At 44.7% G+C, this 72,089-nt stretch overlaps 1 protein-coding gene across 3 annotated transcripts; it reads right to left on the bottom strand.

The window, feature by feature from the left end:
- Positions 1 to 15,143: 15,143 nt before the first annotated feature.
- On the bottom strand, positions 15,144 to 64,865 carry CALY (calcyon neuron specific vesicular protein). 3 transcript variants are annotated; one of them, XM_088475009.1, is made up of 5 exons: positions 64,760 to 64,865; positions 35,852 to 35,988; positions 33,397 to 33,516; positions 27,308 to 27,421; positions 15,144 to 15,542 (listed from the first exon to the last, which is right to left on the bottom strand). In XM_088475009.1, the coding sequence occupies exons 2-5, from the start codon at positions 35,972 to 35,974 to the stop codon at positions 15,348 to 15,350; spliced, it is 552 nt and encodes a 183-aa protein (XP_088331135.1). In that variant the 5' UTR covers positions 35,975 to 35,988; positions 64,760 to 64,865; the 3' UTR covers positions 15,144 to 15,347. The 3 variants fall into 3 exon arrangements, with proteins under 3 accessions (XP_088331135.1, XP_088331133.1, XP_088331132.1); XM_088475007.1 differs by lacking the exon at positions 64,760 to 64,865 and adding an exon at positions 61,050 to 61,206; XM_088475006.1 differs by lacking the exon at positions 64,760 to 64,865 and adding an exon at positions 47,631 to 47,702.
- Between the last annotated feature and the right edge of the window lie 7,224 nt (positions 64,866 to 72,089).

Here is a 72,089-nt window from a genome sequence, read left to right as displayed (position 1 = left end):
AATGGTTTAAAAAAAAATTCTATTTTTATTATTCATTTTAAATGCAGAAGTGACAGTAGTGTCTGTACAGAGGAAACGTGCTTTTTGTCTTTTTCCATGAGATGTGTGTGGTAAAATCCCAGGTCTCACAAATACCATATTCTCCCAGGCAGTATGTTTGCAGTGTAGGCATGTTTAAGTTCTCCTTTTGGCTGACTTGCGCTGGGCCTAGAGTGTGGTAATACCATGCTGACCACCACACACTGCTTTCCCAAGTTCACATTTCAACACATTGAACATCACATTGTGTCTTGTTGGACATGACTCTAAGGTAGGGGTTGGCAATAAGCGGCCCCCCAGATGTTGTAAAACTACACAACCCAGCATGCCTTGACACAGTTCTGCTATGTGGCCATGCTAGAAATGTTGCAATGCGTGCTGGGATTTGTAGTTCAACAACAGCTGGAGGGCCGCTTATTGCCCACTCTTGCTTAAGGGGTATATTTGCTAAAGTGAGAGTTTTTAGAAATGGAGATGTTGCCCATAGCAATCAGATTCTACTTATCATTTGTCTAGCACCTTCTAGAAGATGTTAAGAAGACAAAAGAAGAAAAGGAACTCTCATCTTTGCTGGGGGCACTCTGACAAAATATTAACTTTTATTATGTATGATAAAATGATCTTAACAACAAACAAACAACGTACAATACATAAAAAAGTATCAAACGATACAGCGAAAATATGAATAATAAATAGTATGATATTACTGAGTGCTAATACTCAGTAGTATAGGCAGCAGTCATGTTCAAGTAAATAGGCAACTCTCTATATATAATCCGTTATAAATATATAGTACCCGGTTATTGCTTAAATAGAGTTACCTAGTATAGGCCCTCATTCAGAGCCATACGCTCTGAGCAGAGCGCACGCTCTGAATGAGGGCCGCCCTCCATAAAAATGGAGCGTCCTCCTGGACGCTCGTATAGCTGTGGGTCACCACCCACAGCCTATACGAGCGTGCAGTTTGATGGCCGCGATGGTCGTGACCATCGCGACCATCGAAACTGCGAGCCGGAGCCTGCGGTTGAGGTTTTCAACCGCAAGCCCCGGAGTGATTTTGGCTCTATCAGAGCCAAAATCACTCCCACTGACATCACTAGTGATGTCAGTGGGCCGGCTTCTGACGGGAGGCATTCCCGTGGGAACGCCCCCATCAGGGAGGCACGCCCCGGCACGCCCACCAAAGGGGGCGTGCTGTCAATCAACATCGACAGCACGCCCCCTTTGATCAGACACAACGAGCGAAGGACTTGCCTTCGCTCGTCGCGTCTGGCGCATGTGCACGACGGAGCTCCCTCCGTCGTGCGCATGCTCAGTGCAGACCATCGACCCACTTGCGAGCGGACAGCCGCTTGCGAGTGGGTCTGAATCAGGGCCATAGTCTTCTAATAGACCAATATGTACTGTAGTCTCTTTAGCATTCACTACTTCTTATCTTCAGCATATAACTACATATACATTTATATACAGTTTTCCAAAATATAGTGATAGCATCCACCAATGGTACAATATGTATTGCCACCCATCAATACCGGCAATAAATCAATACAAATAAATGGCTCCACTGAACATACTGTGGTATAGGTTTAGTAGTCGGGAAGCCGATGGATGAAATCCCGACTGTCTAATCCTGGCAAGGGTTAAATGACAGGCGTTGAAATCTCGACGCCTGTCATTTTACCTACGTCGGGAGACCGGCGTAGGTAACTCCATTACAGACTATCAAGAAGGCAGCTGCTGTTCTTTGTGTGACATGCATTTATACAAAGAGTGAGCGCACCCTCTGATCGTCCTAGGGTGTGAATAAGTTTATAGGGCATCTGCTTTTGTGATGTAGATAAAGGTGAACTCTGTTAAATCACCGACCCAATGAGAGTACCCAAAGAAATAAAAGGAAGTGTAGAATGTAGTTTAGAGAATCAAAGTATGAATAAAGAGAAATAATGTCATAATCATGCAGTGGTGTGTGCTGCTGCTCTCTATTTACGAAAAAGCATTGATGGGGAGTGAGTGGTACACCGCCGTGAGCGGCATTTAGAAGACATAAGATATAGGTTGGGTGGATCGCTAAATGGGGCAGTGAGGGGGCCCGGTTGTCAAAAGGACATTGAAGGGTCACAGCTCACACCCGTGCCAGCAAAACACCTCCTACCTGAAGGAGATACCTGAACAAGTTGCTGGGAACACAGGTCTGTGGTCCAGCGGCAGTGAAGTAGAGTGCAGCTGCTGCCCTGCTCGTGCACAGCTGGTGTCCACTGAGTCACAGACGGCCGTTTTGCTGAACCGCTTCCTACTTTAAAGCCCAGGGAGACACCTGCTGTGATAGAAGCACTGATAAAGTGGTCAATGGCAGGTACATTTGTCCTTGGTTTTGGCCTATGTGTTCTAAAAAACCCCAGGAGAAGTCTGTTTTGTAAGCAGACCAGAGTATCAACTTTTGGAAAAGCCGGTTTGGGTCCTGGGGGTGTGGATGTTAGGAGAGGGAGGGCTCCATCCACAGGTCACTCCAGGATTTGGGCCTTTCAGCCTGGTAACAGGCTCATTAGGGCTTGCAGCTGGAAATGGCTAATATAAGCATGGTTTGTTTGTGGCCGAATGTCTCACACCTGGGAGAGCAGGCAGACTAGCCTGATCAGAGACACTTGGCGATGATCCTTGTAAGTACTGTGCACGTGTTTTGTTGATGGTGAGGGCAATAGGCCCTACCATTATTATAGAGAGGGAATCTGCTGTGTAGCTAGTGCCCAGCCGAGCTAGGACTTATGTTTATGTTTTGTTTATGTCTATATTCATTTGGCACAGTAAAGACTGGCGCCAACCAGTTTGTACGAGAACCTCAGACTTGTATCCTGTTTCTACGGCTGCTGTGTGTGTAAAGAGGGAGTCCATCTAGCCCAGGAGAGGGACCCCTATCCCGACTGTGTCACATTTGGTGGAGAATTCAGGCAATCACACACTGAAGTTTGCAGCAAGAAAACATTTTCCTTTAAAATTTAAAGGGACAGACACGAAGTTGTGAAATCCATGAAGGTGGCGTCAGCAGATGCTCAGAGAGGCCAGGTTCTACTTTCAGCCTACCCCTAAAGACAACATGGAGGACATTGTTAAAGCCTTGTTCCAAGCTACGGCAGCTCAGCAAGACACTACCAGGGCTCTGCAGGAAACGAACAAAATCCAGCAGGAATCCACCAGGGTGCAACGTTTGGCCTTAGAGACCGCCCAGAGGTAACAACAAGTCACCATCGAGGAAAGCCGCCAGGCCTTAGTGGAAAACAGCCAGGCCATAAAAGAGGTGGTACAACACCTAGTAGCCCGGTCTGGAGACGCATCCACTGACCTTCCAACCCACACTCGCTCCATACGGGCCAGTCATTTTTTACAGAAGATGACTTCAAGTGATGATGTGGAGGCATATCTCACGGCATTTGAGAGAACCGCAGAAAGGGAGAGTTGGCCCAAGGAACAGTGGGCAAGTCTTGTGGCACCCTTCCTGTTTGGAGAACCACAAAAGGCCTACTATGATTTGTGCCTGGCTGATGCAAAGGACTATGTAAAACTAAAATTGGAGATCCTAACTCGCTTGGGAGTCACCTCATTTGTTCATGCCCAACGAGTCCACTGCTTGGAGTTCCAAATGGAAAAGCCTCCACGCTCACAGATGCATGACCTCGTCCATCTAACTACAAAATGGCTACAGCCCGAGACGCTGACAGGACCACAGATCGTGGAAAGAGTCATGATGGACCTGTATCTGTGCTCGCTACCTGCAACTCTGCGCAAGTGGGTGAGCCATGCAGACCCTAAGTCCGCAGACCAGTTAGTTGAACTGGTGGAGAGGTACGTGGCGCCTGAGGAGCTGATGAGTGTGCCCCATCGAGCCCTGATGGCACATCGGCTAACTCCCTTTGACACTGGTAAGAAGGGGAGAAGGGTGCTGGACAGTGGAATGTACTCAAGACTGGGGGTGTGGAACCTGGAGATGGGCCAGCCAGGCCAGGAAGGTTCCTGCCTCGTAAAAGACTAGATATTAATGTAATTCAATGTTTCCGATGTGGTGATTTCGGCCATATTGCGGTTAATTGTTCACTTACCTCTGAAGCTATGCTATGTGATACTGCTCATGTCAACAGCAGGATGTCTTTCTTTGCACCACCAGCCTGTTCTGCTGACCAGCAGGTTGAGACAGATAAGCACATGTGTATACTCACTGTAGAAGGCAACCGAGTAGAGGCTCTGTTAGATTCTGGTAGCCTGGTTACACTTATGAAAGCTGAACCGCTTTAAGCATAAGGGTAAAACTGTTGGTGTGACCTGCATACATGGGGATACCCGGTATTATGTTACTGCAGAAGTGAACATAGAAACACCCTGTGGTTTTGCGATAGTCTCTGTGGGTTTGGTACAAGGCTTAATGTATGATGCAATATTGGGGAGAGACTTTGCTCACTTCTGGAAGTTGTGGGAAAGCAGATTTTGCACAGAGGTAAATCACCCTGACTCATTTGAGAGGGTTACTGAAGTAGTAGCAGAGTCAGAGATGTTCCCTTTTTCTAGTATGATTGGTGAACTAGAGAATGCGGGGCGTGATGGTGGCTCACCAAGTGGTGTGCCTCCCACTGAGGTGGGCAGTGTTGTTGAGCCCGTGGACCGCCTGCCTGATCTTGAGGTCAGGAGAGAGGTCTTTGCCGTGGAGCAGTTGAATGACCCTACTCTGGTAAAAGCCAGGGAGAATGTCAAGGTGATCAACCCATAGACCCCGATAGTCCTTTGTCATATCCTCACATGGCAGTATGTCAGGATTTGTTGTACCAGGAGACTAAGAAGGGGGAAGATATTGTGGAACAATTAATAGTTCCCAAAGCATACAGAAGAAGAGTGTTATATGATCTGGCCCATGATCATATAACGGCAGGCCACCTAGGAGTAGAGAAAACTACTGAGCGAATCGTGCAGAGGTTTTTTGGCCCGGGGTCCATAAAGAAGTATCTGACTATTGTGCATCCTGCCCTGAGTGTCAGTATCATGCTCCAAGGCCACATTTCAAAAGTCCCCTGGTTCCGTTACCCATTATTGAGGTTCTGTTTGAATGAATAGCTATGGATTTGGTTGGGCCATTAATGAAATCTGCCCGGGGCCATCAATATATTCTGGTGATAATGGATTACGCTACGAGGTACCCGGAAGCGATACCATTGCGCAATACGTCAACCAAGACCATTGCTAGAGAATTAGTCCATGTCTTTAGCAGGTTGGGAATACCTAAGGAGATCCTGACTGACCAAGGTACCCCATTTATGTCAAAAATCATGAATGAGTTATGCCACCTGTTTAAAACTGTGTACCATTCCCAGACCGATGGGTTAGTGGAGAGGTTTAATAAAACTTTAAAACACATGCTAAGGAAAGTAGTGGACAAAGATGGTAGAGATTGGGATTATTTGTTACCTTATTTGCTGTTGGCCATAAGAGAGGTTCCCCAATCCTCCACAGAGTTTTCCCCTTTTGATTTATTGTATGGGAGACATCCAAGGGGGTTACTTGACATTTGCTAAAGAGACATGGGAGGGGCAGTCCAGTCCGTATAAAACAGTTATTGAGCATGTTTCTCAAATGCAAGAAAGACTTGCTGCTGTAGTGCCGATAGTAAGAGAGCACTTGGAACAGGCCCAACAGGCACAGCAGAAGGTATACAACCACAATGCTCGCTTACGCAACTTTGCTCCTGGGGACAGAGTGTTGGTGTTGGTCCCCACAGTAGAAAAGTAGAAAGTAAACTTTTGGCTAAATGGCAAGGACCCTTTGAAATCTTAGAAAAAGTGGGGCGGGTCAATTATAAAGTTTACCAGCCGGGGAAAAGAAAGCCAGAACAGATATACCAAGTAAATCTTATAAAACCCTGAAAGGATAGAGCAGCACTGTCAGCCATCCGAGCCCCTCCAGTAAACCCAGGGCCCATGGTACCAAAGTGACAGTGGCAAAAACCCTGTCAGACAGTCAACAGCAGGAAGTTAAGGAATTTCTGATCAGAAATAGGGTGCTGTTTTCTGACCTACCAGGGAAAACCACGGTCATCAAACATGACATAATCACTGACCCAGGGGTTGAGGTTAACCTAAAGCCCTAAAGGCTACCAGAAGCCCAAAGAGAATCAGTGTCAAAGGAAATGAACATTTTTTAGAGTTGGGTGTAATTGAAGAATCGCATAGTGAGTGGTCAAGTCCCATTGTGCTCATTCTAAAACCCGACTGGAGTGTGCGATTCTGCAATGACTTCCGAAAATTGAACAGTGTGTCAAAGTTCGATGCCTACCCTATGCCTAGGGTGGACGAACTAATTGAAAGGCTGGGAACAGCCTTTCTACTCTCGACTTAACCAATGGGTATTGGCAAGTGCCGTTAACTGAGAACGCCAAAAGAAAAGACAGCTTTTTCTGCACCAGAGGGGTTGTTTCAATACAAAATGTTGCACTTTGGGCTACATGGGGCACCTGCTTCCTTTCAAAGAATGATGGATAGGATTCTAAGGCCCCATAGACAGTATGCTGCTGCTTATCTGGATGATGTGGTCATTCATAGTCCTGATTGGCAGTCTCACTTGCCCAGAGTACAAGCAGTGTTGGACTCCATCTATAAGGCAGGTTTGACAGCAACCCAAAAAAGTGTTGTCTGGGGATGGAAGAAGTAAAATATCTTGGTTACACCATTGGCAGAGGTTTGATAAAGCCACAGCTCAATAAGATTGAGGCAATCCAAAACTGGCCACGACCCCTGAATAAAAAGCAGGTGAGAGCCTTCTTAGGGATCATTGGGTATTATAGGAGGTTTATACCCAATTTTGCCACCATTGCAGTCCCACTGACTGACCTTACCAAAAGCAACCAGAAAGACATGGTGGAATAGACTCCTGAAGCAGAGAAGGCTTTCCAGGAGTTAAAAATATGGTTATGTACCCAACCAGTTCTGATGACCCCAGATTTTGACAGAGAGTTTGTTGTACAAACAGATGCATCAGATGTAGGCATCGGAGTGGTCCTGTCCCAAAGCAAAGAGGGTGAAGAGCACCCGATTTTCTTCTTAAACCAAAAATGAAATGTATATGAAAGAAACTATGCTATGGTCGAGAAAGAAGCATTGGCCATAAAGTGGGCATTAGAGACTCTCAGGTACTACTTGGTGGGAAGAAAGTTCAGATTGATCGCTGACTATGGCCCTCATTCAGAGCCGCTCGCTAGCGGCCGTACGCTCGTTCCGAGCGATGTTCGCACATCTGCGCATGCGTACGGTTTTTAGTACGCATGCGCGAACCAGTCAGTGCGGCCGAAAATCGTTTGTACGCTATATAGCGAGTGCCTGCTATTTTGAGTGACAGAATGAGGCGTATGTGGGTGGTAACAGGGGAAGGTGCTTGTAAACGGGGGAGTGGAATTCGAACGCAGGCGTGCTTAAAGGTCAAAACGGGCGTTTTAAGGGAGTTCATAATTAATACAGCAGCGTCATTGACCACGTCACTTGGTTTTTTTTAACTCAGAACTGCTCGCAAAATAGCGGTTGAAAAAACCAACCACAAGAATAGCGAGCAGTTCATACGCTGTTCGATGTACTCGATTAATCTAATAAATAGCGGACATGACGTATGGTGCGAGCGGCCAGGGGGCGTTTTTAACAAATAAATGAGCGTATGTTTTGCACGCTCGTTCAGACTTAGAGGTGTGAACAGACTGCAATTTGCGAACGGATCATTTGAATAGCCACCCCTTGTTTTTGAACGAACGACCGCAAATAGCGAACGGCTCTGAATCAGGCCCAATCCCCTCTGAAGTGGATGTCAGAAAACAAGGACAGCAATGCGAGAATAACAAGATGGTTCTTGGCATTACAAACCTTTAAATTTACCGTAGAACACAGGACAGGAAGCCAGCTGGCCAATGCAGATGCTTTGTCACGTGTCCATTGCTTGGGGGCTGCGGTTGTTCCGCCCCACATGTTGAAACAAAGGGGGGGATATGTGATAGAAGCACTGGTAAAGTGGTCAATGGCAGGTACATTTGTCCTAGGTTTTTGGCCTATGTGTTCTAAAACACCCAGGAGAAGTCTGTTTTGTAAGCAGAACAGAGTGTCGGCTTTTGGAAAAGCCGGTTTGGGTCCTGGGGGTGTGGATGTGAGGAGAGGGAGGGCTCCATCCACAGGCCACTCCAGGTTTTGGGCCTTTCAGCCCGGTAACAGGCTCATTAGGGCTTGCAGCTGGAAATGGCTAATATAAGCATGGTTTGTTTGTGGCTGAGTGTCTCACACCTAGGAGAGCAGGCAGACTAGCCTGTTCAGAGACACTTGGTGATAATCCTTGTAAGTACTGTGCACGTGTTTTGTTGATGGTGAAGGCAATAGGCCCTACCATTATTATAGAGAGGGAATCTGCTGTGTAGCTAGTGCCCTGCCGGGCTAGGACTTATGTTTATGTTTTGTTTATATTCATTTGGCACAATAAAGACTGGTGCCAACCAGTTTGTACAAGACCCTCAGACTTGTACTCTATTTCTACAGCTGCTGTGTGTGTAAAGAGGGAGACCATCTATCCCAGGAGAGGGACCCCTATCCGACTGTGTCACACTGCACACAGGAACTTCAGTAAGCCTGAGATGAGTATGAGCAGAGGTGTAGCGTGTAGCCAGGGCACGTGCGTGCTATGGCGCCCCCTCAAGTATTCCAGGGAAGAGGCCGGTCCATATGGGATTAAAGTAAAGAGAAGTAAAAATAATGATTAGTGGCAGCATCAAAGTGGGGCATGGAGGGATAAAAATATTCTGCCTTCTTCCCCGTCTCTCCATCCTCCTTCCGTATCACTCCAGTTATCAGCTCCTGTAGTAGTACCCCTTATGCAGGGACCTCTGTAGTGCTCATATGCAGTGCCCCTGTAGTTGTGCCCATATGCATTGCCCCCTGTAGCTGTGACCATATGCCTTGCCCCCTGTAGCTGTGCCCATATGCAGTGCCCCCTGTAGTGGTTCCCATATGCAGTGCCCCCCTGTAGTGGTGCCCATAAGCAATGCCCCCTGTAGTGGTGGCCATATGCAGTGCCCCCTGTAGTAGTGCCCATATCCAGTGCTCCCTGTAGTTGAGCCCATATGCAGTGCCCCCTGTAGTGGTGCCCATATGCAATGTCCCCAGTAGTGGTGCCAATATGCAGTGCCCCCTGTATAGGTGCCTATATGCAGTGCCCCCTGTAGTGGTGCCCTTATGCAGTGCCCTCTCTAGTGGTGCCTATATGCAATGCCCCCTGTATAGGTGCCCATATGCAGTTCCCCCTGTATAGGTGCCCCCCCCAGTACTTACCTGATCCATCGCGGCCATCATCCGGGCTGTTGTTCCTGCTGTCGCGCTGACTTGATCTAACTAGATCCAGCAGGCGCGGACGCATAGGCTCCTCAGCGTGCGGGTGACGTCATGAAGTCACCCGCGCACTGCATCACTGGGAACGCTGGCTTCTGAAGCGATCAGAGGCTTCCTTAGCCTCCAATCACTTCAGAGGCCAGCGTTCCCATTGCAGTGGGAAAGCAATGGCTCACGGACACCTTCAGCGCCTGGAGCTTACGCTCCACTAGGTCCCCGCCCTTCCTACGCTCCTGAGTAAGAGTAAACTTTTTCCATAGACAAATAGCACTGGGTATAATATTAAAAATCTGTAAACAGCTCAATTATAATCATGCTTGCCTACTTTTGAAAAAGCATTTCAGGGAGATTGTGCAAGCAGCACCTATGGGTGCGGCGGTAAAGTGAGTGTCTACTGCTACATCTGAGAGGTCTGCCATGAAATGGACTTACATCCAAATGTCCAAATGTAGTTCAGCCCCAAACAGGGGCTGGCTGGCAACTTTTAGCCTGGGGGGGCAAATGCATGCAGGCGGCCCTGGCAGAGGGGTAGCGTGTAGCCAGGGTGCCCGAAGAACATGCGTGCTACGGCGCCCCCCCCCTCAAGTGTTCCAGGGAGGAGGCGGGTCCATATGGGATTAATGTAAAGTAAAAATAAAGATTAGGAACAGCCCCATCATGGTACCCATATGCAGTGCACCCCTGTGCCCCAGGAGAGGATCCCCTTATGCAGGCCTCCAGTAGTGCCCCCAGTAGTGGTCCCCCCGTGCAGTGCCCCTTGTGCCCCCAGTAGTAAGCCCCTTATATAGTGCCCCCAGTAGTGGTACCCCCTATGCAGTGCTCCTTATATAGTGCCCCCAGTACCAGTCCACACCCCATGCAGTGCCCCCAATAGTGGAAACCCTTATGCAGTGCCCCTTAAATAGTGGCCCCAGTTGTAGTCTCCCCCCTATGCAGTACCCCAACTATTGCCCTTTTTATAGAACCCCCAGCAGTGGTCCCTCGATGCAGTGCCCCCAGTGGTAGTCCCCTCCCCCCTATGCAGTGCCCCTAGTAATTGTCCCCTCCCCTTGTAGTGCCCCTAGTAGTAGTAGTCCCCCCTTGTAATAGTAGTCCCCCCTTGTAGTGCCCCCAGTAGTAGTCCCCCTTGAAGTGCCCCCAGTTATAATCCCCAGTAGTGGTCCCCCCTGTAGTGCCCCCCTCCTGTAGTGCCCGCAGTAGTGATCTCCCCCTTGTAGTACCCCAGTAGTGGTCTCCCTCTTGTAGTGCCCCCAGTAGTAGTCCCTCCCTCTTGTAGCGCCCCCAGTCCAATAGTGGTTCCCCTTTGTAGTGCCCCCAGTAGTAGTAGTCCCCCCCTTGTATTGCCCCCATTAGTAGTAGTCCCCCCCTTCCAGTGCCTCCAGTAGTGGTTCCCCCCTTGTGGAACCCCAGTAGTGATCTCCCCCTTGTAGTGCCAGCCTCCCCCCCAGTAGACACACGTAGTAAAAAAAAAACCACTTACCTGAATCCCCGCTCCCGCCGTCGCCATCCGCTCCTCCGACTGTCCTTCCCGGGCATTATGGGAGAGACGTCATATGACATCATGACGTCTCTCCCATTGCCCACTGCGGGAGCCGGAAGATGGAGCGGCTCCCGCAGTGGGTGCAGCAGCAGCAGTTAATGAGAGTCTGACAGACTCTCATTGGCGGCTGCTTACAACAAACACACAGCTGCCGGAGCCGGCGGCTGTGTGTTTGTCAGTGTAGCGCTGACCGAACTCCGTCCGGTCAGCGCTACACACGTGGTGCAGTCTGTGTCACAGTGACACAGACTGCACCGGCCCGCATAACGCTGCGGCCCGGGAGGCACATGGCACCCTGCCCCCCGGCCCAGCCCGCCACTGGCCCCAAAGCAGTTAGTAAGATCTATTTTTTGCTGAAAACACACTGATACATTACAAAAATTCATGTAGCTATAGGGATCATTGTGCCTTATAACCAATGCAGGGAAAGTTTACTCATGATCCCATTTGAATGTAAATATTTCTGTTTATTTTTATATATAGCATCTTCATAATGGGGGTAAGGTAGAGTCAGGGAGATAGCTAGGCACTTCAGGGATACAGGGATATTGCTACTATTTCAGGGAGTCTCCCTGACAATCAGGGAGAGTTGGCAAGTATGGCTATAATGTAATTTTGCAGAAACTTAACAACTTACACAGTGTTATTCCATAAAGGCAATACTGCTAAGGCTGCAGTGCAAGAACATTTCATTAAAGATTACATCTTAGGCACACCTACATAACAGCTAGGTCGAGACAACTTATTGAGAATGTATGCCAAGTTTTGAAGAGTTTTGGTGTAGTCATACTGTAAGCATACTTGCATACCCTGCCCACCACCTATTGAAATGAGTGCACGAGTGGGGGCATTATTACATGATTATCTGGGAATCACTTCATCTTGACCAAGCTCCCTCTTCACAATCCTGCATAATGACATGAAGTGCCCTACCCTATCCTGCACAGTGATCTCCTGCAACTTAGGGAAGGGGCATTGAACCATTAAAATCAATGTTATCATCAACAGCACTTAAACAGGGATGTGATAGAAAAGCTGGTGGGCAGGGGTTGACATGGAGAAATGTGTAGGCAGAAATTGCATTTGATAGAAAATTTGGTGGGGAGGGGGTGGCATTTGATGGAAAAGTTGATGAAACGAAGGTGGCATGCAATTGAAAAGCTGGTGAGCATAGAGTGAAATGTGATACAAAAGATGGAGGGCAGAGGGTGGTGCTTGATGCAAAATCTGGTGGATAGAGGTGACGTGATAATAAAAAAAGGTGGTGGGTATGGGGTGATATATGACATGTGGTGTCATTTGCTCTGTGACGTGTAGCGGCCCTCGCGCAATGAAGTAATGTGCAATGGACACAGATCTTCCTGCGGAAGCTGGTTTATATATCAATTAAAGCATACTTACCAGTGATGTGCAGTGAGGTGAGACAGAGCCTTTTCTGTCATACTTCAGTATACTCCAGAGTTTTGAGTATAAAAATAAGAAATATTTTAAGAAAATATATAAATATCTTTTTTGTATTATTCTAATAATTTTTATAGTCAAAACTCTGGAGTTAAAATTGTATCGCAGGTGAGGCACTGCCTCCCCTGTCTACCTTTTCCGCACATCCCTGATCAAAACGCACCATATTTCCAGCACTGTATACTGCTGCACCTTTGTATAATGCCGACATGAGCTCTCGGGTTCATATATGTATGTGTACATCTGACTGTGATACTAGCCAGTGCCTCTTCAGCCATTTACCTCACCGCACGTCGCAGATACTTACCGCCAGCAAGTTTCATGTTTGAACTTAATTTCATAGCTTGAAGCCTTCATTGACTTTCCCATACCCCACCTAGATAAAAACAATACCGAATGTGCGGCGACCGCTATGTGCAAAGGCAGGGCCGAAACTAGGATATCGGTCACCCGGTGCAAGGCAGTAATTTTGCGCCCCCTCCCTTCCCGTACCTGGATTTTGTCCTTGCTCATCCATAACGCAGTGCAGTAGTCAGACGTCCCTGGTATAGTGACTTACATTATTCCACACACCATAATGCCCATTACACATTATGCAACACACTGTAATGCCTATTACCAAAGTGCCACTAACATATTTGCACCTGACACCATTTTATGCCCCACAGTAAGGCTTCTAATTACTTTAAATTTACCTGCTCGTTGTCACCAGGAGTTCCATGCTTGTTGTCAGGGGTTTTATGCTCATTACCAGGGGTTCCATGCTTGTTGCCAGGGGGTTTTACGGGAGAAGATGCAGCTTTCTGCATCTTCTCCCAGCAGCTGCACTGGCCTAACAGACACTACAGGTCCAGAAGGACCTCTAGCATCTGTCTCCTCCTTGGCGGCGGCCATTTTTGGAGGTTTTTTGTACTTCTTTGCCCTGATGACGTTGAATTAAATCATCGAAACGTCGGTATACTTACTTGCTGGTAGTTTGTGATTTATGTCCGAGTGCCGCTGTCCTTCGATTATATATATATATATAGATAGATAGATAGATAGATAGATAGATAGATAGATAGATAGATAGATCAACTAGTGCTCAACTCTGTTATTGTGGTTTGCAAAATTATTATGGAAACCAGTATAAAGTCTTACACAGGGGTATGTAGGTCCCTTCACAGTTAATATACACATTATGTAGCCCACACATTTTGTGTCCTAAACACACAATACTGCTTATTGGGCTTTTTAGTGAGAAAAGTACAGTGTTTCATTAGTATTCAATCACTCCCGTAGTAACAGGTTGACGTGAAGAGGGAACAGTATATTTATTGTCACACAAGTGATTAAGCTCAGGACATATTACATGCAGCTTTCATAGAGCTTAATCGCCCTCATTGGTCAGGGGAAGAATTATATTCATTTACTATGGGAATGACTAACAAGTCCTTTATAATGTAGTGAAAAATCCTATATCTGGCGGAAACAGATGTTTTTGCTGGATTTAAAGCCTGGGCATCCCCTGTTGATCGAGGGATACCACTGTGCTATCACCAGCGGAAGCCAACGCCATTGAAGAGTTTCATTGGCTATCTCTGGTGATAGCCTTTCCCATGCTAATAATGAGGAAGCCTATGTGATTAGTATTTCAGGATAGCAATAGCAGATAATAAATACTTGAAAAATATGCTTTTATTTTTTAAATTGGTGTTTCCCAACTCCAGTCCGGGGACCCCTAACAGTGCATGTTTTACAAATCTCCTCAATATCACAATTTAAATAATTAGATCCAACCGTGGATCTCATGAAATAAGTCAGCCAGTAATAAATACACCTGTGCACCAACTAGGAGCTCTGTCACACATGCACTATTAGGGGTCCAGAAGGACTGGAGTTGAGAAACACTGATTTAAACAGCGCATTTCTTCAACTTGAAACTTTTGTGAAATATTTATTATCTTTAACAATTTTTTTGTTTCCAAACTTATTTTTTTTAAAGTGGAACCAGAAGCAGCAATAGAAAATCTGTGTTAACTTAACACCGCATAATAGTAAAGCATTCCATCAGTGCTTAGGACTAGGGTTACCATACTATCCCTTTAAACAGAGACACTCATGAATTACACAGGTTCTGTGGCTAATTAATATCATTGGAAAAAATGGTTGAAGTCAGCCAGCCACAGAACCTGTGTAATTTATGAGTGTCCCGATTTAAAGGGATTGTATGGTGAACATACTTATGACTGCTATGATTTTGTAGTTGGAAAGCACCGGTGTTGAAAACGTGTGATACCACCCAAAGTATGAACTTCATTGGTTAAGAATTTTGTGTAATATTAGAGGGAGAGAAAGTACTATTTTAGCAGTGTAGGAGCCCACTTAAAATTGGAGCCCACAATAGATTTCTCTGGCAAGTTCAACACCAATTCCGAGGCTGTATTTAACGAAGGACAGTTTTATAATTCAACAACATATTATTTACATGCAATCAGAAAAAAATACATCACATATTTAGAACTTATGACAATACCAATTACATGGAGGCTGCCCTGGAAGTGGCAACTATACAAATAGTTTTTGGCCTCCAGTGAATGAAATTCGGTCTCTTTCTGACATGCATCAAAAATTATGTGATTGTTTATATATGATTGCGTAGTGATTTACGCTTGAAGTACCATATGCTCTGCATTGTCCTTTTTTTTTATAATGACAAAAAAAAGCTACACAAAATATTAATGGGTGAGTGCTTTTTATTTTACTGTAACTCCAATAAACCTTGCTAAGTGGGAATGGTGTGTTGCTTTTTATTACATGGAGATGTTTCAGGCAGATTAGTGCATTGTGATAGTGGACCCCCACATCCCAAAAATCAACCCTCTTTCCAATAGCTTACCATAGCTCCCTGACACTGCCACTCATTCCTACCCTACATAAACTCACTGCTGTGCTGCCCCTAATTCTCTCTTGGCCTTTTCTGCTTCCTTTAGGGCATTGATCACAGGCAGCCAGGGAGATGGTAGTTCTGGGAGGGTCTTCTTGGCCTGTGTGATGGCCGTGTAGAGGGCACCTCGTGGTCCTGTCTCCTGCTGGGAGTAATACATTTCCAGATCTGTTGGAGAGCAGTGCTTGTGCTGTAAGAGGAAATACACAAATTGCAACCTAGTTAAAGAATACAGAATCAATGGGAAGGCCATGTGTTGCAATGGAATGTTTTCACCAAGATTTTTATATCATCCAGACACAGTTGTTTGTTTTTGTTTTCCTTAAATATGACAAATATTCCCTTCTACTCTGTGCATTGGATACAACTGGAAGCTAGCATGATGAACCCCTTTAGGGAGGTAATAAACTGCAATTTAAAATATATTACTTATATAATCCTGATATCGGGCAACTACTGTATGTAATAAGCTTAGTGAGCACAAACGTGAAGGACAATGATGAAAACATACTAATATCCTAAAAACAGGATGTAGTCAGGATGCCGGCAGCCGGAATGCTGACCGCCAGAATCCCAACACTGAAAGCCCGGCATGGGACTAAAGATAGGTGTCTAAATACGACGCCCATCATTAGCCCTACTACGAAATCCCGACACACCAAATGTAGGTAAACCAGGCGTCAGGAGCTGTTAGCCGTCGGAGGGGAGGATTAGGTTTAGGGACTCCCGGGGGGACTTGGGGTTAGGCACCCCCCGGGAGGGTTGGGGTCAGGCCAGGGGAGGGGGGGTTAGGCACCACCGGGAGGGGTGGGGAGTGAGGTGGTTAAGGTTAGGTACCTCCCCGGAGGGTTAGGGTTTGGGAAGGGGGGGTTAGGGTTAGGCACCACAGGGGGAACTTAGGGTTAGGCACCACCACCAGAGTCTTAGGCATAGGCACCCCCAAGGGAGGGTTAGGGTTAGGAGGGGGAGATGGGTGGGTTAACTATACTTACCAGCCGGCGGCGGGATTTTCTTCTGTCAGGCTTCCAGTGTTGGGATTTGAACCGGCCCGTTTTAAGCCGTCAGTATTTCATACCCAACCCCTTAAAACAACATGCATAATGTTGTGGTAAGGGATGATAGTGGATACACTATCACCTGAGGGGATAATATTGTGTATATGTCTGTGGTAAATTAGATAGAACAGGGTAACCTCAGAGCTTCACTCTGAGGTTAACAACATAATGTTGATGTATTATATAGTAATATGCTAATTATTATTATTATTCTTTATTTATATGGCGCCACAAGTGTTCCGCAGTGTCTTACACAGTACAGAGACAAATAAGTGAACAAGCAACAAGTGAATTACAGTACAATACAATGCAAGACAAGGACAAGGTTTCATTGCTGCATTAGTGATCATAACACTCAAATAAGCAACAGGACGTAAGTAACCAGGTGCTAGGTGCTACCATTAGGCAACTTTAGGCAGCTGCCTTGAGCACCGGCCAGCAGAGGGCGCTGTGTAGCCCCCTGAGTCAGCAAAAAAAAAAAAATGTTTTATTACATGCCATTGACAGCAGCTGCAGGTCTTATCAGTCGCCCAAGGCAGCCACTATGCTGCTGGACCCGGGGACCCCACTGCGATCCACACCACACTGGCGTCTGTCCGTACTTGCGCCCCGGCTGTCACAGCCCGGGTCTTCAGCAGCCATCTTCTCAGCTGGCGCTATCCCCAATGCCCAAACATCACCCCGGCCCAAACTGACTGTTCCAGGTCAGTCTTTAACACTCGCTGTGACACCAGGATGTGCGCCTGTATGCAGCTGAGCTCCTCCCCTTCTCTCCTCCTCCTTTCTTCCTTTGTGGAAACATGAATGATGATGACTGATGAAGAGCCAGCTGCCAGGCCCGGGCTTAGAATTAAAAGTTTTCATTCTGCAACCATGGTATGTACCAATTTATATGTGCATCTGGTATATGTATGTATGTATGTACCTATGTATATGTGCATCTAGTATCTGTATACGAGTGTGTATGTATTTAGGTATCTAGTATTTGTATGTGTGTATCTGGTATCTGTATGAGTGCGTATATATGTACATATGTATCTGGTATTTGCATGTTTGTATGTATGTACCTATGTAATTGTGTATCTTTATTTGTGTATGTATGTAGGTATAAATATGTATGTGTGTGTAAAAGTATTTACAGTATAAATAAACAAGAGTTAGAATGTTTTCTACTAGAAAAGGGAAAATATGTGAGTTTCTAAGTATATGATGGTACAGTATGTATCTGTATATATGTGTCCCTACTGTATGTATGTTAGGGTGTGTATGTTTATTTATGTGTATCTATGTAATAAACCAAGTACAGTATAAAATGGAATATATATGTATATGTGTATATGTGTGTGTGTGTGTGTGTGTGTGTGTGTGTGTGTGTGTGTGTGTGTGTGTGTGTGTGTGTGTGTGTGTGTGTGTGTGTGTATCTATGTACCTCTTTATATATGCATCTATATGACTATACACTATACAGTATAACGGAATCGGTATGATCAGGGCCGGATCCAGGGGTCTGAGCACCCTGTGCCGGCCCGGTAGATAGCGCCCTGTAATTGCCGAAATTGGGTGTGTGGCCTCATTTCCATAGGTTACGCCCCCTGGGTGATGTTATTTGGAGGCGTGCCCGCATGGCACACCTCCAAATAACGTCAGGCTGGGGGTAAAGCCCAGCCCGCTGAGCTTCCCATAGCCCTCTGCCGTCAGTGAATGGATGCTACGTGCATGCCCGCGGCATCCACTCACACTCTGGGGGTCCAGCACCGCCGCACGGCTGCGGTGGTGGGGGTCCCCAACATCCCGATTTGACCACCCGCGGGCCACTTCGGCCCACGGGTGGAAATCGGGATGTTGGGTAGGGGTGCCCCCTCTATGGGTGGCGCCCCTGTGCGACCGCACTGGTTGAACACCCCTAGAGCCGGCCCTGGGTATGATATGCCAGCGGCTGAAATCCCGACAGAGGAAGCCCGCATGGTGCAGGATGCCGACAGCGGTAGGTGAGTACTCTAACCTTCCCCTTCCCTCTCCCTAACCCTCCCTTAGGGTTGCCTAACCCTAACCTCCCCCTAGTGCCTAACCCTAACCTTCCCCCGCCGGGATACCTAATCCTAACCCACTCCCCGCCCCCTAGATCTAACCCTCCCGGGGGTTGCCTAACTCTAATCTCCCCCCGGGGGTGGCTAACCCTAATCTCCCCCCTACCCTGGGGACACAGCCGTTACCCGTCTGTACGATCAAAATTGCAGCGCTTCGAGATGCTGCCATCGGTATCCTGTTCACCTTCGGGATATCAGCGTCGGCATATTGCCGGGTGGCGGTATATCGACGCCGGGCATTCTGTCCGCCAGCAATATGACTGCATCCCCTATATAGCTATGTATAAGTGTATGTATATAAGTGTGTGTGTATCTATGCATAGGTCTATGTACCTCTTTATATATGCATCTATATGACTATACACTATACAACTATGTATACTTATACTCATCCACCAGACGCCGCACTCATGGTACTTGATTTCAATTTTAATCCATATAATGTACACAGCAACGTTTCAGTGCCTCTGCTATACCCGCACTGTCCTCGGGAATAGCAGAGGCACTGAAACGTTGCTGTATACATTCTATGGATTAAAACTGAAATCAAGTACCACGAGTGCCATGTCTGGTGGATGAGTATGCAATTGTATTACGCAGGCACCTGGTCAAGTTTATTTATTACTGTGAGAGCCGGACGCTATGCTTTTCTATGTATATGTATATGTATGTACAGTATATGACTGTCTGTTACAGCCCCTCCCTCATAATTGCTGACTTCTGTATACTCTCCGATGGTCAGGCACGCGACGCTGCATTCCTGTCATTGTGGCCCTGACCCCTGCTTTTTAAAAGAGCAATCTGCTGCATTTTACAGTCGGTGAGGCCAGGATGATTAGATTAAATGCAAATCGCGTCATCCCAACTCCGAGCCACCCTCTTTAGTCAGGAAGTGGCTGGCACTGGGAGACTGGCTAACTGTTGGGAGACCAGGAGACCCCCCCCAAATTCAGGACTCACCGGGACCTTCCAGGAGTGTTGGAAAGCATTGAGAGATCAAACCTGCTTCTTTTTGCTGAAGGTACTCACGACTTGAGCTTGCATGTTACCATTTTTATTGCATAAGCACTATTGCACCTTGCATTATTTACTTTCACAGTTAATACTGAGGACTACGAATGTGAACAGCACATGTGCAGTACCACTCTTATTATTTTTTGTGAATATCATTGATGGTAGGGTGGCACCATTGTTTGTTATTCTGAATAGATGACAGTATAAGTAAGAAGAAGCACAGGAGGGCAGAGGGCCCTGCTCGCGAGAGCTTACATTCTAAAGGGGCAGGGCAAACAGGTGTGACACAGATGGGGTACACAGTAAGGCAGGAGCAAGTATCAGTGGGTTAGGATGAGAGCTGGAATGCTTTGATGAAGTAGTGGGTCTTGAGAGCCCGTTTGAAGATTTGTAGAGAGGTGGAAAGTCTGATGGGAAGAAATAGTTCCAGAGGTAGGGAGCAGCATGTGCAAAATCATGGAGATGGGAGTAGGAGCAGGGCCGCAACTAGGGGGGGCTAGAGGTGCACGTGCACCTGGTGCTGGAATGCAGGGTTTGAAAAAGGGCTGACTCACGGTGGCTTGGGGGCTGCAGATTCAGAAAACGGACATCCAAAAATGTCCGCCACCAAGGAGGAGACAGATGCTAGAGGTCCTTACTGGACCTCTAGTGTCTGTCTCCTCCTTGGCGGCGGCCATTTTTGTATGGCTGTTTTCAGCAGATTCCATGCGGATTGCTGAAAACGGCCATCCAAAAATGACCACTGCCAAGGAGGAGACAGACACTAGAGGTCCTACTGGACCTCTAGTGTCTGTTAGGCCAGCGCAATGCACACAGCGTTCCCAGAAGTGCCAGGAGAAGATGCTGAAAGCTGCATCTTCTCCTGTGCAACCCCCTGGCAAGGAGCATGAAACCCCCTGGCAAGGAGCATGAAACCCCCTGGCAAGGAGCATGAAACCCCCTGGCAGCGAGCATGAAACCCCTGGCAGCGAGCATGAAACCCCCTGGCAACGAGCATGAAACCCCATGGCAACGAGCATAAAACCCCTGACAATGAGCAGGTAATTTTAAAGTTATTAGAAGCCTTACTGTGGGGCATAAAATGGTGTCGGGCAAATATATATATAAGTAACACGTTGGTAATAGGCATTACAGTGTGTGGCATAATGTGTAATGGGCATTATGGTGTGTGGAATAATGTAATTTACTATACCAGGGACGTTTGACTAGTGCACTGCCTTATGGAGGAGCAAGGACAAAATCCAGGTACGGGAAGGGAGGGGGCGCAAAATTGCTGCCTTGCACAGGGTAACAGATACTCTAGTATCGGCCCTGGTGGGAGGAAGTAATCAGTTGGCAGGAGAGGCGATGTTGAGCGAAGAGGGTGGACGGGAGTGTGATGGAAGAGGACTGAAATGTAAATGGGAGAGGATTTGGTGAGTACTTTGTAAGTGAGTGTAAGAATCTTGAATTGGGCTCTGAAAGGGAGCCAGTGGAGGGCTTGTGTCACGACCAGGGTTTCATGGCGTGGAGGTTTGAGGTCCTTACCAGTGAGGGCGCTGTGGCGCGGTCCTTCTGTCGGGGGAGCTGGCATGTGGAGACTGGCATTGGCTGTATGTAGAGGTCTGCCATCATTGGGCCATCCTGGCAAGGGTAAGTCTAGCGGCATCTCTGCGTCACAGGTGTCTGGACGCCACCATGATGTCTGTGGCCATGTGACATAGCAGGCCAATCATCTGTAGGTCACCTGCTCTCTCTGGCCTATCACGTTCCGCTACTGGGTACTTAAGGGTGTTTGGAGCTCCCTGTAGTTGCCAGTGCAACGTGTTCACAGCGTAGCTGTGAGAGAGTTATCTGCGCTCCTGAAACCTAGACTTGTGCTCCGGTGCTTGCCCTAGCTCCTTCTTGTCGGCCTCTGGCTTCCTGCATAACCTGCACCGCTCTGCCTTGCCTTGCTCTCCGCTGAGATCAGCCCTGCACCTTCCACCAGACCCACTCCAGCCTCAACCTGTCTCCTCAGTTAACCCACTCCTGCCTGAACCTGTCTCCTCAGTTAACACATCACAGCATTCCCGGAATTCCATTTTCAGCCAGCATCACAGCATTACCGGATATCCCCTTCAGCCACTATTCAGCAAACCAAGATATCCACTTCACTCTCACAGTCTATCTGGATTCATCTCTGTCACTGATCTGGACATTTGTTTACTCCCATTCACTACAGCTCCCCTCAGCCACATATAACAGTTTGTTTATTACTGGACTTTATTTTATTATTCATGTCAACAAACAGTCACATTAAACAACCCTCCTTTGAATTTAAACCTGTGTCTGCTCCTGTTTCCACCCCGGGTTCACAACAAACACAGACTCTGACAGCTTGTAGGAGAGGGGAGGCAGATGTAGAACATTTGGAGAGGAAGATGAGCCGAGCAGCAGCATCATTGAGGACAGATTGGATTGGAGAGAGGTGGGAGTCAGGTAGGCCATTTAGGAGGAAATTACAGTAGTACAATCTAGAAGATGATCAGTGAGTGGATGAGGGTTTTAGTAGCATCCTGGGTGAGAGAGGGTCTGATTTTGGAAATATTTTTGAGATGGAAACGGCAGGACTGCGAGAGGTTTTGAATGTGTGGTTTGAAGGAGAGGGAAGAGTCCAGGATAACTCCAAGACAGAACACTTTGGGGCTAGAGGAGATAGTTGTGCCGTCAATTGATAATAAAATTGTAGGAAGAGAGGTTATGCGGAGGGTGGGAAGATGATCAGCTCAGTCTTCGACATATTAAGTTTAAGAAAGCGCTGGGACATCCAGGAAGAGACCGCATAGAAACAGTTGGAGATAAGAGTGAGAAGATGGGGGAAAAGGTCAGGGGAGGAAAAGTAATCTTTCGGGTTGCGTGAGTGTGTTATGTATTGGGTACTGTTGTTCATTGTATGTTGGTGGGAGTGTTGGTGACAAGGTAACACCCCCCTTAATTGTGTAAATTGGACAAATACTGTACACCAGAGTGTAAATACTTGGTCTCAAGATTTGAAGTGTTCAGCTTTTATGCTCTGGGCATTAGGAAGCCTGCTTCTTATCCCCGTAAATAGGGGTGTGCGAGCAGGGCCGATGCACAGGGCCCTGGGGGGCGCCATCGTCGCTGCCCCACGGCGCCTCCATTTGGCTTTCCTAAAAAAAGGCTGCCAGTAGCACTATTGCAGAGCCGCTCCGGAGCACCTAAGGGGCACTCCAGGCAGACACTATGCAGCCTGTGGAGCTGCCTGGTGCTTCCTAAGGATTCTCTGGGCAGTGCTCTACTTCCCAGAGTTGGTGGCCCCATCTTTTAATTGTGACATCATGACTTCATGGTTTTCGTTGGCGGTGGTGGCACAAGGCACACTGCCGATCTGTTATGGTGCCGATTGTAAGCAGTCCCTTTGCCAGATCTCTGTAACGAGTGAAAAATGGGGAGTGAGCAGTGAGGGCGGAGGATACAGCCAGTGTTAACACAAGAGTGCAGCATACTGTACTGCTCCAGCTCATCCGCTGCAATCCACAGAGCTGGAAGGGGAGATCAGTGACACTGGAAAGGAGGGGACTTAGATGGTCTGTGTTCCTGGAAGCGGGGGTGTGGCGGGCCATTTCCTGGGAGTACCAAGGACAGGGTTTGCGTCATAGTACACAGATTTCCTGGCCTCGCAAGTAACCAGGATCCAGCTACGCTATGTGAGATACAACCTATGCAGCCTGGCCGAAGCAGCAATCCTCACGACAGATGGTGGTCTGAGACAGCATTTACGAACCCTGCACTCAGATCGCAGATGCATGCAGGAGGTGTCTATTTCCTACAGATACCTCCTGCTGCATTAGCATTTTAGTTGGACGGTATTGCTCAGCTGCTTCCTTACAGCTGTGCAATACTGTCCACATCCGAATCAGGCCCATATTCTGCAGGATTTGAAAACAAGGTTTATATGCAAAAATGAGGTACAGCAATGGAAATAAGTTTGCTCCTAGCGATAGTAATCATTTCATGAGCCTATAGGAGGAAGAGAACATCTGGAACCACAGAGCTTTGGCTGTGCAGACAATGTACTATTCATGTGGAAAGGTAACTAACAATCTTTCATAGATTTAATAAATTTCAAACGAGTCCAATTCCCGGTAAGAGTCTACTCTGGCATGACAATAAATAAAGCACAGGGACAGACACTTAACGTGGCTGGAGTTGACCAGAGTAGAGACTGTGGGCCTGATTCAGACCCACTCGCAAGTGGGTCGATGGTGGCCCAGTGCGCATGCGCACGACGGAGTCGGCTCTGTCGTGCGCATGCACGAGACCCGGATAGCGACGGGCAAACCGTCGCTCCGGGATTCGTACCAAAGGGGGCGTGCTGTTGATGTTGAGTGACAGCACACCCCCTTTGGTGGGTGTGCCGGGGGAGTGGCTGCCAAAACGGAGGTGTTCCCATGTGAACGCCTCCATTTGGGGGCGGCCCCACTGACATCACGAGTGATGTCAGTAGGAGAGATTTCGGCTCTGTGGGTCTCGTCGCAAGCCCGATGGTCGCGATGGTCTTGACCATCGCGACCATTTTACTGGCCGCTCGCTATAGCTGTGGGTGGTCACCCACAGCTATGCGAGCGGCCAAGAGGCCGCTCTAAAAAACAAGAAGGCCGGCCCTGATTCAGAACGAGCGCTCTGTCACAGCGTCCGGCTCTGAATCAGGGCCTGTGTTTCTCACGGACATCTTTACATGGCTCTTTTGCGAGTCACGTCAAAACGAAATCTTTTCGTGTTGATGTCAAAAGGGAAACGATTAATGTCATCTACAAGGCAATCTTTTAAGACCTCGGTTAAAAAAATACTATCGCCATAATGCAAAACTGCTCCCATGCAAAGCTGGGACGGGTCGCTAGTTCAATATATAGCAGTAACAGTAACATTTCCGATATTGGATCTACAGATGTGTCCTCATAAACTATTGCTGCAGTTGCGGCAAACAGCCCTTCTCCGTGAGCCAGGTCCTGTGTGACTGGCTTGTGCCATGCATCTCTTTTGCCCGAAAATGCATCTTAGTCGCAATTGGATTTGACATACCGCTTCCTGAGACTGCCCTGATTCATTTGATATGTGACACTTGTAGATCTGTGTATAATAGTGTGCTAGAATGCAGTCGCATCAAGATTTGCTTAAGGCACAACAACAAAAACGCAAAAAACATTTAAAAGTTCCTTGATGTGTCACCAAAAGTAATCTCACTACTTTTAAAAGTGAGGGGTGTGCTCAATAGCACACATGAATTCTGGCTATAATTATGCCTCAGCAATATAAAACGTTTACGTGTATCGTGATGTGTCTGCATAATACTGCAGATATACCATTCATCACCATCAATGCAGTCCAGCTAATAGAACCCATGCTAAGCGCTAACAGTACTTCGTTACAGGCACATACAGACACACACAACCACCGGCATGGGAAAACTACTCAGAATGGCATGTTACAGCCTACTTAGGCCCTCATTCAGAGCCGGACGCAATTAGCGCTCGCTCGTCCTGAAAATAGGGGTGGCTATTCAAATGAACCGTTCGCTGTTTGCGGTCTCTTCACTCCTCTAGGTCTGAACGAGCAAACAAAACTTAAGGTCGTTTTTTGGGAAACTACGCCCCCTGGCCGCTCGCATCCTACGTCATGTCCGCTATTTATTAGATTAATCGAGTACATCGAACAGGGTATGAGCTGCTCGCTATTCTTGTGGTCGGTTTTTGCTACCACAATTTTGCGAGCAGTTCTGGCTATAAAATAACCCAGTGACGTGGTCATTGACGCTGCTGTTTTAATTATGCACACCAATAAAACGCCCGTTTTGACCTTTAAGCACGCCTGCGTTCTGATTTCCACTCCCCGTTTTCAAGCACCTTCCCCTGTTACCACCCACATTTGCCTCATTCTGTCACTCAAATTAGCAGGCATTCGCTATTTTGCGAGCACATGAATTTCGACCGCACTGACTGGTTCGCGCATGCGTATAACGATCCGTACGCATGCGCAGTTGGCCAAACATCGCTCGGAGCGAACGAGCTGCCGCTTACGAGTGGCTCTGAATCAGGCCCTTACTCCACAGTCTTGCTGCTGTAGTCAAGATGCTGCCTGTCATTACATTTGGCCATTTCTTGCCCTCTAGCTGCCTCATCCAGTGATCATTATACGAGCCATCTGGCTGATGGCATAACCTGCATTGTGCCACAAGGCAAACCCTTTACCACCTGACTATACTCTAGCCCAGCTCCATAAACACATGCCTGGTAATAGAAGTTGGGTAAGGTGCGTTCTCTAGTGGGTGAGGGGGTGTGTAGTGTTGGTATATAATCAGTGAGATGTGTAACAGAGAGACTGATGCGATGGTGCTGGGTCAAAGGCTTTATTAAGTAGGCACAATGCTGCTTGAGAACAAATGACCCAGGGGCAATGGGGTAGATCAGAGTGGTCGCACGGGGGGGAAGGTGGGTGGACCCTTTTAGGGGGCTCCTTGCCGTGCGGTTCTGGACCAGCGCGTTGTCCCTGCTGGACCTTTGGTCAACAGTCTTGACACCAGGCAGTGTGGTGGTGGAAGTCCTTGGGGTGGATGGGGTAGCGGCGTCCCGCAAATGTACAACTTACCTACCGGTAGGTGCCTGGGTAGGCGTTGCGATATGAGAGGATGGTGGTGATGATCGGCAGTCTTTTGTAGTTTAGAAGCATCCCACAACACGGAGCCACCAGCCCACTGCAGCCTTCTGATTTGCAGACCCAGCCCGGGTCCGGCTACATCACTGACGCAGACACCACCAGTCTGCCAGCACAACACACGGAGTGCCAGATTCATTAGCACGGGCACATCCACACCAGGAGCTGCAGCATACGAGGAGCAGCCAGCCAACACAGTCACCTGGCGTTCTAAACTACAAAAGACTGCCGATCATCACCACCATCCTCTCATATCGCAACGCCTACCCAGGCACCTACCGGTAGGTAAGTTGTACATTTGCGGGACGCCGCTACCCCATCCACCACAAGGACTTCCACCACCACACTGCCGGGTGTCAAGACTGTTGACCAAAGGTCCAGCAGGGACAACGCACTGGTCCAGAACCGCACGGCAAGGAACCCCCTAAAAGGGTCCACCCACCTTCCCCCCCCGTGCGACCACTCTGATCTACCCCATTGCCCCTGGGTCATTTGTTCTCAAGCAGCATTGTGCCTACTTAATAAAGCCTTTGACCCAGCACCATTGCATCAGTCTCTCTGTTACACATCTCACTGATTATATACCAACACTACACACCCCCTCACCCACTAGAGAGCGCACCTTACCCAACTTCTACCAGTCTTTATCTCAGGTAGGATCAGGTACTCCTACCATAGGTGCAGCACTCTCACACTCCCCACCCCCATCCCTTCAGATACACGAACACTTCCTCTCCTGACCTCTCCTCCCCCCCCCCACTCCTCTCTTACAGTCACACCAGTGAGCGCGGTTCACCCACCTTTATCCACATGCCTGGTAATAGCCTTGAAGCTCCAGCTCCTCACACTGCCCCATTACCTGATCCAGACTCCAAACTAAACTGTCCCACTTTATCTGTACAGCATGAGATTTGTTTGTTAATTACATCTATATACATATTATTCTGCTTAATTTGACAAATGTTTTCTCTGTTTTCTTACTCTATAGCGCCATAGAAATAAACAATGATGGTGAGATACTAACGAGATTCATCATAATCAGCTAGTTTTCTACAGTTCTATAAAATGAAAGTCACAGTCCATAAAGAGACATGCCATCACTATACCTTGAAGATGAATCCTTCAGGACAGGTGAGCTGTTCATACCACAGTGCCTTATACATAACCAGCATCAGAAGGCAAGCAAGGAACACCATGGTGATCAGTATCAGGCCAGTCAGCTGCGGGAGCCGGAGAAACAGAACTCAGATTTATAATTGGAGACTGCTACAGACAATATTAGCATAAAAATATGAGGATTTATTTGATATATAGGGGTATATTTATTAACATTATTTTTATTTAAATAATTTAAAACAGGTGGGTTAGCGGTAGCCCGCGGCGGCGCATGCATAGACACATTTTTTCTGAAAATACAGAGAGAAGTGCTCGAACGGTATTCGCAGGGACAGAGCTTTATTGCAAACTCAGGGCCTGATTCAGACCCGGTCGCAAGCGCTGAGCGCTCGCAACCGGGTCGATGTTTACCCACTGGGCATGCGCACAACGGAGCCGGGTCCGTCGTGCTCATGCGCGAGACCCGGCTAGCGACGGGTGCTCCGTCGCTCCGGGTCTCCCACTAAAGGGGACGAGCTGTCGATGGTGAGTGACAGCTCGCCCCATTTGGTAGGCGGGCGGGGGGGGTGGCTGGCCAAACGGAGGCATTCCCAAAGGAACGCCTGCTGTTTGGGGGCGGCACCACTGACATCACCAGTGATGCCAGTGATGTCAGTGGGAGAGCCTCCGGCTCTATTAGAGCCAGAAGCTCTCTGGGGCTTGCGGCCACGAGACCCTACCACCAGGGTCTCGTCGAAAGCCCATCAACCTGGCCGCTCGCAATAGTTGTCGGTGGTCACCCACAGCTATGCGAGCGGCCAAGAGGCCAAACAAAAAAAAAACAAAACGCCCTGATTCAGCGAGCGCTCGTTCAGAGCGACCGTCTCTGAATCAGGCCCTCTGTCCCTGCATGTGGATGTTAGTACATCCATGTGATATTTCCTAAATTCACAATGCAAATCTAGTCAAAAATATCACACTACAACTTTATTTTAAATGCAGATTGTAGTAAATAAGGACATACAGTGGAAAATTGTGAAAAATAAATCAGGCAAATTCCACCATTTTTTTCTTTTTTCACAATAACGTCTGAGCACAATTGACACAATTTAATGTTTGTTCCTACTGGAGATGAATCCTGCCTATACTGTAGAAATGTATTTATGCTATAGTATTACCCTTCAGCACCAAAGCACAATCACAGTTTTTAAATTCTCAACAAGAGGGACATTTCAAATTTCACTGTGTGGCATCAGTTAAAACTTTTTATTGCCATCAATAAAAAAAAAAGTGACTGGTGACGTCTGGCTAATATTTTCATTTATTTATAAAAGTATTTTACCAGAAAGTCATCTCACTACATTTATAAGTGAGTGGTGTAAATAGCACATCTGAATTCTGGCTACAGTTATGCCTTGGGAAAAAGGAAATAAGCATAGCCCAACTCGTAATGACCCTTTAGCAGCATTTTGTGCCTGTAATAAATTATGAAACAATCTTCTAGATTTTTAAGTGTTTTGATAAAAAATGTCAGTAATATTGGGGTTTTTGCTAACCCTGTTTGCCTAGCATTAATACTTTTATTATTACTACAGACGTGGACAAATTTGTCAGTACCCTTCCACGAAAAAATAATCATTATTTTTCTCTGAAATAACTTGAAACTGACAAAAGTAATTAGCATCCGTCACTGCAGGGCCGGTGCAAGGTTTCTTGGCATCCTAGGCATTTTTACAGCCTTGCGCACCCCCCCTCCCACCACACCCTCGGATAGCTACACAAGCCCTTATACAGTGCCCCCAGTAGTGGTCCATTCTATGCAGTGTCCCCAGTAGAGCCCCTTATACAGTGCCCCCAGTAGTGGTCCCCCCGATGCAGTGCCCCCAGTAGTGGTCCCCCCGATGCAGTGCCCCCAGTAGTGGTCCCCCCGATGCAGTGCCCCCAGTAGTAGTCCCCCCATGCAGTGCCCCCAGTAGTGGTCCCCCCGATGCAGTGCCCCCAGTAGTAGTCCCCCCATGCAGTGCCCCCAGTAGTGGTCCCCTCGATGCAGTGCCCCCAGTAGTAGTCCCCCCATGCAGTGCCCCCAGTCAGGGCTGCCATCAGGAGGGACTGCAGTCCCGGGCCCGGACACTCTGCAGAAAGGGGGGGCCCCCGCTCGCTCCTACAGCACCACCCCACTCTAACCACCCACACTATCCCCTGCCTCAAAGGGGACATCTCCTCCGCTGTCCTCTGTTCCTACTGTAACAGAGGAGCAGCCGAGCGGAGCGCTGATTAGCATCAGCGTCGCTCCTCCTCTGTGCTCTGCTGCTCCTTATTGGCTGCGAGCCGCTGTCACATACAGTAGCAGCAGACCACGACCTTGACCCTGAGCAGCCGGAAGTGCGGGTGTGCAGGTAGAAGGACAAAGCGGCGTCTGTCATTGTATGGACTATGGAGCGGAGGGGAGCCCGGAGAGCAGCAGTCGCAGTGGCACTTGACTGAGTAGTGCATTTATAGAACCAGATAGTGTATTAATGACTTTAATATAGATTAGATACCTCCAGTGCTATATAATATAATATTATATATATATATATATATATATATATATATAGCTAGCACTGGAGGTGTATCTAATCTATTATAAGGACCTTATTACACTATCTTTACACTATCTTGCGCCTTAAATACTGTATATCATCACAGCGGGGCTGATTCAGCAGAGTAAGCAGATTGAGGTTTTCATGCAGATTCACAATTATTGGGAACCTGTGGTTGCGCAGGAACCATTCTGATTGACAGGCAAAGGCCTCTGCAGAGCAGTGCAGGTGCGAGGACGACCGTCGGTCTGTTTTCCTGGAAACGGAGGGCATGTTGCCCTCGTTTTCCGTGATGGACGAGGCCAGGGCCAGACTTCCTGGCCTCACAAGCTGGCCAGCCTGTATCAGCTGATACTTACTCAGCTGGCCAGTGCCGCACAACCAAACTCTAACTTGCCTCTGAGCGACGGGGATGATCTTACGCACCAGGCCTTGAGTACATGATCCCCCCCACTTCAATAAAGTTTTGTTTTTTTGTTTTATTCACGCTGCGCCGTTGGAAGTGTAAAGAGGCCATCGGAGGAGCCACCGTGTATGAGGAGCAGTGCCAGCAAGCCAGCCAGACCAGGAGAAGAGGACAGAAGGAGTCTCATTCAAGGAGGTAAGTAATGAGACTTTTAATTTATGGGATGATTTGTTTCTACATGTGGTGTACAAGTGCTTTTATTTAGGCTAAATATAATCACTTGTACAGTATGTCACATACTGAAACAAATTTGTTTTTTCGTCTTAATTCAGTTAAAGTACACTAATACCATTAAGGAAGCTATTTTGAGTGTCCCCTTGCAAACATTAACATCACTGAGCCACATGCTTGCAGTGATTGCCTTTAAAGGCTGTGCAACAAAATATTAGGTTACGGGTCCTATCAGTTTTGCCCATGCCATTTCATTTGTTTTATTATTTCAGATATTCTAATGAGTCAAAATGCAAAGTCTGATTTCTATTAATATGGAATAAACAGTGATGCAGGGCCGGCGCTACCACAAGGCAGCTTTACACAGGAGGGAGGGACGGTCCAAGGGGGAGGAGGGCAGCAGGGCGCTCTTGGGGAACTTAATGAGCACTCCAGAGGGCCAAAACTACATTGCCCGGGCGGTGCCCCCTTTTCTGTACCTGCCCCAGGGCAAGTGCCCTGCTTGCCCCCACCCTAGTTACGCCACTGCCTGTGACTTGCCAAATAGCTCCAGTTTTGACTCGCATGTCAAAAAGAAGAATCTCCCAGATGCATCTTGGCCTGTCAATATGCATTTTAGCAGATTCCAATCTGGATTTTTTTATGGTTATTTTTTCAAACGTGGAGCCCACTGTCAGTGACGGTGCGATCAGACACTGATGTACCTTGACCTTGGAGTTCAGCTTGTTTCTCTTCTGAAGTTTTCCTTGGCTCTTTTTCTACCATTCTCATTATCCAGTTTAATTTGGGACCAATTTTCCTTTTGCAGCTACATCCAGAGAGGTTGGCTACAGTCCCACGGACTTTAAACTTCTTAATATATGCAACTGTAGTCACAGGAACATCAAGCTGCTTGGCGATAGTCTTATAGCATTCACTTTTAACATGCTTGTCTATAATTTTCTTTCCAAGCTCCCAGGGGCATTTCCAGAGAGGAGGGGGCCCGTGTACAGTCTCCAACATGGGCCCCCTCCTCTCCGTCCGGCGGCTGTGCACTGATCGGTGTGCGGCCAGCGCCGCACTTATAGACTCTGGGCACTAGAGTGTGCTCAGATTAAAGTCACTAAGAGCAGCTACCAATTTTTACGGTAAATAAGTGTATAATACAAGTTAGTGACTGCGGAGAGGTTTAATGCGGTTTATTGTCAGTTAAGTGGAATACAAAATGAAGCATTGTTTCAATTAGTTGTAAGGCTACCAACACATGTGGGGTATAAATTAATAAGATTAGAAGTAACATACTGTAGAGAAGGTGAACCCTCTGCAGCCTGGCCCTTCTGAATGGAGAATGGTGGAGTGAGATTTAGGGCTCTATTTACTACAATCCGCATTGGGAATGCAGATTGTAGTGTGATATTACTGACTGTATTCGCATCACAGAGATTTACAAAAATTCCCTTGCAGGGACAGAGCTCGCGATAAAGCTCTGTCCCTGCGAATCCCCTCCGCAGCCTTATCACGCAAAAAATACCGTGACAAGTGCCCGTTCATTTAACTGTGGGTAATCCCACTCAATTCAAATAGCAGAATTGTGGGAATCCTATGCAAGGAACACCTGCAGATAGGTAGGATGCATTCCTATTATGTTGCCAGACCTCAGGTTGATGTCCATGACTTTGCATCAGAAAAAGCAAGCAACTTTGGCCTTCATGGGAGGGTTGTAAAGAGTGTAGCTTAGGTGCAAATTTGCATCTAAACAAAATACAAGACTTCTAGAACAAATTCTACTGGACAGACTCATCTAAGTGGAGAAGTGTGTTCTTAGGGCCACAGTTGCTACTATCACCTGTGATATATAAATGTTTGCATTCGCATTGCGACCGCAGCCTAACATAAGGATACCCACTTCCCTTTACACACATTATTTATTTATTATTTATTACCAGTTATTTATATAGCGCATACATATTCCGCAGCGCTTTACAGAGAATATTCACACATCCGTATACTTTGACAACATAGCTAAAAATCAGTAACATTCGCACTTCTAGTCAATCACTCTGCCATGGGTCTACGAATCCTCTGCGATCGCAGTCCCGTTCGCAGCATCTGGTTCATGAAAACGCAGTGCGAATTAATCGGCCAATTGCGTGCGTATAAGCAACTGCGATCCTTGCTGAATCAGGCCCTTAATCCACAGTTATCTTCCAAGCTCATCACCAAAAGAGGAGGTACAATAACTACCTCAAAATGAGATAGCAGGGTGATGGATTCTTCTTTATCCCAGGGTATTCTAGAGGAAAATTTGAGGGCATGACATCTGAAGCTAATGCCAAAATCATATGATTCTCCAATATAAGGTCATTCCATGTCAAATGGACCAATTTTGAAGATCGTCCCCACTTTGTGCACTGCGGAGTCAGAGACCGTTGCACCCACCTCACCTTGAGGGCCATAGTATTGATACTATTGCATATTGTGAATTAAAATTTCCCAAAGTTAGTCTGACATACAGTATATGCCAACCTTCATGTAAAATGTTATCAAATTAGAGATAGTCAGCTTGACATGGAATGACCCTATGGTACGGATTGATATTATCTCACTACTACTTATTTTTATAGTTCATCAGATTAAAAGGGGACAGTGTTTAGCAATTTGCTTGTCCTAATTTAATTATAGAATCATGTTATAACACCTGTTGATAGCCAGGAACCCAATGGGACATTACAGGTATTGCCAGAAAAATGCCTGAATTGGATGTAGGATATGACCAATGTATGTAGAAATAGCAGTTTGGATAAGTTGATACCATGGCGTTAAAATTAAATACAGGTACACTAAATAAAAGAGGTTTACTTCCAATTGTACTGGTAACCTAAGTATGAAGGTTTCATAGTACCTTGACTTTTTCAGAGACCTCATCATATAGGTTAATGTTCAGCCGCTTTATCCCTGGCACATGAATCTTCCTCTTCTTCTTTTGCTGGAGTTGATACTCCGTCCGTGTCTTTACAATCAGCTAGTAGGAGAGAACAAAGGTGCAAAATACATTCTAAGATTTTATGAAAGGATACTGAATGCAAGAAAAGTTTTTTTGTTTCAAATACCTGGGATTTTTAGGACTTGTCATTGGTCATTAAAAAAAACCCACTAGTTAAAGCATAGAACTAAAAGTAAATGGAAGTATTGGGTCATCAACTGATGTCTTCATTCAGGGGCACTTCTCTCTTCAAGGATTACAGAGATGCCCCTAAGTATTTCATGGTTATACCCAAATTACTATGCCAGTCTTGACTTCTGAAAGCAGGTACGTAATGTATTGCTACACAATATAGTGTAATGCTATTCTCTCTGATACTTTTTTTTAAAGCACTGGAACTACTTTATAATGTGTCATTCTTTGTCCAAATCTGCAGTAGAAAAAAATTGATGTTAGAGTTTGTATGCAATACAGATTTGCTTGCGCAGAGCTTCATTTTCGCCCAATAATTAGTCTTCGTCACAATGTCATGCAACAAAGAAGCATTAGGAGACTGCACTGATTAAACTGATATGCAACACTTCTATATTTGTGTGTGACTGACTCTGAATCTGAAGAGGAGGTGCTACGATGCACACCAAGTTCAATTGTACATTGCTTGCAGACTCAGTCGCGCATAGATATATAAGTGGGTGCGACTTTTTTTCACACTAAGGGCCTGATTCAGACCCACTCGCGAGCGGCTGTACGCTCGCAAGTGGGTCGATGGTCTGCACTGAGCATGCGCACGACGGAGGGAGCTCCGTCGTGCGCATGCGCCAGACACGACGAGCGAAGGACTTTCCTTCGCTCGTTGTGTCCGATCAAAGGGGGCGTGCTGTCAATGTTGATTGACAGCACGCCCCCTTTGGTGGGCGTGCCGGGGGCGTGCCTCCCTGACGGGGGCGTTCCCACGGGAACGCCTCCCGTCAGAAGCCGGCCCACTGACATCACTAGTGATGTCAGTGGGAGTGATTTTGGCTCTGATAGAGCCAAAATCACTCCGGAGCTTGCGGTTGAAAACCTCAACCGCAGGCTCCGGCTCGCAATTTCGATGGTCGCGATGGTCACGACCATCGCGGCCATCAAAATGCACGCTCGTATAGGCTGTGGGTGGTGACCCACAGCTATACGAGCGTCCAGGAGGACGCTCCATGAAAAAGGAGCCCGGCCCTCATGCAGAGCGTGCGCTCTGTTCAGAGCGTACGGCTCTGAATGAGGGCCTAAGTTCCGTTGTGATATAAAAATGTCACATTGAGAGTCTAAGATGCATTTTGGACAAAAAAAGACGCTCGGCGCAAACAGTCGAAGAGACCTGGCGGCTGTCTTACCCCAGGTGACTCACGCGGCATGGCATATTGTGGCTAGGTGAATGAAGACACATCTGTACATGTATTAAGGAAGATCTACCTTACAATTGTCTGCCACCAAAACACTATGCTCCAACAGAAAGGGGACTTGTAGGATTCACATAAAAGCCAACAATCGCTTTGCTGGAACTACAGAGTTTAGTAGCTTAGTTTGGAGTAAAGGTGCACCAGTCACCCATAGCGATATTTCTACATAATACTGCCAGTTATGAGAGGGTAGTACAAAAGAAGAATTTACTATAAATGAACCATGTAAAAGTATGTCTGAAGTTTGCCAAAAACATACAATAATGACCCCTGTGTGATAGATAGATAGATAGATAGATAGATAGATAGATAGATAGATAGATAGATAGATAGATAGATAGATAGATAGATAGATAGATAGATAGATAAGACCAAGGTACAGTAGAGCTTTTTGCTCAAAGTTCAATGTAATATGTGTGGTGAAAATGTAACACTGCCCGCATAAAAAAAAAAAAAACACACCATATCTGTAGTATGGTGATGGTGGCTATATACTGTGTGCTGCGATTAATCAGCAGGGAGTAGTGGGCAATAATGGATGGTGCACAATACTGGATGAGTGCCTGCTTCAGTCTGCTATAATAATGAAGCTTGGGAAAAACATTTCAACTGAACAAGGCCAAACTTACCATGGTAAGAGCATAAAAGTTATTGCCCTGCAATGGCCCAGTGAGGAACAGTGGCACTGGCACTATGTGTAAATTGGGATTCACATGAGTCATTATATGTTAATTATCAGTGATGTGAACAACCATCGCACATTGGAGACAATTTAATCGGCCCATTGACAATAGAAATGTTACATACACATTTGAATCTGTAAGTATATATGGCTACTGAAGATAGCTTTGCATTCCAGTTTCACTTTATCCCTGGAAAGATGGCAATTTGTGCACAAGACTTGTAAAGTCATGGGAAGTCATCAGAAGGTACAGTACCTTGTCAGGAAAAGGTTGCTCCAGTTGGTTGACATCTAGAGGTGCTATTAACGGTACCTCATCTTCATCCAGTCCTTGTTCATTGTCCCCTTTCTCCGTAAGGCTAGTCCCCAACTGTACCATTGTCCCAGGCCCAGCTAAAGAGATGGAAAAAATTGCAGTAATATATTTATGAATTAGTTCCACTGAAATTATGTTTAAAAACGCTTTAAAGAATTTTCGTTTAAAAACAAAAAACTTTGCGTACAAGTTTCTTGTGATAGGTGTCTATTGCAACAGGGACAATATATATAATTTCTGATACTGGCCCCTATTAACTTAGCAAATTCTGCTTTACTTTACTTTTTATGAGGAAGCTTATTAATCACTAAAACTATTACAAAGCTATGCCAGTGTTTGTGTTGACTGCTTGTTTCTTCTAGAATACAATAGAAAACGTGTGTACTTATATTCCAAGCCCTCACTTATACTGTACCTGCCTATCGCCTTGTTTCCCGAGGTCTACCTACTACTTGTGTTCTTCTTTTATCAAGGTCATACACACTTTATCATTCACAAAATCCTATTCCCATCTGAAAGATATTTCCGGTGCTGGACTTTCACTCTGCAATGTTCTTCATTGTTTTATTAGACTGCCCGGTAACCTGCAAAGCTTTGCTCTAATATATAGAATCTAAAATATCTTAGGTTGTCCACCTATAGGATGGCTTTCATTTATTTTCTGTTTAGGCTCCATGCAGCTTTAACTGCTATATATATAAAATTTAGGCAAATCACACACTAACTAGAAAAATACACGGTGCTCAGCTATAGTAAATTGTACATAAAGTATATTCCAGTATAAAAATTAGGAAAACGGCACTCACATTAAGTCCCAAAAAAATATTTAATATTTAACATATTTATTAATCTATCAGAACAAGAAAGGGGTACTTTCCAAGCCATCATGCCTGTGTAGTAAGCGGTACTCAGAATATGCATTCAGATGACAGCTTGATGGCCGTTTCAGTGACAGCACCTTCATCAAGGGCATCAAGGGCACAAAATAGTACTGCATGATACCCAATACCATACCTCCCAACATGACCCTCACCAGGAGGGACACGATGCTCTGGTCCTGGACTTCCCTGGTAAGAGGTGAGGCTGCAGCATAGTTCAAAATTCAAATATGGGAGCCACACCAACTGTCATTTCACACACTGCCAAACATCACTGGCTGGGACTCACTGGCAGTTGGTGTGGTTCCCCTATTTAAATATTGGACTGTACTACAGCCCCAGCTCTGGAGCCGCCACCAATCATAAATTACCAGGGAAGTCCAGGACCAGAGCATTGTGTCCCTCCTGGAGAGGATCATGTTGGGAGGTATGCAATACTTATAAGGTGATCTGGGGCGGCACTAATAGCAGCAACCAATCATCAATGCTGCACATACCTGTAATGGATGGATGTAGTCAAAAACTTGAAAATGTCAACACCACAATGTCAAGCAAGGTAAGTCACCGCAGGGCCACCAGGGACGATATGTCGACATTCTAACATGTCAACATTTTATCTCTGTCTACTTGATGAATGTTGACATTAGGACTATCAGCATATCATACCACACCCATAATGGATAACCTAAATCAATATCATCAGCATATAATTTACACGGCATCTAACGTATCTCAAACACGCCGCTGGGGTACTGCATCAGAGTTCCCTGATGCCAGAAGTCAGAAGCCGATTCCCGGAAGTACGTCAAACTGGAACATACCTGCTATTTAAAACTAATTGTTGTTTCCCCAGCAACAGATTCTCTGTCCCGCCACTTCCGGCGCTTCCTGGGAATTTGTCTCAGAGCACAGAATACCGGAGCTATGTTGCCATAGCAACATAAACATATACAAAATACAATAACTCAATGTAAAACCCACAAAATACCTATAGTAACTATGGCCCTGATTCCTAGTTGTATACAAACCTGACTGTTTACTTACAACTGTGATAGTGGGAGGACTGGGCATGAGCAAGAACCCATTCTGTGCATGTTCAGAACAGGTCCTGCGTCGTTGCATCCAGTACTCCCTAAGCCGTATCCTGATTGACAGGATGCAGCCGTTTGGCCGTTTATCTAAATTAAGCTTTTATGCATTTTTTTTTTACGTTTTCATGCTTGCTGAATAGCAAAAAAACATGAAAGAGCTGTAGAGAGCAATGACTTGCTCTCTACAGTGCAATAGTGTGTGAGCTGGGTACTATCAGAGAATATATTTGTGTTATCTTCTCCGTTAACCCTTTGCTGAATAGCGAGATTACCTAAAAAAATACAGAAACAATAGTTTCTGCATTATTTAAATAGAAATTTGATTGCTGAAAACAGCTCTTCATATCCATGTATTACTATTATTATTTATACCAAGGGGTCACACTTAAGGGGGGTATCCAACAGACGAAAAAGTTGAACGATAACGATAAAATCATTCGATAATCGTTCAATAATCGTTCGAACATCGTTTGAAAATCGTTTGAAAATTTGGTCTTTTAGACATCTATCATCGTGCAAACATGCTGGTCAACCTGACGATATCGTCAGGCTCAGCATGTTTCCAGATGATGGATGACCCTGCACTGAACGTCTGCTTGTTCAGTGCAGGGTCATCACACGACTGGCAAACGACTGCACGATTACAATGTCGTAATCGTGCAGTCGTTTTCAGATCTTGTAGTGGATGCCCCCCATTAGTTTATTATTATACTGCACTCTATAAAGACCTTTGCCCCTCCAAAGAAAATTAATTGGTCCTATACTGTACTAGGAGGAAGTTGTGGTTGCCCAACATTTGTGAACTTAAGGAACATAGAAAATGTAGTTATTTATATTTTGGAAAGAATTAAATCAAGCAAATGACATTTATGAATTCCCCTCATATTTCCTCCTTTCTTCCCCTGGCAATCCATTCTTGTGAGTTCCTAAATATAGCAAAAAAAATACTTGGTGATCCCATGTTAGTGTATATGATAAAAATCACCAAAATGCAGCAATACTATAATATCAGTATTTTCTTTTCTGTATTTCAGAACTTTCTGAAAAATAGGTTTCCAAATAAAAGATTCCATACTAATGTTTGTCAAGTATATATTTGTTCTGCACTCTACCAGTTTGTGAATTTATTTTATACCATATTTGACAGAGGGCGGAATGTACTAATGCTAAAATGCGGGCAAAACTCTGAGGTTTGACCACATTTCCCATATGTACCTAGCTCCCGAAAGTGGACCTTTCCGGAGCTTGTACTGTACCTGACGGGCAAGGCCATCTATAAATGACATTGCCTAATACATGGGTGGGAAACCTTCTTTCTGTCGAGGGCCATTTTGATATATATAACATTTTTCGCAGGCCCGATGCAGGCCACGCCCCCTCTGTTACATCACACGGGGCATGGCCACAATCGCTGGTGATTACAGAAATGCCCGGAGCATCCTGAGGAGTGTAAGGGCAGCGGTGTGACCATCCCAGTGTACATTGCCATTCTAGGCACCCTGCTAGCCAGATGAGGCTAGCAGAAAAAAGCTCATAGGTCCAGACCAAATGATTCTGCGGGCCTTATGTGGCCCCCGGTCCTGAGGTTCCCCATCCCTGGCCTAATAGAAGCCTATGGGCTTCTCACCGCAGATATCCCCTGAGGCAGAGAGGGATCCAATAGGATCTCTCTCAGTGTCCCCCATGGCTCGCGCATGCACAGAATGCATCCTGGGTCATAAACAAGTCCTCTCTTCACAAAGATGCATGCAAGTGGCGGGTTGTATCACATTCAGAATGCAATGAGTGATATATCTCACCCATAGTTATCGAAGTGACAACTCTGACAGAACTTGCAACAAAAATCTATTCAGTGAGCTAATAAAAGACAATTTATTGTGACAGGGTCAGCATAGTTCCACATGAAGAGAATGTGGAATGTCCAGATCTCCCAGGTTTGGCAGAGCAAAGGCATTAGGAATGTGAAATGTCCAGTTCAGGTGTTGCCTCGATCGGAGTATGGAAAGGCAGCTGATTACAGACACCTGTGTGAGCCTGGTTTAAGAGCTGCAGAGACACTGGGGAAACTGATCCTGATGTGAGATAGTCGCCCGGGTTATAGGCCTGGGGGTGATTAGTGATCCTGGACCTGCGAATCCACTGAAGAAATATATTGCTGTTTGGAAGACTTTGTGTAACATCTTGCCTGTGAAACTGCCATATCCTCTATACCTGCCTGTGTTGAGAAATAAAGCTGCTGATGGATTTTACCCGGTCTAAGTGATTCTTGTCACATTTTACACCTGAACAGGGACTTGCTGGAAATAACTACGTTGCAAGAGCCCAGATACAGTGACGGGATTCACCCACAGCGGCAGTGAGATGTTTGCAGGACGCTACCCGCTGCGCAGTGCCCATTACTCATAATGCCCACAGTAATAGTGCCACTTATACACATAATGCCCAAAGTAATAGTGCCTCTTATATACATAATACTCACAGTAATAATACCCCTTATAAACATAATGCTCACAGTAATAGTGTCCCATACACATAATACCCATAGTAATAGTGCCTTATACACAATCCCCATAGTAATAGTGCCCTTACTCATAATGCCCACGGTAGTAGTGCCCATTACTCATAATGCCCACAGTAATAGTGCCACTTATACACATAATGCCCAAAGTAATAGTGCCTCTTATATACATAATACTCACAGTAATAATACCCCTTATAAACATATTGCTCACAGTAATAGTGTCCCATACACATAATACCCATAGTAATAGTGCCTTATACACAATCCCCATAGTAATAGTGCCCCTTACTCATAATGCCCACGTTAGTAGTGCCCATTACTCATAATGCCCACAGTAATAGTGCCTCTAATACACAATCCCCACGGTAATAGTGCCTCTTATACACAATGCCCACAGTAATAGTGCCCTTTATACAAATAATGCCCACAGTAATAGTGTCCCTTATACACAGAATGCTCACAGTAATAATGCCCCTTATACACACACTGTGAGCATTAATAGTGTTCCATACACATAATGCCCACAGTAGTAATGCCCCTTAGACATAATGGCACAGTCACACTGTACTTACTTGAACCCCCTTTCCTGGACCTGCCGCCGTTCCACAGCTCCTTGCACTCGGCACTACGGGAGAGACGGTATGACATCTCTCTCTACATTCACTGCGGTAGATGGAAAGTCCAGCTCAGGAGTGAGCTCCAGCCTCCGGATGCAGGGGAGGAGCCGCCGGGCACCCGCTGGTAACAAAATCTCAGTTTGTGCCCGGCGGCTCTCCATCCCGGCACCTCCCTGCTGAGTGCTGGCCCTGTATACACACAGATTCATACATTAATTTTCCAAGCTCTGTAAAGGTTATCTGTTTGGAGCTAGACCATGCTGGTTATCGCCATCTTTAGATGATGTTTTCGTTTTCAAGATCTCTTCACAGAATCACAAGTCAAATAATAGAACCACTTGTGGCACTTTTAAAATGTGTTAGCCAGTAATGACTACATCCGTGCTCCAGCAAGGAGACCTGGAAAACATGCACTTATAGGGTTCCCCGGGGACTGGAGTTTGGAAATACTACTGTAACTTTCCAGGTTACTTCCTTTCAAAGCAATATTCAAAACAACATTACAATAGTTATAAAAAATAATACCTACTATACAAGCATGTCCCTAAATTGCCATATTTGCATTTGTGTTGGAATTGCAGATATAAATTGTTCCTCACTAAAATATACATTACATATTTTGCACCTCAAATCCTTTCATATGAAGTTACCCCAGGCCTCTCTGACACATTCCTGAACCAATGGCACCCTTTCTGAAAGTGACGTCCACCGTGATAAGAAGCTGTTTGCAGATCACAGTAATAAAAATATGGCATCCAGAACAATATCGCCTGTCGCTTCATCACATAACTCATAACTTTTTGGGGGGACAAAGTGGAAAAAGTGCACATGGACAGTAGAGGAATAACTCATCGTGTTGCCTCGCCGTTTATATTACCCTCGGCTCTGTACGCAACAGCGCATCTGTGCAGGGTTCCACATAGGGGTTTTCAGAACAATCTGCGCATGTCCAATAGCAAATAATCACTCAACTACACAGACATCGGCATTGTGTGCAGTGAGCCTCCACCTGAATCTGCCCCTTAGTATTTATACAACTGCCAGACAAATTAGTTACCCAGTCCTCAGTGCAGCTAGATGCCTTACACCCTGACCCTCCCTTCTTTAAATGGTCACCTGCAAAAGGTGACATTTGTCTACAACAGAAAAAAAAAATCACAGCTTATCTCCATAACAATTGTGAGAATTTGTACTGTTAAATTTGAAGTCTATAGTAACAAACAAACATGGTAGGGTAGATGATCATCTTCTCTGATGGGTTCCCTGGAGAAATTAACACTATCTAGTAGCACCGTGAACAACGGATGCAGGTAAGCATCATTTTTTTTGTAAGGAGAGAATACTTTTGATGTACATTTAATAATTGTTCCATCACCACCCCACCTTCCCCAAACACACAGCAAATACACAGCAATATCTACAATTTTGAAGCCAGGCGCCATTCAACTCCGCCTTACTTATATAGTTCCCTTAAAGGACATAAATACAGGGTGTTATTAATTGGGGAAGCTGTACTCTTGCCTTTGAGTTATTAAGATAAGCACCTTTGAACTCATTGCTGTTTTTAGAACCTTATTCTCAGTTCATTTGTTTTTTATTTATATTATTGGGCTTGTGCAATACTTACCATTTTCCATTTGCACTTTATTCCAACACTTTGGTGTTGAGATTTATGTATCTGTTTTTTAACTCAGTTATCATTTAATATTATTACTATCTTTGCTCCTTCATTTTTTAGATATTAATTTGACATATCAAGTCATATGTAATATGTGCGTTTTTATTTCATGTATTCATGTTAGTGTGTCCTTTTGAACTTTTGATTAAATAATTTTTTTATATATATTTATTGCACTGTGCACTTTCTAAGTGACGCCTGTCGCTGTATCATTCACTTTTTCCACATTTTCGTTTGGGATTTGCCCCAATCCCTCTTATTGGTATTCATTCAGCTGACACCTCTAGGTAGTGCGTCTCGTTATTTATATACCTTGCACTTTATTCATTTACTACAGTTTAAATTATCTTTAATACTATATTTACTGTTGTTGGTTGGCGCCATAGCCATCACATTTGTTCTACTGTTATTAATTAAAGTTCACCTATTCCAAGCAGTCTACAGCAAAAACTAGTTATTGGAATGTCACCAAATTTTCAGTGCGTCTTAATGAGGTCATGGGAAGAAAATTCACGCCCGCCAGAAAATTAGTTTTAAAAATCACCACCAGGGGGCATTTTCCACTTGTAAGGTAGCAGATATGCAAAGTTATACAAGATTACAGACAGTCCCCGGAAACCACAGCCTGATTGACAGGTTGCGAACATTTGGGGGAGGTGTCAGGCAGCATCCTAGAAAGCAGGGGGGGGGCTCCCCATTTTCTGGGTGTGCTGAAGTCAGTCCTTGTACGCAGCTTTACTGACTTCTGCTGCAGGAAAACACTGGCCAGGGCTCAGTGGAAATGGGTGCCCCAGTCCACCTCACCCAAATCCAACATGGGGAGATCGGTGCTTGGAGATGATGTCATCTCCAAGCACCGACTTAAGAGTTCCACTACACACGGGTCCAGTGTGAACGTTGCCGAGCCGGGAATAACCTTTGTCAGTTCCATAGTGTGAAATGGGCTGTCCTGGGCCTGACACAGTTTGCACCATGTTCCAAAAAACCTGGGTCAGACCAGAGATTTAATTTTTCTCTGGATTAGCACTGAATTTTGCAAAGTTGGGACTAATTTCAGGACATTCAAATAGGGGGCGTTCAAATTACTGAATTTATTTATTTATTTATTAACAGTTTTTTATATAGTGCAGCATATTCCGTTGCGCTTTACAATTGGAACAATTTAGTGTTTGTTAATGATCTTCTGTATGTGCTAACCTGGAGCAAAGCCTTTATAGATAAAATTCAACAGTTTGGAAAGACATCTGGATTTAGTGGTAATGGTGACAAATATGTGGCCCTTTTTCTGAGTAGAGGGAAACAATCACCTTGGGTTCAATCCCTGGTTCTCCAGTAGGTGAAATGTTATATAAAATAGTTAGATATATACTTGCCCAAAATTTTCTATTTATTTGTATGACATCCATGTATTCACTATTATCATGAAGTCAATTAAAGATCTTAAAAAATGGCAGCAACTCCCCTTTTTAATTAATTTAATTTAATTAAGATGATCACTTTCCCAAAAATGTTATACTCATTACATACACTCCTTATTATACTCTCTAACTTGGGTCTTATGACCATCAATAGGTCAGTTGGGAAACTTAAAAATGTTATATATTATATAATAATGTTTGCATCTTCAAAAACATAAAATTCTTACTGATATTTTTTTCCCCCATTGTTGAAGTCCTTGTGGATAACAAGGCGTAAAATTAGTCGGAAATGGAATTATATAGGCATCACTCACCATTTCTCCCTCTGCGGGTAATGATTCACAGGGCCGTAGCTAGGGTAGTGCGGCCGGTGCCATCGCACAGGGCACCACAGGTTAGGGGGCGCTGTTTGGGCCTGTCATATTTCTATTTATTATCATTCTTGATTGTAGCTTACTCTTATTTCATCACCAACATCTCCTGGCCTCTCCTATCTGTTCCCTGGCCCTTCCCCATGAAGTCATAGCCCTTTTTTGGGTGCGTTATGTCCCTTTGAAAAATGAGGGGGCGCCAATGCTCTTTCTGGCACAGGGCACCAAAAAGTCTAGTTACGGCTCTGATGATTCATTTCATAATAGACAGCAGGGGCTGGCTGGCAACTTTAAGCCTGGGGGGCAACAGCAATCAAGTGGCCCTGGCTTTTTCACCAGTGCGTGAGTGCCACATGTGTGTGCCCAAAAGCACCAAGTTGAGCAGCGCAATGTGGCTAAACCCACCTAAAGCACTGCTTTGGACACCCAAACTCCTGTTTGGGAGCCCAAAGATTTTGCTTATCGCACATTTCTGCTACCCACCTCAGGAGGCTGCGAGAAGAAATATGTGCATCTGCAGAAAGGGGCGTGGTCACACAATCTTATTCACATTACACTTCACATAGTGCCCCTGATTCACATTACACCTCATACAGTAGTAGTGTCCCTTATTCATGTTATGACACACAGTAAGGGCCCCCTTATACACAATGCCCACATTAGTGCCCCTAATACACCTAATTCCCACAGTAATAGTGCTCCTTATACAATGCCTCCAGTAGTGGTGCACCTTATGCAGTGCCCCACAGAGGTAGTGCCCCTTTTGCAGTGCCCACAGTAGTGGTGCCCCTTATGCAATGCCCACATGAGTGATGCCCCTTATGCAATGCCGCCATTAGTAGTGCCCCAGTGGTAATGCCCCCATTAGTAGTGCCCCTTACACAAAAAGAAACGTTAAACACATAATAGTTACCGTAAGCCCCGCTCCCGCGTCCACTGTCGTTCGACTGGCTGCTCCTCGGAACTATGGGAGAGACATCATGACATCTGTCCCATAGTGCCCACTGTGGGAGCCGGAAGCCGGAGCTCAGGAGTGAACTCCATCCTCAGTCTGCTGCTGTAAGGAAGGAGGCGGGTGCCCGCTAGTAACAAAATCTCAGCAGTCGCCTGGCAACTCCCTGCGGTGCAGGGCTGACTGGCCAGGTAAGGTGGGTTGGAGAAGGCGAAACTGGTTCCAAATAGTACTGACAGAATGCAGTTCTGCCCCACTTTAATCCCTGCCCATTATGTCTAAAGGGGCACTTCCACTAGCAGATATAAATGAGCGATTGAACAATTATGACATGGTAATCGTTCAATCGCTCATCAGTTGTGCACAATTTGTGCACGATAATGTCATGTATAATAAACAGTACCATACAAAAGTGCAAACACACAAATAGTGAGGGGAATAATTATAATAATAAAATATATAATATAATAATACGGTAATAGAATGCATACATATAAACATATGAAATTAAAGTAACCGGCAACCAGGGAATAATAAGAAATAGATGAAATGACCTATATAATAGCTGCTAACATAAATGTCAGCACAACGGTCAACCTTGAAGGGCTCGTGAATTTAAAACACTGGGCCTGATTCAGCACAGATCGCAAGTCTGCAATCGCACGCACCTGGCCGCTGCGAGCATATGCTAATGAATGCATACGCACTGCCACCGCACCATATTATGAAGACGCCCAGCACTTCATAAAGACGCCCCCTTACCTTCACTCACATCCGTAATAATGTGCAATATTGTGATAACATTGGTAAAATCGAGAACCATAACACCAAGGGCCGTATTCAATTGCTGGCAAAAAGTTCGGGACTTTTCGCATGCCGGAAATTTCGGCGTCCTCGCAAGTTTTGCCTCCTGAAAAATATTGCGCTCGTCACCACGATTCGCCCTATTCAATTGCAAAGGATGTGAGAACACGTCCCGGCGAAACTGAATTCGGCAAAAAGTCCTGTCAGATTTGGGGAAATCAGCCTGACACCCCCCAAAAGAAGCACTGACATGGGGGATCACTATGCATACCCCCAAATAGCCCTGCTGAAGGTATTTGGGGTGCTTTAATGCTCTCTATTGGTGCTATTTAGCGTCTTTCCACAAGTGGTGAAGAATAGCATTTAGCAGGTTTTTTTGGTGAAAATAAGTATTCCCAGCAGGAATTGCTACACTTCCTGCACGCAGTGAGTATTCAGGCTGCGTATGGGTTCACTGTAAATAATCTATGCATGCCCCTGCAGTGGCGTTCGAACGCACTGATACACCTGCGTTCGCACGACCACCCCCAAACAGCACTTCCTGTCAATCACCGAGTACAGGGTCTGCATACTGCATCTTTTACGCATGCGCAGATCACAAAAATCGTCCAACTGCGTGTGTCAACGCACTTGCAATCCGTGCTGAATCAGACCCACTGTTCGTTTCAAAGCAACAGGGATATATGTATATATAATGAGCATATACACTCAACAACTGTGCTATGGAAATTATTAACAGCAAGACATAAAAAATCAACCTAGATAACCTGGTATGGTAGTAGTTGGACAATGATGTCTAGCTCCAGTGTGCAAGCAGTATATACACTGACCAGACAGGAACATCTAAGGTCACACTTAGCAAATCCAAAGGAATGAAAACTAGGCACATGTAATAAAATTTTATAAATTTTTCAGGTACACTTAGTGACAAATTGATAGTAAAGGATCATAGTGGTGATGTCCAATGAGAGCACCCTGACTTATTCAAACATAGTTTAGATAGAAAAGCATGTACTGTATAGACATATAAAAGGTACCTGTAGTGTATAGACATATAAAGGTACCTATACAGTATAGACATATAAAGGTACATGTACTGTATAGACATATAAAGGTACCTGTACAGTACAGACATATAAAGGTACCTGTACAGTATAGACATATAAAGGTACCTGTACTGTATAGACATATAAAAGGTACCTGTACTGTATAGACATATAAAAGGTACCTGTACTGTATAGACATATAAAGGTACCTGTACAGCATAGACATGTAAAGGTACCTGTACTGTAGACATATAAAGGTACCTGTACAGTATAGACATATAAAGGTACCCGTACTGTATAGACACATAAAAGGTACCTGTACAGTATAGACATATAAAGGTACCTGTGTAGGTAAACTAGGATGAGTGCTGCTTCCAACTTTGTGGCTGTGCAGCTGCTGGAGCATAAATTCTCCTTCTGCAGTGAACACTGTGGGAATTGAAACCTGGTTCCCCATTGGTCGACGGTGGCCATGTTTTTGTAGACTGCTGTGGGGGCAGCCATTTTCTATTGGCCCAAGCTTCATTACACATGATATAGCACCAAGCAGCCGAAGAGGAGTAGAATCCTCTGTCTGCCTCCAGCAGCCAGGAGGCCCTGGATCATTAAACCTGTACCGGCCCGGGGGCCAGATGGCACCCTGCCCCCCAGCCCAGCCCGCCACTGATAGACAGGCTACATAGCCTTTTACTTTTTGAGCCAGTGCTGGAGTTCTGGATTTTAGACCTTCTGTGGATGTGGCTGCTAGGAGTCCAGTGGCGTATCTATAATGGGTCCAGAGGGGCCCAAACCCTGCATCCATATATTATACTCACTTCCCTGGAGTCCCACATCAGCACTGTAGAAATCACCAGAGAAATGGAGTGGCACACATTTTCCCATTGATTTGCACATGGGCAGTAGAGAAGTCATCGGGAACATGGCACAGGCGCCATGTTTCTGGAGACCTGTACATTCTCAGTATACTCTGGCCCAATACCAGAGTCTACTACACTGTGATAAAAGAGGGGGCCCACACGGAAACTGCGCACAGGCCCTTCCCTCTCAAACCTCCCCTATAGGAAGCCTATCACTTTCTCAGTGTCTTGTTCTAAATCTGATCTAAGTACACATGATAAATCCAGCATTATGTTTATACAGTGGTGATCCTTTTTTCACCTTTTGATGTCAATAATAAATATGAATTAATCAATGCCAACTCCCAATTTGTCTATATAATGGGCAACTATGTATTTTTTTATGTAGATGGAAAAAGATTGGCATCACCCAATGAGGACTCCAGGTCCTGCTATTGATATATATAATATATATATATTTTTTAATTAGGTCTGCAATCCACAGCTCATTGCCCAAAGTGTACTTGTTCTGCTCCTTTGTATGCCTGCCTGTGGGATTGTCCACCAATTACAAAAATTTGGCTCTAGGTCAAAAATGATGCAATGGCACACCTCAGAGTTCCCAAACTTCACATTTACAGTCCAGGTTTTAAAGATATCCCTGCTTGAGTCCAGATGGTTAAATCAAATTGACTGAGGTACTAATTAGGTCACCCGTGGACAAGCATGAATATCCTTAGAACCTAGACTGTAATAGCAGAGGTTGGGAAACACACACCAGGCATCTCGCACTGTGTGACATATTGAGGCTAGGTGTATGAGGACACATCTGTAGTTTTTTCTTTTTCGAATAGACTGGCTGGAGGCTTTCCTACAAAGGGAATCTAGAGTCACATTCTTTTGGAAATCTGTGAGAGTCTCAGAGACGCCACCTGGCTCGACATACTTGTATGAATCCAGACTTCTCCTGAAAGATCCACTTGTTCAATGGGGATTCATACCCTGATATATAGTTGACTTTATGTGCTTCCTTCCACCTTTCTAGTCCTCACCTGCTGCCCTTTACAACCCTGTATTTCACTTGGGATTCCTACATCCCATTTCTTCCCTATTTCAATCATAGAAAATGATTAAATTTACGGTTTTGTTCCATTTACAATTAAGACAAGTTTTGAGGTCAGAATTTACTCTGTGCATTTGCCTAGGATGTGTATATTTTTTATTTTGCCCAGGATTATCATTGTATATGGAAGATGACAGTTACATGCTTGTTTGCAGTATGTTTTGCCTTAGCGCCCCTTCCAATTCTGAATCCCTCTGTCTAGTTTGTTCAATAAAAATAATTATATATACACACTGAAGTGCCAAAAGTTATGGGATAGCAGAAAGTAAAGGTAATGGTCTTCAAAATGCCAAGACCTGCATCAGTTGTAATTAGGGGTGAGCGGGTTCGGATTCATGAAATCCGAACCCCCCCGAGCCCCCCCGAGCCGAGGCCGATCCGAGTCAGGCTCGACTTTTCCCGCCTGACTCGGATCTGAAATCGAGGCAAAACGTGATCATCCCGCCTCCCGGTTCTCGCGGGTTTTCGATCCTATATAAGGTACCCGCGTCGGCGCCATTTTCTCACTCGGCTGTGGACAGTGAAGAGGGAGGGTGGGAGTTAGGGCTGGCTGGGCTGTGTAGTGTAGTGTAGTGCAGTGTAGTGTTGTGGTGTGCTGTGCTGCTGTTGTCCATAGGGGCTGTGTCCACTCCTCCAAAGTCCATAGGGGCTGGCTGTGTTGTGCTGTGCTGCTGTTGTCCATAGGGGCTGTGTCCACTCCTCACAAAGTCCATAGGGGCTGGCTGTGTTGTGCTGTGCTGCTATTGTCCATAGGGGCTGTGTCCACTCCTCCAAAGTCCATAGGGGCTGGCTGGACTTTGTGCAGTCAGTTGTCCATAGGGGCTGTGTCCACTCCAAAGTCCTGTGCAGTGTCCCAGTCCTAAAGGGGTGCTGTAGTGTTGTCCAGGGGGTGCTCTGTCCATCAGGGGTGCTCCCCCCAAGTGCAAAAAAAAATAAATATTTTTTCTGTGTTTGTGAATTGTGTGCGCAGTAGCCGCACGTGCATCAACAAAGTAGCGCCAAGCGTGCGCCTGTGTCATAAGTAAAGGGCCGGCTGGCTTGACCGTTAAAGAGTGCTGTAACCCCCAAAGTGCACTCCAAACCAAATAAAAAAATATTTTCTGTGTTTGTGAATTGTGTGCACTGTGGCTGCACATGCATCAACAAAGGAGCAGCACCAAGCGTGCGCCTGTGTCCCATAAGTAAAGGGCCGGCTGGCTCATTTCTTAAAGGGTGGTGTAACCCACAAAGTGCACTAGTCTCCAACAAAAATAAAAAATTATTTTCTGTGTTTGTGTGCGCCTTAGCCGCACGTATATATCAATATAACATAAATGGAGAACCAAACTTTCTCAGATAAAAATAAAATAGGGAAAGATCAAGAACCACTTCCTCCTAGTGCTGTTGCTGCTGCTGGGAGTTGTTCCTCATCCCAGAGAGGAAGTAGGAACACCACTACTTTTACTAAACAATTGACCCTCCAACAGTCCTTAGTGAGGAGGATGAAGTACGACAGCAGTCATCCTGAAGCAAAACTTATAACTGAGGCCTTGACTGCTATGTTGGTGTTAGACGTGCGTCCTGTATCCGCCATTAGTGCAGTGGGATTTAGACAATTGATGGAGGTAGTGTGTCCCCGGTTCCAAATCCCGTCTAGATTCCACTTCACTAGGCAGGCGATACTGAGACTATACAGAAACGTCAGAAAAAGTGTCCTCAGGGCCTGATTTAGAGCCGGAAGCTATTTGCGCTCGCTCGTTCAGAAAAAGGGGCCGGATATTTAAATAGAGTGCTCGCTCTTTGCGGTCTGTTGACGCCTCTATGTCTGAAAGAGCGAACGAAACATGTGCTCGCTATTTTTAAAAAAACGCCCCCTGGCCGCTCGCATCCTACGTCATCTCCGCTATTTATTAGATTAGTACATCGAAAGGCATATGAACTGCTCGCAGTGCTTGTGGTAGCACTTTCCTACCGCAATCATGCGAGCAGTTCAGGCTAAAAGACAACCGAGTGACGTGGTCGATGACGCTGCTTTGTTAATTATGCACACCCTTAAAACGCCCGTTTTGACCGTTTGGCATGCCTGCGTTCGGATCTCCACTCCCTGTTTTCAAGCACCTTCCCCTGTTACCACCCACAAACACCTCATTCTGTCACTCAAATTAGCAGGCATTCGATATTTTGAAAAACTAGGCCGCAAACAGTACATAATGCAAAGAAAAAAAAGAGGTGCAAGATGGAATTGTCCTTGGGCCCTCCCACCCACCCTTATGTTGTATAAACAGGACATGCACACTTTAACAAACCAATCATTTCAGCGCCAGGGTCTGCCACACGACTGTGGCTGAAATGATTGGTTCGTTTGGGCCCCTGCAAAACAAGCTAGCAATTAATCTGTCCCTGCACAAACTGGCTCTACGGAGGCAAGATGTCGTCCTCATCCTCCACATTCACCGATTCCTTACCCTCTTCAGTGTTGTGTACATCCTCATCCTCACAGAGTATTAATTCGTCCCCGCTGGAATCCATCACCACAGGTCCCTCTGTATGTTCTGTAGCTGGTCTCCCTGGAAGAGTTGATAATTCATTTTTATGAACATCACCTTCTCCACATTTTGTGGAAGCAAGCTCCTACGCCTTTCGCTGACAAGGTTCCCGGCTGCACTAAACACTCTTTCGGAGTACACACTGGAGGGTGGGGAACTCAGGTAAAATAGAGCCAGTTTGTACAGGGGCCTCCAAATTGCCTCTTTTTCCTGCCAGTACATGTACGGACTGTCTGACATGCCTACTTGGATGCTGTCACCGATGTAATCCTTTAACAGACAGAAGCACGCTTGTCGCTGCTGCTTTGAGGATGCAGGTGCGGCTACTGTGCATACATTTCACACACAAACACAGAAAAAAAGAAGATTATTTTATTTTGGTTGGAGCGCACTTTGGGGGTTACACCACCCTTTAACAGACAGACGTACGCTTGTCGCTGCTGCTTTGAGGATGCAGGTGCGGCTACAGCCCACACAATTCACAAAGACAGAAAAAAAAATAAGAATTTTTTTATTGTTTGTGGAGCGCACTTTGAGGGTTACACCACCCTTTAACAGACAGACGCATGCTTGTCGCTGCTGCTTTGAGGATGCAGGTGGAATCTAGACGGGATCTGGAACTGGGGACACACTACATCCATCAATTGTCTAAATCCCACTGCACTAATGGCGGATACCGGACGCACGTCTAACACCAACATAGCAGTCAAGGCCTCAGTTATACGTTTTGCTTCAGGACGACTGCTGTCATATTGTACTTCATCCTCCTCGCTAAGGACTGTTGGAGGGTCAATTGTTTAGTAAAAGTAGTGGTGTTCCTACTTCCTCTCTGGGATGAGGAACAACTCCCAGCAGCAGCAACAGCACTAGGAGGAAGTGGTTCTTGATCTTTCCCTATTTTATTTTTATCGGAGATAGTTTGGTCCTCCAATTATGTTATATTGATATATACGTGCGGCTAAGGCGCACACAAACACAGAAAATAATTTTTTATTTTTGTTGGAGACTAGTGCACTTTGTGGGTTACACCACCCTTTAAGAAATGAGCCAGCCGGCCCTTTACTTATGGGACACAGGCGCACTCTTGGCGCTGCTCCTTTGTTGATGCACGTGCAGCCACAGTGCACACAATTTACAAACACAGAAAATATTTTTTTATTTGGTTTGGAGTGCCCTGTGGGGGTTACAGCACCCTTTAACAGACAAGCCAGCCGGCCCTTTACTTATGACACAGGCGCACGCTTGGCACTACTTTGTTGATGCACGTGCGGCTACTGCGCACACAATTCACAAACAGAAAAAATATTTTTTTTTTTGCACTTGGGGGGAGCACCCCTGATGGACAGAGCACCCCCTGGACAACACTACAGCACCCCTTTAGGACTGGGACACTGCACAGGACTTTGGAGTGGACACAGCCCCTATGGACAACTGACTGCACAACACAGTCCAGCCAGCCCCTATGGACTTTGGAGGAGTGGACACAGCCCCTATGGACAACAGCAGCACAGCACAACACAGCCAGCCCCTATGGACTTTGGAGGAGTGGACACAGCCCCTATGGACAACAGCAGCACAGCACACCACAACACTACACTACACTACACAGCCCAGCCAGCCCTAACTCCCACCCTCCCTCTTCACTGTCCACAGTCGAGTGAGAAAATGGCGCCGATGCGGGTACCTTATATAGAATCCAAATCCCGCGAGACCCGGAAGGCAGGATGATGACGTTTTGCCTCGATTTCAGATCCGAGTCAGGCGGGAAAAGTCGAGCCTGACTCGGATCGGGGGGGCTCGGATTTCAGAAATCCGAACCCGCTCACCTCTAATTGTGAGTCAGTTTGAACACCGGCTATGCTGCTCATGGCAAGGCAGCATGAATTAATAGCGTTTGAATGGTGCATGATAGTCTGTGCTTGACAGATGGGTCATTCCATATCCGAAGTTGTGCAATTCAACATTCCTCAATCTACGGTGTCACGTGTGTACCAGTAATACCTCATGAAAGGCATTACCACTGAACCGTGCACAGCGCAGTGATCAACAACAGGTCTGTGGTAACAGACAAGCGACACTGACTCAAATCACAACCACATTCAATACAGGGGGGACCAGGCACATATCCAGCAGGTTAGTGCAGCGTTCTTTCGCTTCCTTGGGATATGGGAGCAGAAGACCCACCAGAGTGCCCCTGTTAACACTATGACACCAGACACAGCCCCGCACCTGGGCTTCTGGCATTGCTAATTTGATCCTGGAGGACTGGCAACATGTGGCATGGTCCAAGTTGTTTGGGCTGATGGTAGGGTTCAGGTATGGTGCAGACCCCATGAGTCCATGGACCCCAGTTGTTAATAAGGCACCATGCAGGCTAGTGGTGGTTCCATACTGGTGTGGGGTGCGTTCACGTGGCATGGTTTGGGTCCGCCTAAACATGTAATTGACCAGTGAATGCTACTTTGCATTACTTGATGACCATATGCAGCCTTTCATGGACTTCATGTACCCCCACAATGATGGAATATTCCAGCAGGATGATGCACTATGTCTAGAATTGGTTCAAGGAGCGTTCTAGAAAGGTCCTAAGAATGGTGTGGCCACCACGTTCACCCGACATGATCCCAATCAAGCATTTATGGGATGTGGTTAAGTGGTCCATACGCACCCAAGATCCTACATCTACAAATATCAGGGAGCTGTGGGAAGCAATCCAGGTGGCAAGGGTCAACATGTCTCCAGAGTTCTATACTTTTTTTATTTTTAAATCAGTAGTTTTTATTGATATTTTTAGACATACATAAACAAATAAGGAAAAGTAAATAAAATAAAATACAAGAATATACTCATTGAATATAGGACAGATATGAAAACCACACATATCAAATGTTGAGCATAAACATAGTATAATACAAGAGATTACAATATGGTATATATATATATATATATATATATATATATAACAGTATATATTAAGTACTTCCTGATGTAAGTTTTCATAGCAGAAAGAACTCGAAGGTGCCATTCGAGCACATGAATACGGAGATAAAATAAATACAATACACCCTTAAATGATACATATATCTCACCCTAGGCAGCTCAGGTATAAAAATCACATACCAGAATAGCAAAGACATCATTATAATAAAATATACACATCTGTCCAAATAGTAATACCTAAAACTAAACTAAACAATTACACCAAAAGCAAAACCTCCCTCATAACCCCCCACCCTGTATAACCTAACCCCCAACTCAGGTATACCTGGATCCCATAGTACCCTCACCCCCTAGCAACGGTTCCTACCACTAAATACCCCCACACACAAACAAAAAGCAGCCAAAATATTGAAACAAAACAAATACACCCAAAACAAACCTCCCAATAACCCCCCACCCTGTATAGCCTAGCCCAAACTAGTTATACTCGGATCCCCTAACACCCCCCCACTAAACTAAGCTAATCTATTTACAAAACCCAACCCCCCTAATCTTGAATATCGGATGGTAAATTTACATAAATATTAAAGGCGAAACATGAGCAACAAAAATAAAATATTAAGGCCACATTTTAAAGCAAGGCAAAAAACGAATGACCATAGGCATGGCCTAGCTCTCTGGCCTAGACAATATATGGTTACTCCCACACATTAGAAAATATTAAAATATAACCCCCACCCAGAATATAAAGTAGCAAAAAGTCAGGCTGTACAGATAAAGCCATATAAATTCAACCACTTTGATTATACATTAATAGAAAAATATTTCCTTTCCTCTCCCTCCAAGGAGAGAAACAGACATATAAAGTTTCAATAGTGAAACAAAACAATACTGTAGATTGTAAAGTATTAATCAGGCCATGTCTCAATCTCTGGTGAATAAATATAGAATAGAAAAGTCTCTGATAACAAGTCCCCAATCTTCATCAAAGTAGATAGGAAAGCAGAACAGATTTTAGCAAGAATTGGTGTAGATTCAGAGAACCCAACAACTGAGGATTCCTCAAACTTGAATATATACACAAGGAGTGAAGAAGATAAGTCCAAAAATCGGATTTGAACAGGTGAATTTAGAGTTACAGAATTGGAAAATGAAGGAGGAGACGAAACATCATCGGAGCAGCCATCATGTGCAGCAGACGGTATCCAATATGCTACTTTCTGAGACTTAAAGGAGATCGACCGATCAGTAACAGGTGTATCACCTCCTTCCAACATGAGAACATGAGTCTCCATTTCAGGACACCGTGCCACATCTTGGGACAAACTATAACATGAAGATAAATCTTCTTGGAATCTCATCACTTGAGCCGCCAGCCTTGCTCCAGAATCAGTAATAGCTTTGAGGAGATGATCCATAATATACAGATGGTAGTACAGGACTTCAGGAGATATGAACCAGGATATGCAGTGCAGTATATATAGATATATCACTGGGAGCTTTATATGTCCCACTGCACAAAAATACCACACAGCCCAGCAGCTAACATCAGCAAGGCAGAGAAAGTTAGAAATCACGGGAAAGTTATATCAGCAGGAATATCATAAATGCATCCACCTCAGGAAAGCAGACAGAAGGATCTTCAGAAACACATAGAACTTCCCGTGTACAGGACCAAAAATCCAAAAGACGACCAGATTAGAAAGCGTGGATCCTGGGTGGTTCTCCCTATTTTCAGTTGCAGTCCGGGCAATTAGATCTCTGTAATCACAGAGATTCTTAGGACAGGAATACTAGGTGCTTGCAGATATAAGCACCAGACAGAACTAATCAATGCTGATTACATTGATTCTATATAATTCAATGTCTAATAGTAATATCAAGCCAGCAGAATTGCAGCAATCCACAGCAGTGACTGCCACCACCTTATATAAGCAGGATTGGAACCAGGAGACACTGTAGAGTCTGTGGTGGAGCCAGGATTAGCCAGGATCAAAATCCAAGATGACGGCTATCACCAGAGTTGTGACAGAGGAGAACAAACAGCTCCCAGTACTCAGCAGCAGTCAGCCTCAGGTACTCCAGAATAGCTTCAGGACATGGAGGGGTAAGTAACCCAGCAGATACCACTGTCAACTCACGAGTGGGAGTCTCAGGATGTTAGACTACAGATATAAGGGCCGGAGAGCTATGCAGTTAACCTCCTATACCATGCCCGTCCTGGCCACGCCCCCCAGAGTTCTATACTTGTTGAATCAATGCCACTTGAGTTTCACCAGGCTAGAGGGGGTCCTACATGACTTTGACACTTCAGTGTATAATTATATATTTATTTAATTACTTACAACTATGCAACCTGTGGTCAGAAGAGAAGTTGTGATTCCATAAGTTTTGCCAAATCAAAGAAACACTTTTTGTATATTCAGATCCAGCATGATAAACCTCTGAATTTAAGGCACTTAACTGTCAACTGTAACACATACTAGATTAATAAGCTTGACTCATAATTCAGTCATTACTGGCAAGGGCTACACATTTCAGTAAGTATAATGTGGATATCATTGTACAGCCCAGTGACACCACCTCCTCCCTTATTTCTGCATGAAGAGCTCATTAACACCTCTGAGACTATACATGTTCAGGTAGCCAGGCATTGTTAAGTTTCCATGCTCCATCTGTCTGTGCAGGGAATTCATTTACAGGAACATTGTATATAGTGAGGATTTTTCTGCAGTAGGTCTACTTTATTTAACAGAATGGTTGTAGCATATTATACCCAATAAAAACAAGAAACCACTTTAAGTAATGTAGTATAAAATGACACTGCTTCACGTATGTGTATTTTTTTGGGGGCAGCACAGATGGGAATCTGTATGTAACACCAGCTGTCTGGAAGCCTCCTGTCAGAGTACCGACCATGGCATCCCGATGGTTGGTATACTTACCTTCCCCCCCTAACCCTCCCTTTTTGTAGCCTAACCCTCCCCACCCCACACCCTAATCCTTCCCATTAGGTTTAGGCACTAATCTCTCCCCTTCATACATAACCCCCCCCACTTAATGCCTAACCCTCCCTCCTAGGGGTGCCTAACCCTAACTTCCCCCCCCAAAAAAAACCTAACCCTAACTCCGCTATGCTCCCTAAACCTAACACCCCCCCCCCCCCCCTGGCTAGCGTTCCGGCAGTAGGATTAAGATAGGCATCAGTATTTCGACGTTGATCTTAACAAGGCCGCTGGTCTCATAACTACATCCTGCACAGATGATGTAATCGCTAGCATTACTGCCTCACACCAATGAGGTCCTATGTTAGATTCCCTTCACGGCCCTAACTGTGTGGAGTTTGTATATTGTGATTGTGCTGCGTGGGTTTTCTACCATAATCCAATATACTGGTAGGCTAACTGGCTCCTCACAAAAATTAAACTTATTGTGTTTGTGTGTACAGTACATGTGGTAGGAAATAAGATATGGATGCAGCTATAGAGAATGTTGGGCTACAAATTCAAGATAAAGAATTTTAAGTTTTGAAATGGAGGAAGAAGCACAATAGGCTTTATATGAAATGTGTTAAAATGCAGAAAAATGTTATGAAATTTGAAAGCACAATCAGGCAACCGATGGAGCATTCATATAAATATATATCTATAAATATTATAATACAAGAACTTCAGTAATTTTCCCCACATCAGAAGGCAAGAGGCTAGATCTTCATGCACTTTTTGTGATGTCTGGAATTAAAGAAGCAACATCAGAGACTGTAAATGTCTCCAGGAGGTTGAGACTTTCCAATTTCTTTCATTATAAACAAATTGATCAAGGCAAGTTTCTATAACACAATGGGCCAACCAAGACACAACCATCAAAAGCAGACTTTTTCAAACACTCTCGCAGTAGAAAATCAGATTTCAGAAACAGGGACTGCTTCCTAAGGGTGGACTCTTTGAATAAAGAAGCACCAAACTTCTCAAGAAAGTCAACATCCACTGGTTTCCCAGATCCTTCCAATTCTGCAGCAGGCTTGAGCTCATTGGCATCTATATCCAGTTCTCCAAATTCCTTATTGGGCACCACTTTAGGTGTTAAGAATTCAAAGTAACTTTCCAACAGTTTGTCATTAACTTAAAGAAGTCTTTCTCTGTGGCCAAGGTTAAAGTAACATCCCTAACATTGTTTTCCTATGCAATAACCAATTTACTCACAACTGCTGGCTTTTTCTCTGCTGCATTGGCTTGTTAAACCTCCATTTCATGGAAAGCAAATGGTACTGATCCCACCTTCCATCGTATTACTGCTGGCTTTAATCCACAATTCTTGTAGTGTAAGACCCACTTAAATCCGTTCCTCACAAACAAACTCCACTGCATTACAAGTTCCGTCTTGGTTGCATCATTCTGATCACATGGAAACATTATAGTCTTTTCCTGGAAAACCATAAATATTTTGTAGCATTCTAGATGCCCTGTGCCTTTGCCTCATAGGACAAAGATCACTGTTTGTATTTGTCAACTTAATATCACCAAATTTAGGTACAGCTTGTTCATTGGAAACTGTAACTTTCTTGGAAAACTGCACACCTTTAGATATAACAGATAGTTGAAGGTCACTGCAAGTCATTTAAATTTCTATAACATTCTTTTGGGGAGTTTTTCAGCTTTGACTCAATAACAGTTAATGGATCAATCATATCAACATGACCAGAATGAAATTCCAGAGTGTAGTCCAACTTATCCTTTTCTGCTTTTCCCACTTTCAAATGGCACTTTCCTCAGTTGCAGAGAGCTGTTGTTCCAACTGGGTTATATTTCCCACTGCGTTTTTCAACTTGTTCTGAGTCTGCAGAAGATTGCTCTCCATATCTTCAAGTTTAAGAAGTCACAGCTATTTCAGATTCTGCAACTTTTATTTTACACTCAGGCTCTTGTTCTCTGGCACTCATTTTCACCTGGAGATGGTGCAACTGTTCTGTGCACTGGATAGACTTTTTTCAAGATCCTATCCTTGAAACTCCTCAATCACAGCATGTACATGGTAAGCTTCTTTATCTAAAACTTCAATTTGTTCTTCTTATTCATGCAGAATTTCCTCTAGAAATATATTTCTTTCAGCAAGACACTCTGAAGTTACTATTGAAGTAGCCAAGTTTTGAATATATACTAGCGATAAATACATTACTTTTCCTTGTGTGCGCATTGTTACGCTGATAACCTATTACACATTCTTGTAAAGTGTTCACTTCCTGCTGAAATACCACACACTTTTGATGCAATTCAACAAGGTCTTGCACTTTCTCTGCATGAAGCACATCATCTTCATGCTCCCTTTTCAGCATAGATTACTTCAACATGTCAACCTCAAGGAGTTTAGACAACTGGCAATTTGAGGTCTGACTTTTTAAGAGCTTTAATTTCCAACTCCTTTTCTTCTTTATCTAAATGATATTTTTAAAGAGAATCATTTATTCTGTAACTTTTTAGCAAATTGCTCATGCAAGTGTCTCTTCAAGCAACTTATCTGCTCCAAAAGATACAAAAGTCTTTCATGCAAAACTTTATTCATTGGTACAATTCTTCCATGCTGAAATAGTCCTCTCTGGGTCAGCTTTACTCGGCTTTTGCATTTTAGAGGTCTCTTTCTCTGGAACATCACTTTGCAACACAGCATTCAGAAAATAGTTATTCTTCCATCATATCACAGAAGAGTAAAAAAAACAGTCTAAAATCACCTTGCAACATATTGGTTTTACTTAGACTGTAGATTCCAATCCTGGATTTGAAACTTTACAACTTGAACTCTTGCAGGAAACCTGCCTCTTCTGTAAGCCTGCTTCTTTTTATTACCCATATTTATCTGCATACAGTATATACAGGAACAGCTTTTTTTGTTTTTCTGTATCAAACATTGTTTTCAAAAGTATTCTCAATACAGCAAACCACTTTACTTGACACTTCAGGCATCAACTACCAGCATGCATAACAGTAACTGTCCCTTTAATAGTATTTGCAAAAGGTATCATGCTCTGCACCATACCCAACTCTGACGAGGTAGATTAAAACACTTCTTAACTTCAGCAGAAGTACATTTGGGACTTCCTTTATTAACCCATTTTTTTCTGACTGGACACTGTTGCATTCCTTCAGGAGCACTTGCTTAATTTCCAGCAACACCTGAACAATTTTGTAGACAATGTTTATGTTTCTTCCTCTCCAAAGAAAAAACTGTCCACTTAAGATTTGTGATTTAACACACTTGAAAGTTTGCATCACCTTTTTGCATCTTCACATATGCAGACAATTTTCAGATTAAACAACACGTCACAACAGGCTTTTGTCACTCACCACCTCTCTGGTTTCATGCAGGTGATTCCTGTGGTCTCCTTTATACTGCTGCAATCCACATATATCTGTGTAGATCTCAATTCCAAGCCAATTCTCCAACATAATGTGATGTTCTAGGGTATTTTGCACAGTAGTATGGTCAGTGATGTAGTATTTGGGTGCTCAAATAGGGCTCATCATACAGCTTGTCCGGGTTAAAACAAACAAAATGATGCTTTAATATTGTCAGCATACAGCAACATAAAATAAGAAACAACCTAGCCCCATTCAGGGCACTACCACACTGCTTCAGCCCTATTAAGGGCAGCTAGTCTGCGCACAACCTCATCCAAAGTCTCAGTCCTGCCTGCTTCTTGTAGGTATGGCCAAAAGTCTTTTGGCCAATCAGCCTACCTAGCTGCCATAGCACCACCTGGGCTGTAGATAGGTGTGGTCACACCCCTTTTTAGACTTGTTTGGGTGGATCAAACCATTCCAACACCGATTCATTGGCTCACCAACACCACCTATATATAGATATATACACACACGTACACTTTTTATATATATATATATAAATAAAATGTGTATATATATATAATATATATATATATATATATACACATACACACACACACAAAATGTGAGAGAGCCATATTTATACAATATATTCACACACATCTTGTTTTGCACGTGTATATATATTATATACACTTTATTTGGTACCCCTTTTAGTGTTAATTATGATCTCCCTTTACTCCCAGGACAGTCTGAATTCTTTGTTTTGCGTGGATTCAACAAGGTTCTGTAAGCATTCTTTAAAGACTCTGCTCCTTGTTGACATGATAACATCACACAGTTGCCGCAGTTCAGTCATGCTGCAAATTTCACATACCCCCAAATCGAAAATGAATTTTGACTATTGGATTGAAATCTAGTGATTGAGAAGGCAGTTGGAGTACTCTAAACATACAGTATAAATTTACTAAACAACATTTTTAAAAGCCGCCTTGTCATCGGGGAGTTGCAGATGCTGGAAATAATATTACAAAAATATATAATAAATGCAAAATCAACCGTATTGTGAATTTATTATGGTCCTTTTAAATCTAATGGAACCTGGTGTGGTCTTCTGCTGTTGTAGCCCATCCACTTCCAGGTTTGCTTGTATACCACTGTTGTAAACCATGGTACTTTGAGTTACTGATGCCTTTCTGTCAGCTTGAACTAGCCATGCAGTTCTCCTCTGTCTTTTTAGGAGCATCTGAAGAAGTCTGACTGTAACCACTGTTTTGAGTCAGGACAAAACGCGTTTACTGGATGATTAATAAACACCTACAGTATGACACCAACTTGGGGATCTATTTACTAAGCAGTGTTAGGCGACAGAGTGAAAAGTGATAAGGTGCCAGCCAATCAGCTACCAACTGTTATTTTTCAAACACAGCCTGTGAGATGACAGTTGGGAGCTGATTGGCTGGCACTTTATCACTTTTCACTCTGTCTCCTAACACTGCTTAGTAAATAGACCCCCAAGTGTTAAACATGGAGTGACATCTGGGGCACTTTTGATGAATCATGAGTCTACGAATTGCACAGAGTGACTGGCACCCTGAACCAAAATAGCTACCAAATCATTTGCAGCGCATTCCAATACCCTCTGGTCTATGCCTAGTTGGTCAAGGGTTCATCCTACAGAAAGACAATGACCCAAAACATTCAGGCTATGTCAGAACTACCTTCAAGGAAAAGAACAAGACGGCAGGATTCAAATCACGGAATGGCCAGCACAGTCTCCAGACTCAAACCCCATCACGCTGGTTTGAGAAGAACTGAACAGAAGGGTGAAAGAAAAGCAACCTACAAATGCAACACATTTGTGGGCACTTCTGCAACAGTGTTGGGAAGAATTTTCTGAACAATATTTAATTTCCATTGTAGAAAGATTATATCTGCAAAATAGGGCTACTTTGGTCAGTCAAAAATGTAGATTAAATTTTGTTAAACAAAATGACTCTATGATTTCTTTTTTTATCCCCAATTCTTTATTTGATGTACGCCTTAATTTCAGAGTAAATTGGGACATCAAACTAAATTTCAATAACAACTGGAAATATGGGGTATGGGGTGTTCTAAAATGTTTCACTATATTATTTATATATATATATATATATACACACATATATGGCCTCATCTTGAATGGGTCCCTCCAGCGGTGGATCTATCATGTGTGTAGGGGGGCTCCGCACTGCAGATTTTTTTTAGTGAAGTATTCATAAAGATGGTGCTTTGCTCTCTTCTGCGCATCCACCATCTTTCTGAATTTATCGCCCTGGGAGAAGCATAGGGAGCCAGTGCACCACACAGGAGGGACATTTTAACAGGTGCGAGATGCTTCATGAACACGGGCCCCCAAGTTCTCAATATGAACCACTGGTGCTGTAACAAAACACCTGAAGTACTTTTATGAACTTCAGCACACATAGCATCACATTTATCAAGCAATAGTTTGAAGCATTAATCAGCTTTTCTTTACAGCAGTGCTGTAGTAGTTTGTTACAATATGAGGTTTTTCCCACAGAGGCACAGGTGGATACAGTAACAAATTTGGTACATTTTCCTGTCTTCTTGGGAAAACAACAAACCAAGCCACATTTGTGTGGTCTATGGTCAAATATGATACCCAGTGCACTAAAGGATGCTTAGAACAAGGACCTGCCTCCCAACAGCTGCAGTCTTACAGAATGTTTTGTGGTGAGATACAGTAACCATGGCACTCATGGAAACCAGACAGCTATGGTCCAACAAGGTAAATACAGTCAGCATACAGTAAGAAACTGTTAATGTTGGTAATATACGTTAAATCTTGCTTCCTGAATATTAAATATATGGAGTAATATTTGTTTTGTGTATAACAGCTAATTACATTATTAACAAATCAGCCAATGTTTAACATCTTGAGCAGCAGGGAATAACAGATGCAGTGTGATTTTTCTGGTACCAGGAAAAGGCGCACAGGATTTGGGATGACATCATATTACATGCACCTATGTAAACGCTGCAGATGTAGAACAATACCCCCACACACTAAAATAAGATGCAAAATCATCCTTTCACCGGCCAGCTACTGTAAGTCATCTATTGCATTGTCCTGTGAACAACGATCTGCTCACATTATATAACACATAGCTCAGTCACTGATAACCCAATTTTTGACCCTATAGATCTACAGGAGGGCGGATGCCGTTCAAAAAGCTCTGAGATGCATCTTTTTTTGTAACGCTTTATTCCTGAAACAGCAATGTATATTTGCCAGTCTAATTAACAGGTATGTAGTTATAATGGTCTTTTTTTAATAATAGTTTTTTTTTGTAATCTAAATTGCTAACAAATATTACCTTTCCACAAAGGAAACAAAGCATTAGGATGATAAAAAAGAGCATTTGAAATAGCTAAACCCTTCTACTGCCACATAGGTTATAAGACATACTGATGTGTATATTGTTTTTGCATTAGCTTGCATTGCTGCCTGCACAAAGGGGGTTAAGGAAAGGTGAAATACCAGCTCCAAAACCCCAGGTCTCACACTGAAGAGATAATCCATTAATTCTTTCAATCAATACATGCAGACTTTTGGGAAAGTGGGAGGGGGGAGGGGGGTGAAGACATTACATAACACAAAATGCAGACAAAGGGTTAATATATATTTTATCACCCTGTCCCTTGATTACCTCTCGCTCCGGTATTGTTAGAGAGCTGCGGTGGAGGATCGGGTGCTCCTGTCAGTATGTATGTATGTATGTGTGTGTGCGTGTCTGTGCAGAATCTGACGGTGCCTGTTGCCTAGGTGACGTTTTCTCAGGCTGTCTCCCAAAGGGTGGGCTCACAGAAAACGTTTTCTATAAACCTGACAAAGACAGCAAAGCCTTGCAAGAGAATCCCAGATACATAATAATGTGCAGTCTTAATTATGCTGCAAATATGCAGTGTCACATAACATGCCACTCTATAATTATGTAATAATAGGCAAATTATACCAACTGTATTTAAAGTAATCAATAGTCTCCCAGTTGGGAATGGTAATTATGGCAGATACAAAATAATAATAATAATAATCATGACGAGAGCTCAGCTAATCAGAGATCACAGTATGTAGGGAACATGGAAATTGTTTTCAAAAATATTCTATCCAGAAACCTTGTAGATGAGAACATGCATGTTAGTCACCACTAGGCTTCATCTGATTAATATGTGTGTTTTTATGACAATATTCTTCACTTTTGACACACATTGGTCACATTCATGACAATGAGAATGTTATAAATTACTATCTGCTACCAATTATGTCCATACCCGAAGTTTTAGACCATGGAAGAATAGAGAACCCTAATTTATCAAACTGCTTACAAACTCACCCCCAAAAAATAACTCAGACAGGCGTAATTGCTGATGCAGCAGGTAAATTAGTTGATTAACAGGAATATCGTCCAGCTGGGCTATGGAGGATTATGATGTCCCTCACCCGACATGACTGGTCTTTAACAGAAATCCACAAAACAAAAATATACAATAAAAAACACAAAAACACAATACCACTACACTCACACAAAAAAAAACACACACAGAAGACTAAAAAACAAATGGAAAAAAAAACTACTCAAAACAGGTGGAAAACACACCTCAAATAGACAAATACAGAACAAGAAACAAGACAACTTATAAAAAAACAAACAAACACAATTAGCAATCACTTCTATTCTACAGTGGTTTCAATAGAAACCGCTGCCATGCAGTACACTCCTCTGTGTGTTGTCATTTCTAATCCAATGGGGATCAACAGCGGATTATGTTGAGATATGAAAATCGATCTTATGTGCTATACACAGGAAACCAGTGTTGCCTATGTGGGCTTCACTGTGTATACACCAGCCCCCCACATACTCTGAAATGTATTCTAGAGATTGGAAATAAAAAAAGCTAGGATCATGAAAATTTTCAGGGGCACATGATTATATGCTGCACCCTTTAACTATACATTTTATTGATGAGAGGGTTATTTTAAAAGACCAGTACAGTGGAATGTTTTTGAATTAGTATTATTTTTTTTTTACCTGCAAACTTGTGTTTTTCCTTTTCAATTGTGTCTTTCTTGGAAGAAATAAGCCACTATTGGAGGAAATTTAATGAGAGATTTGTCAAAATTGAAGATTTTTCCACTGGTTTTAAAGCAATAAGTTTATTTTATTTTTGTAAAAGTAAAATCCAGATTTTGTATTGGTAACTATATAGGAGGAGATGTATCACACCTTCTAAAGAGGATAAGTTGAGAGGTTGCCCATATCAACCTATCGGGTTGGGTATAGGATCCCGGTGGTTGGGATGCCGCCAGTCAGAATACCGACAGCGGCATCCCGACAGCCAGAATCTGGAGACCATCAGGTAAGTACCCTAATGCTAACCCTTACACCTACCCATCGCCGATGCCTGAACCTAACCTCCCCCTTTCCGCACCCTAACCCTCCCTCCCTAATGCCTAACCATAACCTCCACCTCCCTACACCCTAAACCATAGCCCTCCGCCAAGTGTCTAACCCTAACCCTCCCCCAAGTGCCTAACCCTAAACCTAACCCTCCCCCTAACCTCAGATACTTACCTTCGGGATGCCGGTGATTAGGATACTGGAGCGTCGGGATTCTGGCGCTGGTATTTTGACCGTTGGCATTCCGCACGCCAGGATGTTGACTACTTCCCCAACCAATCACCTTGTAGCTATCACCTATCAAGTACTAGCGACCCATCGCGACTTTGCACTGGAACAATTTTGAATTTATGGCAATAGTTTTTTTTAAGCAAGATCTTATAAGATTGTCTTATAGACGACATTAGTAATTTTTCCTCCTAAACACAAAAAGATTTAGTTTTGACGTGACACACAAAAGGGCCATGTAAAGTTGTCTATGAGCATAACAGTCTCCACTCAGGTCAACTCCAGCCACATTAATACCCCTTTTACACCGGAGCTAAAACCCGGGTTTTTGAAGGGTTAACCCGGGCAGCTCCCTGGTGTAAAAGGGGAGAGAGTTGGATCGCCGGGTCGAGTGACCCGGCAATCCAACCCAGGTAACTAGCAGGGTTTAACACGGGCGTAGCCCGTGAAACCCTGCTGTGAGAACAGCGCACTCCAGGTCACGATGACCTGGAGTGCGCTGCTAGCCGGCCGATTGGTCCGGCTTCAGTGGCGCTTGGAGATGACGTCATCTCCAAGCGACCACTTTCACTCCGCAAAAGCCGGGTCTATGCAGACCCGACTGCGGTGTGAGCGGCGCTGACTCGGGAATATCCCGAGTCGGCACCGGCAAAATTCCGGGTCTGATCCGGATAGGAACTTTGTTCCAACTCCGGGTCAGACCCGGAATTTAGGTGGAAAAGGGGTATAATAATCTGTCCCTGTGCTTTACTTATTGTTTTTTACCTAAATTAAATAGGAACAGTAAAAAAAGGGAAAAACTAACATTTTGTATCAGGAAACAGGGCTTACATCAATTTTTCTGGAGAAACTTTATCACTCTGGTCACAAGGGGCGGGGTCACTTAACAATGGGGCGTGTCAACAGGACACATATACCCCTTTCTCGGCACTCTTAACATTTCTTTCCATATGCACCTTAACCCCTGTAGTGCTCCTTATACAGTCCACCCTATGCAGTGCCACCAGTAGTGGTCCCTCTTATGCAGGCCCACAGTAGTGCCCCTTGTACAGTACCCCCAGTATCCAATTTCCCCAGTAGTGGTTGCTCTTATGCAGGTCCCCAGTAGTGACCCTTGTACAGTACTCCCAGTAGTGGTCCCCCATGTGCAGCTCCCCAATAGTTCCCCTTATACAGTGCCCCCAGTAGTGGTCCCCCTTATGCAGGCCCCCAGTTGTGCCCCTTATACAGTGCCCCCAGTAGTAATCCCCTTTATGCAGCCCCCCAGTAGTGGTCCCCACTATCCAGTGCCCCTTGTAGTGGTCCTCCCTATTTAGTGCCCCCAGTGCAGTGTCCCTTGTGCCTCCAGTAGTAAGCCCCTTATATAGTGCCCCCAGTAGTAGACCCCCCCTTATGCAGTGTCCCTTATATAGTGCCTCCAGTAGCAGTCCCCCCATACAGTGCCCCCAGTAGCAGTCCCCCCCTATACCGTTCCTTTTATAGTGCCCCAGTAGCAATCCCCCCCTATGCTGTGTCCTTTATATAGTGCCCCCAGTAGTAGTCCCTCCTATGCAATGCCCTTTATATAGTGCCCCCAGTAGTAGTCTCCCCCTATGCAGTGTCCTTTATATAGTGCCCCCAGTAGTAGTCCCCCCTATGCAGTGCCCTTTATATAGTGCTCCCAGTAGTAGTCCCCCCTATGCAGTGCCCTTTATATAGTGCCCCCAGTAGTAGTCCCCCCCTATGCAGTGCCCTTTATATAGTGCCCCCAGTAGTAGTCCCCCCCTATGCAGTGCCCTTTATATAGTGCCCCCAGTAGTTGTCCCCCCTCACGCAGTGTCCTTTATATAGTTCCCCCAGTAGTAGTCCCCCCAGGCAGTGCCCTTTATAAAGTGCCCCCAGTAGTAGCCCCCCCATGCAGTGCCCTTTATATAGTGCCCCCAGTAGTAGTCCCCCCTATGCAGTGCAGTTTATATAGTGCCCCCAGTAGTAGTCCCCCCTATGCAGTGCCCTTTATATAGTGCCCCCAGTAGTAGTCCCCCCTATGCAGTGCCCTTTATATAGCGCCCCCAGTAGTAGCCCCCCCATGCAGTGCCCTTTATATAGTGCCCCCAGTAGTAGTCTCCCCAGTAGTGGTCCCTGATGGAGTGCCTCCAGTAGTAGTCCCCCCAATTAGTGCCCCCAGTAGAGGTCCCCCCAGTGGTGCCTCCAGTAGTAGTCCCCCCAATTAGTGAATAAAATAATAATAAAACTTACCTGCATCCACGCTCCTGCTTCGGCTCCCGCCGCCGCGACGTCCACACATCAGCCCTACTGGGCTGGCGCGCTCTGCATTACGGGATTACCCACTGCAGGAGCCGAAAGGGAGTCGCCTCTTGCAGTGGGCGCTGCAGCAGCCAATGAGAGTCTATCTGACTCTCATCGGCTGCTGTTTAACACACACATCTCTGCCAGCACTGGCGGAGATGTGCGTGCAGCAGCAGAAGTCAATGAGAGTCTCACTCTCATTGGCTGCTGATTAACACACACATCGCCGCCGCGCGGCGGTGATGTGTGTATTAGCACAGCCCAAGCCAGCCCGCCTCTCACCCTTCTCCTGGCGCTATTGGGCAAGTGCTCAGGAGGAGGGAAGGACAGGACAGGAGGAGGAGGGAAGGACAGGAGGGAAGCCTAGCGCCGGTCCTGTGTAAATGTGTAGTGCTGACCGCACTCACTGCGGTCGGCACTACACTGGATAACTAGGACGGGCCGGTACCATGGCTGGTGGCGCCAACCCGCGCCGCCGGTCCCACGGTGCCCAGGGCACTTGCCCCGCTCGCCCTGCCCTAGTAATGCCACTGGGTTTAGGTACTGTAAGCCAAGTAAGCGATTGGACATGCGTTTTTCCATTGACTTGCATCACTAAAATCGTCACTGCTCGGCTCCCTTTTGTCATAAATTATTGTTTCATGCACCAAAACCTCGACAAATGCTCTACAGAATAGTGAAAACTGCATCAAATTTCATCCAGTGGTTCTCAAGGTTAGCCCGAACAAACAGACAGACGCCTACCAGGGACTTTATTTTATACTATGTATAGATGTAACCCTGGCTCACTGGTAATGGGTATTTGTATCAGGAGTGACCAAAATGGAGTTTTCAAGCCATTTTGATGTTCAGTACTCAGTCGGTTTTGCATCATATACAGATTGTGACAAAGTCCAGTATACGTCAATATGTTTTAGAATACTAACTAGTTAGCTATTGCAAATGTTTAGTTATGTGACCAGACATACTTAATCCAAATAAACATTGTTACCTTCAGCTAATACAAAATACAGATTATAAAAGTTGTTTTTGAGCTGAATCCCAATATTCATAATTGAGGCAACAGTGCCCCCCTACTGTCTATTAATATTTATGTATATTTCTAAAAATGAACTTTATACCTATTAAAATGCCTACTCCGGAGTTTGTTTCTCAGAAAGCAGCCTATATAAGCTGTAATGTGTCAGTATAGAATTAGCCTTATTCCTGGAACAACACTGACTGCAGAAGTGCTAGGACGTTTGAACATAATCCAGTCTCTAGATGCTGAGAGAAGGGCTCCTGGATTTTCTGAAGTGATTGCTGTATCTACTGAATTAATCGACGACTGCAGCTAAGTATTATAATAAAATTACACTTTTATATTCAATTTGTTTAAGTATCATTTCTGGGAATCCACCCATCTGGGATCTCTTAGTTTGAACCCACCTGAAACATATGACGAGCCAGGTAGGAGATCCCGTTTGAACCCCCAGAAAGTGCTATATACTGTATTGTGTAACAAAATGTTTAAACGATTATTCAGTAAGAAAAAGAGGGCAAGTTTTCCTTTACGGCTGGCTAGATCAGGACCCGGGGCTGTCATGATGGAAACTACCTGTAAATACATGCAACCAATCAGAACTGTAACACAAATGTTGATTTAAGAATGTATTCTGAAAATGAGAGTCGAGCTGCGGCTGCAATTCTAAATCTCGCTGCACAGGCTGTCTGTGAGCTGGTCTCACAGATGCAGGGAATGACAGTAGAGCGAGATTCTTTAAGGCAACAGACTGCTGTACTGAGGACTTGTGTACGGTCCCAGGAACACTGTACAGGTTGAGTCTCCCATATCCAAATATTCCGAAATACAGAATATTTTCAGCATGACTGAGATAATGAAACCTTTGATTTTTGATGGTTTAATGTACATAAACTTTGTCTAAGGCACAAATTATTAAAAAGATTATATAAAATAACGTTCAGGCTGTGTGTATAAGGTGTATATGAAAAATAAATGAATTTCATGTATGTACACAAACTTTTTTTGATGCACAAAATTATAAAAAATATTGTCTAAAATGACCTGCAGGCTATGTGTATAAGGTGTATATAACACATAAATGCATTCTGTGTGTATATTTGGGTCCAATTTCCAATACATTTCATTATAATATGCAATTATTCCAAAATACGGAATATTCCGATATCCAAAATACCCCTGGTCCCAAGCATTTTGGATATGGGAGACTCAACCTGTACCAGTGAATTGCAGAATCAGTTTGTACAATATGTGGTAAACAGAGTGAACTGTAAGAAACGCCAAGGAAGAAAAATCAGACATGATGCTGCACAAATACGTACAATGATTACTACTCAGAATTGGGAACAGCTAGACAGTGATTCTGAGGTAGAATATGAGGAAGATGTAACAGGGTAGCTGCACCCTGTTAGGCATACTACTCGTACATCCAGAGAGCAGCCATATGTGCAGTGGTTAAAACTCCAATGTCTTTGATGCCTACCACCCCATGGCATAACACCACAGAAGGTATTCACAGATTGCGTTTACTGGGATGTGTGAAAGGGCTGGTGAAAGTGGTGACCACGGATGGTATAGGCACTACCCTGACCCCCTGGGATGGTCCTGATTTGTGTGTGTAGGATAAAGAGATGTGTGATGTGTTTGTAAAGTTAGCACCTATAAGTATGAAAGCCCTGCTATATTTAGCGATGGGTGACTCAGCTGGCGATTGAGCCAAATGTTAGGTCAATTGGGGCATTTAGGGACAGATGCACCATGACAGAGACAGCTAACACAAAAGGGACCCCAGGCCAAGAGTAATACACATCAAAAATTATCGCTGCAAACAGATGTTTTTTTAATTATTGAATGCGGGTACCCCAAGAAAATAAATAGATGGGGTTGGGACTGATGTCTTGTTAAAAATGTGGTTAGCATTGAAGAAGGGTGATAACTCCACACTCACCAAGCAGATAGCAAAGAGTGATGTAGACAAGGAAGTAGTAGAGCAATTTATTTCAACTGCTCCTCCCCGAAGCTGCTCCTCCATGCCATCACCCTATG

Source organism: Taudactylus pleione, unplaced genomic scaffold (assembly GCF_031769625.1).
Source record: "Taudactylus pleione unplaced genomic scaffold, aTauple2 ptg000157l, whole genome shotgun sequence".
NCBI lineage: Eukaryota > Metazoa > Chordata > Amphibia > Anura > Myobatrachidae > Taudactylus > Taudactylus pleione.
The sequence above is the reverse complement of the archived record's forward strand: the minus strand, read 5'-3'. Positions and strand labels throughout refer to the sequence as shown.

Bases quoted from the DNA above. Each gene is read 5' to 3' on its own strand.
- CALY (XM_088475009.1), bottom strand. From the start codon at position 35,974: ATGGTACAGTTGGGGACTAGCCTTACGGAGAAAGGGGACAATGAACAA. The intron at 33,517-35,851 runs GTACTGTACCTT...CTCTCCTACTAG, and splicing joins AGCAACCTTTTCCTGACAAG to CTGATTGTAAAGACACGGAC. The intron at 27,422-33,396 runs GTACTATGAAAC...CGGCTCCCGCAG, and splicing joins AGGTCTCTGAAAAAGTCAAG to CTGACTGGCCTGATACTGAT.